This window comes from Suncus etruscus, chromosome 9, assembly GCF_024139225.1.
Source record: "Suncus etruscus isolate mSunEtr1 chromosome 9, mSunEtr1.pri.cur, whole genome shotgun sequence".
In the NCBI taxonomy this organism is placed as follows: Eukaryota; Metazoa; Chordata; class Mammalia; order Eulipotyphla; family Soricidae; genus Suncus; species Suncus etruscus.
In genome coordinates, this window is record NC_064856.1 from 49,585,923 (window position 1) to 49,658,011 (window position 72,089).

Sequence of the window (72,089 nt, forward strand, 5' to 3'; positions counted from 1 at the left end):
ATATAGTATATATATAAAACAATATAATGTTAACTATAATTGCCATGCTGTGTTTATCCCTCATGACTTATTTGCTCTAAAGCTGAGGACAGGTTATTAAAAATATATTAATGTTACCAAGATAGAATTGAAGAGTATGATTGGGTAATTTATCAAAATAATCAACTCAATCTTTTGTAAATCAAATTCACTAAATATTTACAGTACATTGCCCAATAATTTTACTCTCAAGAATTTTTTTTTGGGGGGTCCATAACCAGCTGTGCTCAGGCTACCCTTGACTTTATGCTCAAGGGTTGCTCTTGTGATGCTCAGTAGATCATGTGGAACCAGGGATCAACTCTGGGCCTCCTCCATGCAAGGCAATGAACTCAGCCCTTTGAGTTATTTCTCTAGCCCTCTCAACTCTTTTATTTAAAAACACACACTCACACAAACAGGGTTCCCAAGGAAGGTTGATTCAAAAGAACTAGCAAAAAGTTATAGATTTGAGAAACAGATTGCAACAATTTCAAATATTGTGTTACAGCAATCTGATCAAGCAACAGGTGCAATAAGAGTAGAGAGAGTCAGTTTTATTTCTTCAGGCGGATTCAATCTAATGGGGCTGCTGGGACAAACCATGAACACAATTTACACAAAATTTATATTAAGGTTAGATATTGGATACATTGATTCTGTGGGGACAATTTTCTCATCTAATATATACAATGGTTGCTAAAATACATAATGATTGACACATCAGTGCTTGATGTTTTGTTTTTGGGTCACACAGGCAGTAGAGCCCAGAGGTTACTCCTGGCTCTGTGCTCAGAAATCGCTCCTAGCAAGCTTTGGGGACCATATGGGATGTCGGTCATTGAACCCAGGTCAGTCTGGGGTTGGCCACATGCAAGACAGATGTCTTATTTGCTGTGCTAGCTCTCCCCCCGCCCCCATTAATGTGTTCTGTTTTAAGTTCTATGTGGAAATTAATTATTTTTGTGATCACATTTTAGTTATAAACTAACGATTTGCGACCATATTTGCCCAATTCCTGGAATAGGTCACTCAGAGGTCCTGCCTGCCTTGAGTTCCCTGATTCTATTCCTAAATTTCCCACTATAATTGAACACTGCTAATACAAAGAAGCAAAAGTTTAAAGATCTTTATAGAGACTAGAAAACCATAAAACAACGTTTTACAGAAAATTATAAAAGAATCTAAAAGAGGGGCCGGAGTAGTGGCACAGTGGTAGGGCGTTTGCCTTGCCCATGGCTGACTGCGGTTCGATCTGCCGGCATCCCATATGGTTCCCCAAGCCAGGAGCGATTCCTGAGCACATAGCCAAGAGTAACCCCTGAGTGTCACTGGGTGTGGTCCAAAAATAAAAAAAAAAAAAAAAGAATTTTAGAAATAAAAATTACAATAAATTCGTTACAATCCTAAAGGTAGAGTTTCTTTTTTTCTTTTTTTTGTTTGTTTGTTTGTTTTTTGGTTTTTGGGCCACACCCATTTGACACTCAGGGGTTACTCTTGGCTATGCGCTCAGAAATCGCCCCTGGCTTGGGGGGGCCATATGGGACGCCGGAGGATCGAACCACGGTCCATCCTACGCTAGCGCTTGCAAGGCAGACACCTTAACTCTAGCGCCACCTTCCTGGCCCCAAAGGTAGAGTTTCTAAGATGGTACACACAGATATTAGGAGGCTGTGGTGCTCTTGAAAGTGCATGGAATCTTTATAACCCCCTCCATCTTTATCTTAATGCATTACCCTTTGTATCTCTTCTATATGGTTGTTCCTAGGTGGGAAACAGGGCATGAAGACAGCTAAATGACATTAAGGCAGAGATTAAATTATATAGCAGTGGTAAAGGAATACTTATAGTCATCAAAAGCTGAAAGTGTCCAGGAAGGACTCTCATCTTGAGTCTTTGAGTATGACCCAATTGTCACTTCACTTAAACTTCCAACTTCTACAGTGGACCAAAAATATCCCTTATATATCAGATCACAGCTCTGAAGAAATAGTTCCCACCTGTAGCTACACATTGGAAACACCTGGGAGAGCTTTTACAAAAACAATGCTGATTACTATTTCCAACCCAGAATCTTAGGAGGTGAAGTTTAGAAGTTAGTTCCTTAAAATAGTGTGCATGTTGGGGGCTGGAGAGATAGTACAGTGGATAAGGCATTTGGTCTCCAGCATCCTACATGGTTCCCCAGAGCCTGCTGAAAGTAATTCCTGTGCGTAGAGCATGGAGTATCTCCTGAGCACTGGTGAGTGGATGTGGTCCAAAGCAAAACAAAACAAAATGCTGTGCATGTAGGATTGGAAAACATTAACTTGCCTCAAAAATTGTGGCCCATAGGCCAAAGGTATACTGCCACCTACTTTTACAAAGAAAGTTTTTTCTTTTCTTTTTTTTTTTTTACAAAGAAAGTTTTACTGGAACACACACACACACACACACACACACACATATCCAATGCACAATTTAGTAAATTTGATTAGTAAATTAAACAATATCAGTGGCATGGACATTACTAAGAAACAAAATTCCTACTAAGAAGCAAAACACTGAAACAAAAAGAATAAAGAGATGAGATAAAAAAAATTGTAACAAATAGATTAAGTTTGAAATTCAGAAACTACTTATAAAATTCAAACCCAATGTTCTTACCAAACAGTTAAGGACAAATTAGTGCCAGTTCTTCACAAATTGTTTCAAAAATGGGGCCAGAGTGATGGCACAGTAAGTAGGGTGTTTGCAGAAAATTTACAGAAATTGTAAAAGAATCTAAAAGAGGGGCGGAGTAGTGGCTGATCCGGTTCAATCCTTGGCAACCCATATGGTCCTCTGAGTCTGCCAGGAGTGATTTCTGAGCACAAAGTCAGGAGTAATTCTTTTTTTTTTTTTTTTTTTTTTTTGGTTTTTGGGCCACATCCAGTAACGCTCAGGGGTTACTCCTGGCTATGTGCTCAGAAGTTGCTCCTGGCTTGGGGGACCATATGGGACACCGGGGGATCGAACCGCGGTCCGTCCAAGGCTAGCGCAGGCAAGGCAGGCACCTTACCTTTAGCGCCACTGCCCGGCCCCAAGGTAATTCTTGACAACTGCTGAGTGTGGTCCCCCCAAAAATTCTTCCAAAAACTAAGAGGATGAAATATTTTTCAATTCATTTTTTTAAGCCAGGATTACTGATACCCAAACCAGAAACATCACATACATACACACAGTCCCCAAAAAACAAAAAACAAACAAAAATAACAAACAAAAAAAACTTTGAAAAATTCCAATTTCCATATTATTTTACAAATTTAGTCAAATTAGTCTAAAAAAATCTAGCAACATATAAAACAATAATAGACTATGACAATTAGAAAACAAGTTTGACCTAATTTCTGAAAATAAATGTGATATGTAAGCAATATAGTACAAAATAAAACTCACTACATAAAAAAACTCACTATATAAAAATAAAAATGAACATCTCAGTAGATGGGAAAAACATTTGAAAAATCTATCCTTTATGACAAAAATACTCAACAAACTGAAAGGGAATTTCATTAATAAAAATTTTCTGGGGTGAAATCTGACAGTAATGGTGAAAGACAAGATAATATCTCATGCTGAGAAGGAAATCAGACAAAGATACCTGCTCTTTTCTCCTTTCTATTAAACATTGCACTGAGGTTCTAACCAGGGGAAATAGGCAAGGCAAGAAAAATAAAAGACATTTGAACTAGAAAGAAACTTTTTATAAATGACATAATATTGTACATAAAAAGCCCCAAGAAAGTTACTAAAAACAAAACTAAAAAATGAGACCTGTAAGTTAGCAGGATAAAATTATTTATACAAAAACAGTTGCTTTTTAAATTTTTTTATAACTTTATTCATTGATTGATGGTTTTTGGGCCACACCTGATGGTACTCAGTGGTTACTCCTGGCTCTGCACTTAGAAATCACCCCTGGCAGGCTGGGGGCCCACATGGGATGCTGGGAATCAAACTGGGTCTTTCCCAGGTTGGCCACATGCAAGGCAAAAAAATACCCCACCGCTGTGCTATCTCTCCGGTCCCATACAAAAACAGCTGTATTTCTATGTATACACAATGTACCAGGCAAAAATAAAACCAGGAAAACAATTTCATTTACAGTAGCATTAAAGGGAAGAGAATACTCAGGAATAAATTTAACAAAAGAAGGATAAAACCCATACTTTGAAAACTACAAAATATTGTTGAACAATCTCAAAGATCTGTAATTGGAAAACATCCTTTGTTCATGGATCAGAAGTAACACTTCAGGACCAGAGGAATAGCTCAGTGACTTAAAATGTTTTTCTTGCAAGAACATGTTTCACAAACTCAATCCTGATACCAACATAAGCACCGAGTGCAGTCCTGGAAGTTCAGGATGAATGGGAGAATTTTTATTTTTAATTTTTTTGTTTGTCTTTTGGTTTGGGGGCCATACGTGGGCGGCGGTACTCAATGGTTATTCCTCACTCTGAGCTGAGGAATCACTCCTGACGGGATAAGGGGCATCCTATTGGATGTCAAGGACCAAAGCCAGGTAGGCTGAGTGCAAGGCAAATGCCCTACCATTATGCTATGTGGCTCCAGCCCCTGTATAGGAGAATTCTTTTTAATATTTGTATTGCATTTTTGTAAAATATTCTGATTTGTGATGAGGCATTCATTCCCTGTCAGGCATCAACCCTAAATATCCACAAAGCTGGCAGGGAGTGCCTCTCAGAACACAGCTTAGTTCTTTTTTTTTCTTTTTTCTTTTTTTTTTTTTTTTTTTTTGCTTCTCCTTAACTCCAAGAGCTTTACTTCCTTTGAGCAATGCTATGGATTTATTCCTGACTTCAAGTTCAGGGATCACTCTTGGTGGGCTCAGGGGACCACATGTGTGTACCCAGGATCGAATTTAGGTCAACTTTGTTCAAGATAAGCACCCTACCTGCTGTACTTGTGCCCACAACCTATTTTTATTTGCTGTTGTATTCCCTTACCTCCTCTACGACTTTATGAAATAGGGATAAAAGTTGCTTGCAGACTCATTCTTTTCCTCACTTATTTTGTTTGCGGAGAGTTAACCAGGATTTTTTTTTTCCAAACATCTTTGTTGAGAAACAAGAAAATATTTTTCTTTTCAGAGGACTCACAGAGCAAAATGAGAGTTGTCAAGAATTAAAGTGTTAAAATAGGAGGGTGATGAAAAAAGAGTTCCAAGTTTGCTTGGTGGCAGGACTTGTGGACGGCAATGAGGGAAACCTAGAGAGAGAGACTTCAGAGAGTGTTATGTCAATCAAATTTTCTGGTAATAGTTTATAACTAGTTTGTAAGGAAAAACTTATCAGACCTCCAGAGACCATAGGGCCATGGGCAACAGATGAAGATGAAACTTCAATGAACTAGAGCTTGTAATGGTTTCTGTTCCCCATATCATATGAAACTTTTATGGATAGGAAAATCCAAAATAGCAGTATGGGTATTGGAGCGATAGCACAGTTCCAACGGTAGGGCCTTGTATGTGGTCGACCTGGGTTAGAACCCTGTCATCCCACATGATCTCCTGAGCCTGCCAGGAGTTATTTCTGAGCACAGAGCCAGGAGTAACCCCTGAGTGCCACTGGTTGTGGCCCCCAAACCAAAACCAAACTAAACTAAAAATAGCAATGAAAATATAATTTCTTGCTATACTGATTAAATGAGTTTTGAATTTCTTAGATTTTTTAAACATTAAATGGATATTTTCTATACACTGGAATTTTTCTTTAAATCTTTTTATTTGAAAATAATTATAAACAAAGTAGCAACATAACACATAACATAACACAAACTATTCATATTAAAATTTTAAACCAGACTAGCTTAATATTAAAATTTCTTCCATATGCTTTATTAATTGCTTATATGAGTTTATAAACATTTATATATAATACATTATTTGTATAAGTAAGCATAGTATTTGGGGGGACTATTTGAAAAAGTAAGTTATACATATCATTATATCAAAATTCTAAAATATTAGATTTTATATACATATATGTATATATAACTCAAGAGAATAAGTTAGGGCTACCACCAAATTTAGCAAATAAAAATAAAATTACAACTGAGCTTAGGCAAATTCCCATAGAATGAAAGTGTCTGAGCTTTCCCTTGACTAGGAAACTATTTAATGCTCCCTCTTCTGGACATATTTAGATACTGTCCTCTGATTAGATGAGTTCTGTGCCTCCTAGCAATTAGCTGAAGATACCTGGTAATTTCTGGTAACTAGTTTATGTCTGTCATGATCTTACTGATATGAGGATTGGTTAACTCTGGTATTGAACTTAAACTTGTATTTTTATCCTAGTTTTTATTCTTACTGTTTAATTCCATCTCCTGAAATTTTTGTTGATTTATAATTGCTTCTCAGCATTGAATAAGAATTGTTTTACATATAAAAGCCATTGTCGAGGCTGGAGAGATAGCATGGAGGTAGGGTGTTTGCCTTGCATGCAGAGGGTCAGTGGTTCAAGTCCCAGCATCCCATGTCCCCTGAGCTTGCCAGGAGCGATTTCTGAGCATAGGGCATGGAGTGGCCCCTGGACGCTGCGGGATGTGATCCTCCCCCCAAAAAAAAGCCATTGTTATCTGCATATGTAAAGAAAATATACATAAAACAAAAATATTCTACAAATGCTTAAAAGTAAACATCATACATCTGTTAAGAGGCTAATATCCCAGGTAAATAAAGAATTCATAAAGTTCAACAGTAAAAAGTCATACAAAAAATTCCATCAAAAATGGACAGAAGAGATGCATAAAGAGAACATAATGATGGAAGGATGCCTGGAAAGATAATACAGCAGGTAGGAAACTTGCTTTGTGGCCATTCTGGGTTCAATTCTCAGCATCCCAACTGATCTCCTGAAAAGTGAAAAGTGATCACTGAGCACAGTGTTAGGAGTAAGTCCTGAGCACCTTCATATTTGGGGGGGGGGGAGAGAGAGAGAGAGAGTCCAAGGAATAGTAGAAGAGACTGAGCGAATGCTTTGCATGTGTAGGCCTGGGGTTTTCCCTTCGCCCATGGTATCCTGAGCACAGTTGGAGCAGCCCTGAGTAGACCTGGAGTTGCTCTATTGGGTATATTCCCCACCCCCCAAACTGCTGGCCAACTTGAAAAAGTGCTAATGATTACTTATTATCAGGAAGATGCAAATAAAAACTACAATGAGCTACCTCCTCACATCTGTGAGAATGACATATCACAAAGACCAGAAACAAGTGTTGCCCAGGATGTGGAGATAGATAAAAGTGGCCCTCTTCCATTGTTGCTGGGAATGTAAACTGATCCATTGTTGCTGGGAATGTAAATTGATCTATCTCTTTGGAAATCAGTTTGAAGGCTTCTCATGATGGTAAAAGTACACTTATCATATGATCTGTAATATTCTCCCTAAGCATGTATTTAAAGAATATACAAAATTAATTTGAAATTATATATGTATTCTTATGTTTGTCACAGCACTACTTAAAATTGTCAAGAGAGTGGACAACCCAAATGAACATGATGAATCAGTGTATAACCACAGTGGTTAAGATTTATCTACTCAGCTACCAGGTGAAGTCCTATTTTTCAACACAGATGGAGAAAATGATATTAAGTGAAATAAGTCAGAAAGATAAAAACAAATAGGAGGTTATTTTACTCATACAAGGATAAAAAGAAACAAAGTGAGGGAAGAGACAAAAACAACTCCAAACCAACTTGCATTTGAATTGATAGGATGAGGTTTCCAGTAGAAATGGGATACAAAGGATGAAGAGGGTCCAATAAATTGTCATGGAGGGACTTGCCATTGGATGCTATCTACCATTCTATGTACTTTTAAGGAGGTGTGAAAAGTACCCCTAAAATATAAGCTATGAATATATACCATACCAGTGTTATTTCGCTAGAAAATATAATTTTTAAACACTGCTTATCAATTTTCACAGACCTGTACATTATCATTGGGTCTTCTTAAAATATAAATTCTAACTTAGTAGAATTGAAGTAAAACTTGGTATTTTGTTGGTGCTTTTGGGGGTGGGGTGGTGGATGGCCATATCCAGTAGAAGTTACTTGTGGCTCTGTGCTCAGGAATTACACTGGTAGACTTTGGGGACCACATTGGATGTCAGGCATCAAACTTGGTTCCACCACATGAAAGGCAGAAGTCCTGTTGGTGTGAGACCAATGTTGGTTTACCTATCTGAAACCCTGGATTTGTTGTAGATACCTAAAACCCACCCATTTCTGGGAGGGGTCTTGGGAACTGGATATTAGGTGTAACCTTACCTGCAAGACCCGGCCCATTCCTGGGAGGGGTCTTGGAAGTTAGATAAGCCTTGAACCGAGGGAATTCGGGCCGCTTTTGGCCCTGCTGAGCTCTCTGGCTTTAGGGTCTCTGCCCCTTTTGGTTTTGAACCAGGATGGAGGCCAAGGGGAAGATGGCTGAAAGGGTTAAGACGAAGGCTAGCCTAGAATGGCTGAATGCTTGAAAGGTTATGAGATAGGCCACACACATGTGGTGAATAGGGAATGAATAAAGCTGATGCTTCCTGAAGCCTGCCTGTGAGTCTTCATTACGCCGTTCACCTGGGCCTGGGACCCTACGGCTGAATGGGGAATGAAGCCACGTGGCTGGGGCCTAAGCACAAAGGCCTCCATCCATCACCATCCAGCCCCATCGTTAATTATTTGATTCAACAACGTCCTATCTGCTGTACTATCCTTCTGGGACCATTTTGTATTTTTTAATAATTCGCTAGAGGAGGCAATTCCCTAATTCTCTTAGCACAGAGTGAGTAGCAACATTATGGCTGGCCACTTACGTTACACTCAACAGTTATTTGTTAAATATGTAGGAATATAGGTCCTGTCACCAAGAACTGATTCAGAATTTCTGGAGAAGAGCACATAAATATACATTAGGGGGAGTGGGGTTTGGCTACAATTGTGGTGCTAAGGGCTTACTCCTGATGGGGCTCTGAGGATGATAAGGAGGGCAGAGGATCAAAATGGAGTCAGCTACACGCAAGGCAAGTACTCTACCCACTTTACTATAATCTCTCGGACTTTAGGAATATACATCTTATATTAGCTCCTTTGAAGATTTGAGAACCAATGATCAATGAACTTGAGATGCCTTTTTCTCTACTTGGTAATTTTCCTCGGGTTCCTTTTCATTTGATACTTTATGGAATTCCTGATTTTAAAATTCGTATTGGGTGTTTCCAGCCAGCCTTTGCTTTTTATCACTGGGAATCTTTTCTTACATAAATCCAGTCGCTCCAGACAGATTTTACTTTTTGAATGGAACAGATACTTTACCTTTATATATTTTCTAATAGTATTGACTCCTAGCATAGTTCCTGTATAGAACAGACTGATATATCATTAATATTGCTCTTGGAAATAAAGGTAATGAGAGTGAAGGATAAATTTCTTTTCAGGACATATTCCAGGCTTTGAGTAAATAAAAGAACTTAGAGACTTCATAAAAAAAAAAGACCAACTGTTTATTCCAAACCACGATTCCCAACTATTGCTTTCTTTTCTTTTCAGAAACTCGCCAATTATTTTGTTCTTTGGTGTAGAAGGCACTTTAAATAAAATAAAGTACTACTTTGAGTTCACTAGGTCTTTTATCTATTGAACCTCAAAGAGCTCGGAAGTCATTTATTAAATTCACTGTTCTATGGGATATAAATATTAACCCTTTTTACAAACAAGCTGAGTAGAGTAAGAGTTGTAATGTACCTGGTCAAAATCATAATAGCCCCGTCAGACCCAACCCAAGAAATTCAGGAAAAACTATGATGGGGAGAGTTCTCAGCATCTTCTAGATCCTCTTGTGTGAGTTTAATAATGAAAAAAATGCGCATTTATAGACCAAAGGACACCAAAACTAGAAGAAATTTAAGATTAATTCAGTGATCTTTGTGCCTCTCTTCCGTTGTTCTTTGGGTCTTTCCTAGTAATCTTCATACCCTGTTTTATTAAGGGTAAAAAATTGGGTTCTCTCTCCCCCACAACTTGTCTGATTTTTAGTCATTTTGTTTTCTTTCCTTGCCTTCTAATCCAGAGACGCAACCTAGCAAGAATTACTAGCAGATATCTGAAGGAAGTTAGAATATTGGTTTCATCACTTACAAATTCTTTCCCTTTCAAAAGAGCGGTCTCCTCTTTGTGTGTAAAATGGGAATGGATCACGATGCTTAATACTGAAACGACAGAAAGCTATCCGTAAACTAAATGGACCCCTAAATTCATCAGTCCATGTTCTTTCCTCAGACCGCACAACGTAGAATAACAAGGGTAGGGCGTGCCCCTAGTAGGGTATAGCCTCGAGGTAGATTTTTCCCCCTTAAGGAAGGGCGGAGGAGAGGGGAATTGTGGGCGTTGTAGTCTTCGTAGAGCTCATTCCAGGTCTACGAGAATAAAAAAGAACTACAACTACCGTGAGGCCTTGCGAGGCCACCAGGCGCGCGCTTTCACCGGGCGCGTCCTCCAAGTCCACGACTCTGAAAACTGGGGCCCTATGCGCGGGAGCGCGCCGGGGTGGAGGGGGGGGAACACCGCAGAACGAGCACCTAAAGCGGGACTGGTCTTGGCCTTGGCCGTTGAAGGAGAAAAGGAAACGCGACGCAAAAGGCAATTTAGAAATAATTTACGCCATTCTTCTATCCCCTCTGCGCTCCGTAGGTCCTAACTGGAGACTTAGCGCAGGCGTCGGGAACGCGATCCTCGCCGCGCACGCGCGTTGCTTGCACCTCAGGGGCTGAAATTGACAGGGGCGGGAAGGGGCGTGCCCTGCAGCCCGGGGGCGTGGCCTAAGCCGGCTTGTGCGGCGGCGGCGGCCGCCGGGACCCAGACATCTGGGACTGTTGTTCTCGCCGGTGGCACGGCCGCGCCGTCCGTCTGCCCCGCGGCTGAACCCAGACTAGTGGGCAGCGATCTGCCGCTCCCCACCTCTCCGTCGCTTCCCCAAGGCTGCGGCCGAAACGGGCTCCAACACTCCGCTGCACTTGGCTTCCGATGCCCTGGCGTGAGGAGGGGGCGTCGGGACCCCGCTGAGCGCACCTGCAGGTACCTCTCCGTCCCACTCACCTCCCAACGCGGTGTCTTCGCGGGGTCCCCAGCCGGCGCGCCCCAGTCTGCCTGCCATGGCTGAAAAAACAGAGGGGGACTTGAACTCCAACGTGCTCCACGCCCCCTACCACACCGGGGACCCTCAGCTGGACACGGCCATCGGGCAGTGGCTCCAGTGGGATCAGGTAGGTGGGGGGAGCTCCCTGCCTGGTCCAGGCTTACCCCCGCTTCTTTGCAGATCTTTTCCTACAACGCGACCCCACCCCGCGCCCTGGAAGCTGCGGAGAAGATGGCTCAGGCCACGGCGGGCGTTGCCACCCACCTATGCCAGGGCTGCCTCCCCTGGACCGCCCGAGTTGGGCCAGGACGTCTGCAGTCCCTTCCTTTTGCAGTGCGCCAAATTGCAACCTCCCTTCTTCCTCTTCCAACCCCTCCCTACTTTTGTGCATGTCATGTCTCTTGCTTTAATTTTTTATTTTTTTTTAATTCGCATCATCGTAAATTCATAAGCAGTTTCCTTGCCCCGTTTTTTCTTAATCCTTGACTTCCTGCTCTGCAGACCTGTGAGTGGTTTGGGGGCGCCCTTCTTGGATGTCTCTAGCAGCTTTCTTGCATTTTGGGGTTTTTCATCTTCTCCCTAGCTTCTTAGGTAGTCTCTGTTCTTTTAATCCCTCCTCTAGTATTTTGCTCTGCTCTTGAGAATGGCAAGAGTGTTCCTTGGGTAGGAGTTGTTTTCTGGAAGTACCCTTCTCAAAGAATCCCTTTTTCCCAGGTGTTGGGTGATGCTCCTGATTTATAGAATTGGTTTTGCTTTATCCATTCCTCCCGACACCTTTCAAGTTGTGGTGATTTCATCTTGTGTAAGCTTATGGAAAGGATCTCTGAGAGCCAGAATTAACAGGCAGCTACCTCACTTGCAAAAGAGGCCCCTGGTGGCTCCAACAGAGAAAGATGGTCCAAATATTAACCTTGTCAGACACATTTGTGGAAGTGCAGAGGGCAACATATTTTTAATATAACTCACAATACTAATTTTAATGTCATATGGTTGTATGTGAAATTGATGTACAAAGGAATTTTCTAAGAGATTAGCTTTCTAGAAAAGTTTTATTTATTTCTGTTTGCTCTTGTTATTTATGCAGTCAGCAAAAATGTACTGAGCTCTCGGTACTATTCCAGGGTCTCATAGGCCTAGGGAATACTAGTGGTGAGGAAGAAAGGGTTTCTACTGTCTGTAAGTCTTCATTTAGCAGATAAGACCAACAAATTAGTAGTCGTGTGTGTTGTAGGCAATCTGATCTTCATCTAACCCTGGAACTACGGCTTCTTAAATCATAAAGTGCTCACAGATTACCCTAGGAAGCTTCAAATGCAAATTCTACTTTAGGATACCTGGGGTGGGGCCTGAGATTTCTGCCCCAGAGTGAGTTTCTTGCTGATTTAGAGACCCCACTTATGTAGCTAGACTCTTTATTGTTTGGATGCCACACCCAAATAAGAATCATTCCTGGGGAGACTCAGGACATCAGGTAATGTGTAGGGGTCTAACCTGAGTTGGCTGCGTGCTAGGCAAGTGATTCATCTTCTGTATTCTCTCTTTAACACCAGTAGCCAGATTCTTATGGAATGTTCTGAGGGAGATACTGACTTGAGAACGAAATCCCTTGTGTTTGAATTGATACTTTATATTTGTATGGTATATGGAATGGACATAAACGATTTAAATGTGTATATTGGAAACAGGTGTGCAGGTACCAGGGTAATCTCATTGACTGCAGTACAGATGTATAATTTGCAATTGACTTTAGAGTTATTCTGCTACTGTTTATGTCACCTGCAGTGACTATGTTCCTAGTTGTGGAAGGACATCAAGGAAGTCAAGATCTAAAGATTGCTCTCCTGCTGTTAGTCTATTAGGGAGAAGAAAACCTAGTAGACATAAAAGAGAGAAGGCTTGACTCACAATAGGAATGATCAATACCACACCCTATGGAAATGTAGCAGGAAAACTAGGTTTAAAAAATAATCTTATCCTTGAAAAGTGTAAATTTGGGATGGGGGTGTTTGTTTCAAGCCATCTATTTTTATTATTATTGTCAGTATATGAATATGGTTGCACTTAGGTCTTCTTGAAGCAGAAGGAAGACATGGGAAGTTCAAAGTTATTTCTAGAATTCTAGCACCATTTGATTTACTAGATATCACTGTGCATGTCAAAATGTCAAAGTCTTTGGCACTTCAGGTAGGTATCGTCTTTTGTCTTGGATGGTAGGTATTGTTTTTTGTCTCGGATGCGATTGTTTTTCTCTTTTAGGTTCTATTGACTAAGCTGTGCCAAGATAGCATTGTGATATGCTGAAAGATAAGAGATTTTAAAATGTATATGCACATAAAGATAACATTTGAAAATATTGGCGGCAATTAAATGGCAGTTAAATTGACAGTTTTTATAGTTCAAAGCTACTGTGACCTGTGAACTGGGATGGTCAGTGGAAACTTTTTATGAAGAAAGGGTTCATCTGAAAAACAAAGGAAGTCTTTATTGAAATAAAATACATTTATTTTTATGCTTTTGGGGACCATAATTGTGCTCTATGGTTACTTCTGACTGTTGTTGGAGGTCAATTCTTAGGGTACTTAGGCTAACTCAGGACCTTACATATGCAAAGCAAGTGCTTTGAATCTCACAACCCAAAAGAAGAAAAATTCTGAGTTTATATTTAAAATTGTTTCTGCACAAAAAAGCACTGACTGAAAGTCTGTGGGAGATACAAAGATGAAATAGCTGTATGATTCTGCCTTTAATAAGAAAGTTCTTTTAATTGGCAAACAAAGGTGTGTCTACTATAGTTTCACAGTTAATTAACCAAGTGAGGTTCAAGACACTGAAAAGCTTTTAACCATTTTTATTGAAGTACTAGAACTTACCGTATTGCTCATTGCTCTCTCAATCCAATAGCACATCCATCACCAGAGAGCCCAGGTCCCTCCACCAGTGTCCTAAAGACTCCTACTAATCCACCCCAACAAGTTTAGCTTTATATATATATATTATATAATCTTTAATATATATGTAAAATCTTTAATCCTAAAGACTTTTTTACCTTCATATAGGTATTTCTTGTACTTTTACTATATTTCTATTTTTTCCCACATATTGGAGAGATCTTTTTTTCTTTTTTTAAATTGTGGTGTTAGAGCTAATCTCAAACTCTACAAAATTATAAGTTAATGATAAATTAAAGCAAAATATTTTAAAAACTATCTTTTTTGGGGGGATGGTCACACCCAGCAACACTCAGGGTTATTCCTGGCTCTTTGCTCAGAAATCGCTCCTGGCAGGCTCCAGGGACCATATGGTATGTTGGGATTCGAACCACCGTCTTTCTGCATGCAAAGCAAACCCCCTACCTCCATGCCATCTCTCTGGCCCCCAAAACTATCTTTTATAGATTAATAAAAGTTAGCATTATGAATAATTTTGTGCTATTAAATGTAAATCCTTATATTTTACACATACAAAATTTAGTTTGAGTGAAGAGAATTAAGAACTTTTTGGGGCTGGAGAGAGAGCACAGCGGTAGGGCATTTGCCTTACATGTGAATGACTCAGGACGGACGTGAATTCCATCCCCGGCATTCCATATGGTCTCCCGAGCCTGCCAGGAGCGATTTTTGACCACAGAGCTAGGAGTAAACCCTGAGTGCTGCCAGGTGTGGCCCAAAAACAAAAGGAAAAGAGAAATAAGGAAAAAATGTATGGAGAAAATATGAATAGACCTATACAAATATAGAAGTTTGTTTTATCATAAGAAAGGGAATATTGGCTTTATATTAAAAATAGTATATTATAGATACTTTTTAAGTGTCTACATTAATAAGTAAAAGATCATAATAAAAATCTATCAGAATGGAGAAAAATATTGAACAGAATGTTCAGTATTAATTTGTTGAAATGTATAAAATCTCAGCAAAATAGGAGTAAAAATACCATTCTTCATCTATAGAGGGCAAACACAAGTACAGGATACTGAAATTCAGGGTGCAGAAATATTAAATACTAGAATTTGTAACACTGAATGTTGACAAATATGCAATCTTTCATAAAAGAACAGAATTTAATATGTGACTAATATATAGTGGAAAAAAGCAATGATTCAAATGCTGCTGATATTTAATGACTCTGACCAGGCTCACTTTAATAAATTACTAATTTATCAGAAAGCAATTTGCTACTTTTCCAGGTTACCCAAATTGCCTGTTTTCAACTGGGTGTATCTTGCTAAGTCTCACAGTTTTTAAGGAGTTATTTGTCTTGAACTTTTAGAATTCATTAAAGTTTACACTGCTAACATGGACTGCAGGACTACTATCTGAAAGATTAAAAAAAATAAAACTTTAATGTGTGTTTTTAGAGCATTTATCTCTTGTAACTTTGAGTAGCTAGAGAAACTATTGGAAAGGCATATAGAGACCAGGTGGTAGTAGCCTTCAATAAATAGAAGTGTGTTAAGAAAATAATGGGGTTGAGAGATAGCTCAAGCAGCACATGCTTGGCTTGATTAAGGCCCTGAGTTCATTCCTAGGCTCTGCATGCTCCTCTGTACCACCCCTGCTTTAGCAACCCCACCTCCAAAAACAACCCCCTCCCCCCAAATCCCAAGCATTCAGCTATAAAGCTCCACTGCCCTCCCATCCTGCTGGGGCTGGCCTCTATTTCAAAACAGTTCTACAAGACAGGGTGTTGATTGAGATAACAATGGGGTATCCATCACATGGCCTTCTCTGTAGCCTGAGCCTTAGGAATGATTTGTTTGCCTCACTGTGTCAGTGTGGACTCACTCTACTCAAGGCCAAGAAACTCAGGTGTGACTTCAGGATGCTATCTTAAAATTTTGTGGCACACTCAGTAGATTTGTTTCTAGTCAAGGCATTTTCTGGATAAGGGGAGATAAGACTCATTATGGGGGGGCCTTATATAAAAATACATAGACTTTTATTGATCATACAAACAGTCCACATAGTCTCACATGGCATAAACTGCTGACAAGAATAGGCTAGTATTAGGAAATCAGCCTTGTTCCTGATGGGAATTATTACTGCTGAAACCAACCCAACAGGCCAAGGAGTTCAGCAATACATAGATCATTCTTGTAGAGTGCTCACTCTTTTATCAATTTAATCCTTCCTAAAGTTCTTGACTTCTTCCCACTTCTTTCTTTAGGTATTTTTCTACATTCTCAAATAGCAGGTGAATTTGCTTGATTTTTTTTTTTTTCTCATCAATTTGCCTGATTTTTGAAGCCAGGTTCTCTAGCACTAAACTAAAATTCTCTTCTGCTTCTGATTGGCTATCAGTATTTTTTTTTTTTTTAAATTTTGGGTCACTCCCAGTGATGCCTGGTACTTACTCTGCATTCAGGGATCACCACGCCTGGTATCCCTGAGTCATCAAGAGACCATTTGGGGTGTCAAGATCAAAACCATATTGGCTTTAGGCAAGGCAAGTGCCTTACCTGCTATCGTCTTGCCACAGTCCCCAATTTTAAATATTCTTTTGCTTTTTGTTTTTGGCCACACTCAACAATTCTCTGCACTCAGAAAATACTTTTGGTGGAATTGAAGGACCCCGTGGAATGTCAGGGATCAAACCCAGGTTGGTTTGCCTCCAAGGCAAGTGCCTTATACACTATACTATTGCTCTGGCCCCTGAAGTGTTAACTTTTTCTGGGTAATTTTGTATTCAGGATGTAGCAGCAGCCAAGTTCAGTGTGAGAATGGGTGGAGGGAGGTAAAATGCAGGACTGAAGCTGGAACAACAGTGGTATAGTGGCAATATTGTGGAGGTGGGAATTTGCTGTGACATTTTGAGAAATGGTGAGTGGACTACTTAGGGTTTCTGAATGTAGGTTCATGTTGAGAAAGAGTAGAACATAAAAGATAGAGTAGGTTATGTTAGGGTTGTGAAAACACTGTTAAATAGGAGGTGAGAACTTCAGAATAAAAGCCAGCCATGTTCAGACATTCAGAGGTAAATCAATTTTTCAAGGAAAAATAAGAGCACAAATCAACAACAGTAATGAAGTGATGGAAAAATTTCCTTTAAAAAGCCAGCCTTATGGGGCCAGAGCAATAGCACAGTGGTAGGGCATTTGCCTTGCACACGGCTGACCCAGGACGGACCTGGGTTTGATTCCTGGCATCCCATATGGTTCCCCAAGCCAGGAGCGATTTCTGAGCGCATAGCCAGGAGTAACCCCAGAGCCTCATCAAATCAAACCAAACCAAATCAAAACAAAAACAACTCCCCCTCCAAAAAAAACAACAACAAGAGACCCCAAGCATTGTGGCTGGAGTGATAGCACAGTGGGTAGGCCATTTGCCTTGCATGCAGCTGACCTGAGTTCAATCTCTGGCATCCCATATTCTCCTGAGCCCACCAGAAATGATTTTTGAGCACAGAGCCAGAGTAATTCTTGCTTGCTTCTAGGTGTGGCACAACTTCCCCAAAAAACAAACAAACAACCAGCTTTGACTTCAATAAAGGAGCAAAAATATGAAGTGGAGCAAGAAAAGTCTCTTTGACAAGTGGTGTTGGGGAAACTGGTATACTACATAAAAAAAAAAAAAAAAAACCCAGACCTCTTTCTAACACCATGCACAAAAATCTCAAATCAAAATTTATCAGACCTGAATCTGTTAGAAAAATAGAAGAAAACATAGGCAGAACTCTCCAAGACATTGAAACTAAAGGCATATTTTTTTAAGGATGAAACATCCTGACCAAGCAAGTGGAAGTAAAGATAAAAAAAAAAGGGGGGGGGGGCTGGAGAGATAGCATGGAGGTAAAGCGTTTGCCTTTCATGCAAGAGGTCATCGGTTCGAATCCCAGCATCCCATATGGTCCCCTGTGCCTGCCAGGAGCAATTTCTGAGCATGGAGCCAGGAGTAACCCCTGAGCACTGCCGGGTGTGACTCAAAAACCACAAAAAAAAAAAAAAAAAAAAAAGGAACTACATTAAAATAAAAAAGGAGTTTCTTTACCTCAAAGGAAATAACGACCAGTATACAAAAACTGTCCATGGAATGGGAAAGGTTATTTACTCAATATCCTTCTGACCTGGGTTAATATCCAACATATAAAAGGCACTGGTAGAACTGAACAAAAAAAATACATCAGCTCCTTCAAAAGATGGGGATAAGAGGTGAACAGCAATTTCCTTAAATAAGAAATATAAATGCTCAAAAGGCACATAAAATAAAATGGCATATCAAAAAGGACAAGAACAACCAATACTGGCATGGATGCAGGGAGAAAGGAATTCTCATTTGCTGCTGGTGGGAATGTCCACTGGTCCAGCTTTTTTGGAAAACAATAAAGACATTCCTCAAAAACCTAGAGGTTGAGCTACCATATGACCCAGCAATACCACTCCTGGGAATATACCCTGCCCCCCCCCCAATGCAGAAATGGCCTTTGCACTCAGAAATGGCATTTGCACTCCTATGTTCATTGCAGCACTATACAAAATAGTTGGTATTTGGAAACAACTCAAGTACCCAAAAACAGATGAGTGGATAATGAAGTTAGGGTATTATTGACAAGGGATACTATCAGTTGTTTAAAAAAAATGCTACAAAATTCACTTATACCTGGATAGACATGGAGAGTATCATGCTAAGTGAAATGAGCCAGAGGGAGAGGGACAGATATAGAATGATTGCATTCGTTTGTGGGATATAAAAACAAAACAAAATCATAGTATGAGAATAATACCCAAAGGCAGTGTAAAGGAGGAACAAGAGGAATGGCCCATGGTTGGAAGCTTGTCACAATGGGGTTGGGGGAAGTGTAGTTAGGACAGAGAAGGAACCACTTTAAGGATCTTAGTTGGAAAGATAGGAAATAAAGTGATAGCCTTATGCCCTTTCAGCAACAGTACTGCCAACCATAGTACCTAAAAGGAAAAAAAAGGTGAGAAAGAGAGAGATAAAAGAAAAGTGTCTGTCATAGAGGCAGGCTACGGGGGCAGGGGAAATCTGGAGACATTGGTAGTAAGAAGTGTACAAAGAATCGGTCTTGGAACATTGTATGACTGAAACTCAACCATCAACAACTTTTTTTACTCTGTATCTCATGGTGATTCAATAAAAAAAGTTAAGAAACAAAAAAACAGAAACAAAAAATTGCAACCTTCTATTTTGTGATTCAAAATATACCCTTGGACCATCTTGACTAAGTTGGTTAGTTCAATTAAATTGATTGTGTAGAGACCCAAAGGAATTGTGGGGATTACCCTTTTGTGGTAGAGTGCATGGACTATATCAGAACTTTTATAATACTAGTCTATAGTACTTTAAAGAAATATTTTACTTTATCTGGTGTTGTCTTAATATAAATTAATGAGTCCTATTGTTAGTATGGGGATGGTGAGGCCTTACTGGACTCGACCCGGCTCCCACAGCCCCTATGGTCTGGCAGGTCTGAAGGTGGCAGGGTGAGGGCAGAGAGATTCACAAAGCAGTCAGATCCAGGAGTTAGCTGGCTTTATTTCACTGTTCCTATTGCCATATACACCTCCTCACATGGCCTCCATACTAAGCCCTTTCCTAGCAGCTACTTCTCCACTCCTGCTGGGCTCTCCTGACCTCTGTCTCCCTTTCAACTGCTTTTACCAGGCTTCCTAACTGGCTTCCAGGCTGACCAACTCCCTCTGGTGATATTCCTGCTGCTGCTGCTGCTTTGTTGATACCGAGTTGCTGATGCTGAATCCAGTGCTGTATCTCTGAGGATGATGGCTCTCTCATCTCATGATGCCTCTCTTACGCTTCTCTAACTCTCCTTCTTATCCCCTCCCTCTCCCCCATGCAGACTCCTCTACCTGCCCATTCCAGGTGTGGGTAGTTCTGATTATTCAGGTGGGATAAATAAGAAGTTGGGGAGGGGATATCCACAATCTGGCATTTATTCATTAAAAGGTACAGAATATGTATGGCTTTATTTTGGGAAATTCTAGCAGCATTTTTTACATAATGTTTATTTTTATAAATTCTAAATTTTAAAACATTTTCAGTCTCACTACTAAGTAAGTATCCATGAGAGTGGAGCAGCATGGAGTGGTAGGAAGGCTAGAGAATGATGTTTACAGGGATAAAAAAAAAGACGACTTGCTACAGAACAAATGCCTTTTAAGTGGTAGAATTGGGGCTAGAACATAGGGTATCATTTATTGTAATTTTCTCATTTCTGCTTGTTTGGTTTTGGAACCATACCAGATTATGCCCAGGAAATCATAAGGCTCTACCCACTGCATTATCTCTCCATCATGTTTTCTCCTTTCTGTGTAGATTTCTAACTGGAATATTTAGTAAATGCTAGACATCATAAAAAAGTTTGAAGGATCTCAAAACAAAAACGAACAACAACAAAAAAGGGGGCTGGAGCAGTGGTGCTAGAAGTAAGGCTTGCAAGTGCTAGCCTAGGACTGACCGCAGTTCAATCCCCAGGCATCCCATATGGTCCCTCCCAAGCCAGGAGTAACTCCTGAGTGTCAATGGGTGAGGCCCAAAAACAAAACAAAACAAAACAAACAAAAAGTTTTAAGGGTCTCATTAAAAAACCTACTGGCTAAATAGCTAATGCAGCAGGTAGGATGCTTGCCTTGCGTGTAGCCAACCCAGTTTAAGTTCCAGCACCCTTTATAGTTCTTGAACCCCACCTTGAGTGATCCCTGAACATAGAGCCAGGAGTAAGTCTTGAGTACCATCAGTTTTGGCCCCTCAAACAAAAAATCAAACATGCAAACCAAAACATATGTTACTAACTTTTGTCGAAAGCTAGCATTTGATGTAATAATTCTGCAGAATAAACTGTAATGTTTTTCTTTTTACTTGTCTGAATTTGCTGTTCAATTGTTGCTTTGGTTGTCATAGCAATAGTATTTCTTTCTGTCCAGGAAGTTTAGAACATATAAATTAGGGTTTAAATTATTTCCACGAGAAGAAACTTCACATTCTGTTTCTAGATTTTTTAAGGGTTTTATTCCATTTTTCAGTTTTTTACATAAATTATAACATTTATTTTAAAGAGGTACACACTTGTGATAGAAATATAGTGTGATTTTAATGGAAAGTACTGTTCCTAATTGCCTCTTCTTATCCTCACTTTGTTGAAATCGTTTTTAACTATTTGCTTTAGTAATACTTAGGGTTCAGGTATCCATGAGAGTGGATGGAGGATGGAGCATTTGCCTGACCTATGAAATAGCCCAGATTTGGCCCGACACTGCAGGCCCCCAGCTGCACCCAGCTGTGCTGGGTGTGACCTTGATGTCCCTCAGCTCTCGTCCCTTCATCCCTTGGCTCAAGTCCATCAGACTTTCATTACTGGGTTGACTATTGACAGGTGTAGTCTCTAGTTCCCCAAGTACCACTGGGTGGTCCTTTAAAGAAAAGACTAAATAGTTTGCGAGTACCTCTGTTTCTTGATAGGTCTTAAACTTAGGCAGTACTGGTCAAGGATCCTTGAGAAATAGCCCAGTGGCTTAGAATGCCTTGCAATGGAGAACTCTCAGGTTCAAATCCTGGTGCTGCCAAATGTACTGAGCACAGTCTTGATTTCTCTGCTCTCTGTAAAACCAGGAGTACAAGCAATTTCCAGCCACTCTTTAGCTCAGTTATTTGTGAGCACAACTAAGGATTATGACCTCCATCAAACAGAGCCAGAAATACAACTGAAGGAGCAAAACCTTCTGTGAGCACCTTAGCTGAGTACAATCAAAAAATCTTGTGGTGTGAGCTAAATGCTCACACCACTGCCAGCCATTTGTGTGACACCCCACCCTGCACCTCTCAATCAGAATTATAACAACAAGGAAACAGATATATAGATTTTTATCTGTCAGGTACATGCTATGAACAATGGTGGCTCAGTTACTCAATTTTCTACCCTTCCTAAATTTTAGCAATACTAATAATTTTATATACTTTTAGAAGCTTAAAAATGCAGTTAGTACTAAGTAAATTTTCAGGACATTAAAACCAATTCGCACAGAACAGACTGACAGAAAATATAACTTTATATACATATAGAAACCAATACCAAAATTTCCTAGAAGTACCTATGGATCTCAGTGATTAACCAAGAATCAATTTGTATTGAAAAAAACAAAAAAAAAAAAAACACAAAAACACTTTGTATGAAAAAGAAAGGAGAAAAGAAAAAAGAAAAGTCATAATACCTCATCCTCCAAAATAAAAATAAAAATGGATGTAAGTCAGGAACAGAAGAATTTAATATGTATTAATGAAGTGAAAAAAATTGTTTTGCTCATTAAATAAGGAATGGTGCCATGAAAAGGGAATAAGAAACAAGTATGAGTTCTTGGAAATGAAAAAAGAAGAGAACCACATCCCTTTCCCTTTTTCCAACTGCAGCAGAGAGAACAAGTCAATATTGAGGCAACCAGGGGCGAGCAGTGGCGCAAGCAGTAAGGTGTCTGCCTTAGGATGGACCACAGTTAATCCCCTGATGTCTCATGGTTAACCAAGCCAGGAGTGATTTCTGAGCACATAGCTAGGAGTAACCTCTGAGTGTCACCGGGTGTGGCCCAAAAACAAAAAACCAAAACAAAAAAAGATCGAGGCAACCAGAAGCAGAAATTAGAGCCCAAGGGAAGTTGAACTAGAGGAAGTCCCATACGGAATGCTCTGGAAGAGTACCCAGGACTATATAACACACCAAACACGAATGACTTAAAGGAGAGACACCTGGAAAAGGAGCAGCTCTGTGCCATAAATCATCAAAATGGGGGAGACAGTATGCTATGGAGAAGATGGCCTGTTATTGCTGGCAGTTTCAACATCCAAAAAATGAGTTCTGAGAAGGAAATGAGAAAGGAAGGAAGGAAAGGAGACCTGAGTAAGCAAGCCTGCTCCCCAATTGAGTCAAACTTACATGGAGCCTGATCATGAACATTTGGCAGAGTTTAAAAAAAAAAAAAAGAAAAGTAAAAACCAAATAATTTAAAATTATTCTCTCTTGGCACCTTCTGGAGTAGGTCTGAAGAGAAAAGTTCTTTTATCTGAGCCCATGTAGGGGTCTTAGATTAGATGCTCTTAATATGATGCTTACCAGATTTTCAGTTTTGAGGACAAGTCACAAGTTTTAATTTTCTTTTCTTTTTTTTTTTTTTTTTGGTGTTTGGTTTTTAGGTCACACCCGGCAGCACTCAGGGATTACTTCTGGCTATATGCTCAAAAATTGCTCCTGGCAGGCTCGGGGGACCAGCTGGGTGCTGGGATTTGAACCACTGTCCTGCATGCAAGGCAAATGCCCTGCCTCCATGCTAACTCCCTGGCCCCAAGTTTTAATTTTCTTATTGTAGATTCTAACATATACAGTTGAGTAGTATAAAGGATATTTGCATTTTGTGAAAATAACATTTTCATCTTGCACATCTGAAACTGTACTTTTCAATGGTCATGTGTTCCTTCTCTGTCTCCTTCCCCCATCGCACAGCTACCATTCTTTCTGTTCTAGAAGAATTTTTGTTTTAAAACCTCAATGAAGTGCAGTCATAGAAATTATCTTTTTGTGACTGTCTTTTTTTTTTTTTTCACTTAGTATCATGACTCCCAGTTTCACCAACTAGCATATGACAGGATTTCCTTTTCTTTTTTGTTTTTTGTTTTGTTTTATTTTGGGGAACCTCCCAAGTGGTGTTCAGAAGACTCAGGGGCCCCTCCCAGTGACTCTTTGTCAACTGGCTATTCACTGTGATACTGTTCAAATTTTCTGGGGCTGAAGATTAAATGGGTCACCCTGGTGGTGCTTAGGGTCTACACTTGATGATAGATAGAAAAGGCCATGCACCTTAACCCCTGTACTGTCTTTCAACTCCAGATTTCTGTTTTTAGTATTGAATTATACATGCCAGACTTTGTTTATTCATATATCAATGATTTGTATTCAACTCCTACCTAGTTGTGTATAGTGCTACTATGGAAATGAATATGCTAATATCTCCTAAAATCTCTGTTTTGGGGCCAAAGATAATATAGCAGGTAGAACATTTGCCTGGAACCCTGTTTCTATCTCTGATACCACATATGGTACCCTGATTCCCACAAGGAGTCTGAACACAGTTCAGAACACCCTGAACACTGCTAGAGCTAAGACCTGAGCACTGTTGGGTGTGGCCCCAACACTCCCTCCCACAAAAGAATTGCACTTTCACTTCTTTTAGCTATCTACCCTAAATAGGATTGCTGGTAAAAAAAAAAAAATGTAGATGCATGTTTTTGTGGGGGGGAATCATGAATCAAAGCATAATTTAAGCTTTAATTTCTTGTGCATTGTTTCTTACTGATTTGTCTTTCAGAAATTTAGTGAAATCTCATCCACTCCTCAGCCATCACTTTTATATTGTGGATTTAGTCCTTTTCTTTACAGTCAGCTTAATAAATTCTTAGAAGAGTACCCAAGTGCCTGAGCCTTTCAACTTTAACTAAATTTCTGTTCTTTGAATTGTTTAAATTAAAATTGAAACTGGAAGCAACTGAAATATCTTGCAATAGGTGAATGAAAAAAATAAACTGATGTATTCATACAATAGGATATTAGTGATTTTGGGTGTTAGTGGACCACACTCCACTCTGTTCCAGGCCACATTCCACTATGCTTACATAGTGACCATACTCCACTATGCCAGGGATCACTTCTGGCTTCTCGGGAGACTATATGAGGTGCTGGGGATTGAACCCAGGCCACTCACATGCAAGAAAAGTGCCTTACCCCACTGTACCATCTTTTTGGTCCCTGCCTTATTTTTCTTTCATCAAGTATACATTTGTGTTTTTTACAAGACTATTAGAAAATCTATTTGCATATATCTTTCATCTAAAATTATTCTCCCCATATCTTCCTTCCTGTTTGAAAAATCTTGAAGTGTGAAGAATATAGTAAAAAATATTTATCTTCCTTTTATCCTCCCCCCAGGCTTTATTTATATGACACACTAAAATAATTTAAAAATAGTATATTCTACTAGTTCAGATTTGAAAATACCAGTGGTATATTTCATTAGTGCAGATTTTCATGTTCCATCCCTATATAATTTCGATTTCTTTCATCTTTCCTTGTGGAAGACACAGCAAAGGCAGTTGTTGATTTTGCAGTGTGATGATGAGAATAAAGATTTACAGTGTGGGGTTTTGGGGGAGGTTGGACCAACTCTGTGGAGCTCAGGGTTACTCCAAACTGTGTGCTCGGGGCCACTACTGGTAGTGTTTAAGGGACCATCTTTTTTTTTCTTAATTTATTTAAAGAAAATACATCACATACTTGACACAATTTATCATAATACATTTATTTCAGAAAGAACAAAAGCAAAGTTATTAAAAAAAATAGAAAGACTAACAAGATGAAAGAGAAAGAAAGGGTTCAGTAGCAAGAACAGAATGTTTTGCAGAAAGAGTCCTACCAAGAAAAGCAGGGTATCCCTATAACCCAAGGATTTGCATCAACTGTGCAGGCTGATTATCTAACATAGATCCTCTGTATCCATAGCTGTGCAGTTATCTTATCCTTTTTCTATATTAATATGTACTAATTCATAATACAAAGTATACACATGGGATCTAGGGAGGAAAGGATCAGTTTACTCAATAGATACACTAGACAGCTTTTTGATAGCTGCTATTTGAGTCATAGTTTGGGCAAGACACTTCATTTCTTTTTTTTTTAATTTTTATTGTGACCAAAGTGCATTACAAATCTTTCACTGCATCATTTATGGTACATAGTGACAATGAATGAGGGGCATTCCCACCACTAGTGCTGTTCTCCCTCCGCCCCTGTTCCCAGTATGCATCTCATATCTCCATCCTCTATCCCCCCAGATTGCTAGTGCAACTGGTCTCCACTTTACAGCTTGTTGTAGATTGAGCATCTATTCCACCGTCATTGGAGATAAAAAGGATAAGGGACCTTCAATAGTGTTAGGATGGAATTCAGGGCTCCCACATGCAAAGAATCCACTCAATCCATAGAGCTCTCTCTTCAGCCCTGGCTTGTTGATTTTTTAAAATAACCTACTTCATATATCTGTTTTGTTTTTCTTTTTAGAAATATTCTTTCAAAAATAAAAGCTTATCAAGCAATGCAGCTTTTACTATAGATTTTTTTTTTCATTAGTCAAGTACTCTGCATTTGTGGTAATTACTACTGCTGCCCTGTGGTGTTGGAAGATAGTGGAGAAAAGAATTGATGTTGATGGAAAGAAATAAATAGGTCATGTATCCAGTTCTGCATGGGATCTTTTACACTAAATAATTTAATGAGCACTGTGTCTTACCCAGCAAAATTAGGAAAAACCATATTTAGTGTCCAAGAAAATGAAAATTATGTTCAGTGTATTCTGGTGCTCAGATGCAAAGGCATTTTGGTTCTTAGCTAACCAGAATCTACCTTGTTAGAAGATCTCTTCAATGTAAGTTGTGGTATGAATTTGTGGGTTTTATTTCATGTGGTTTTCCCACTAAAATATTTTTCTTGTTTTATTTTTCCCTCTGGAATATTTCATTGTTTATGCAAGCAAAAATTGGAAAAAATATAAAAAGCACCTATTATATGTGTGGAAAGAACTTCCAAGCTATAGTAAGAAAAAATAATGTATATATTTTATATATTATTATATATAATTAAAAGGAGATAAAACTATTGACTTGTTTGTGTGTGCATATATATGTATGTGTGTATGTACATTTATATATATGTGTGTATATATGTATATATATATATATATATATATAGAGAGAGAGAGAGAGAGAGAGAGAGAGAGAGAGAGAGAAAGGAGAGAGAGGCAAAAGCCTAGAAAGATACATCACTACTGATGCTAACTCCCTGAAAAGGAGTTAATCAGTTTTTGAGAGTAGTAGAAGTTCTCTTAGGAAGACTATTTAAGGAGTAGAATTTGAGCTGGTTCTTATAGGTAGAATTGGAAAATATTTTGGATATAAGAGCAGAGAATTCATGGCGGTCATAAATAAAATGGAAAATGAAACTGATCAAGGAAATGAAACCAATAAGAGGGCACACCAGAACAATGAAAAGATTGTTTTTAAAATGGAGTCTAGCTTATATGTATTTGAGAGTTGTGGCTGTTAGGTGAATTAAACCAGTATTTATTGAGTGATCATGTGCCAGACTTGTACTAGATGCTTTCATGTAAAAAGTCTCTTAATCCATTCACTCTTTTTTTTTGGGGGGGTGGTCACACCCACTGCGCTCAGGGTTACTCCTGGCTCTTCGCTCAGAAATTGCTCCTGGCAGGCTCGGGGGACCATATGGAATGCCGGGATTCAAACTACCATCCTTCTGCATGCAAGGCAAATGCCTTACCTCCATGCTATCTCTCTGGCTCCAATCCATCCACTCTTTAGTCTCTACACTGTCAGGCTAAGACTAAGGAAAGACCATTTGAGTCCCAAACCAAAAAAGTTCTGAGCTCCTCTTCCCTTTACTTTTAGATCCCCATTTTAACCCGATCCTTTGTAAACCTTTGCATTCACTTAAATTGGGATTGGACTATTAGTTCTCAATTGATAAACATTCTTACATTATGTAATTAGGATGAAATGGGTTAGATTGGTAAAATACTAGAAATATAAATGTAGACATTTTACATACGCAAGATTATAAGTCTAAGGAAGCAATAATAAGGTGGAAATACTTTAATTTATCTTTTATTTTGCTGGGGGATAGTTTAGACTACACTTAGGATTTATTCCTGGCTCTGTGCTCAGAGTTTGGGAGACTGTATACTGTGCCAGCGAACACACCTAGGTCAGTTGTATGTAAGGCAACACAGAAGCCTTACCTGCTGTACTCTGCTCTGCCCTCTCCTTTTGGATCTTGAATAGAAAATTCTTTTTTTGGGGGGGGGGGCACACTTGGCAGTTCTCAGAGTTTTCTCTTGCTCTGTACTCCTGGACCATCTATAGTGGACCTTGGGGAGGTTTTTAGAGGGTACTGGAGATTGAACCCAGGCTGGCTATGTTCAAGGCATTATATTATCTCTCCTGCCCCTAAATTTGAAATTCTTGATGAGCTTGTTGTATTTTCAAACAGATTTTTTTTCAGAAAGTCAATATTTTATCTATTTTTTTAATCACTGTAGAAAAGATGTCCAGATGACATCTCATATGTACAGGTACATTGACCCCTGTACTATATTTCTAGACTTATCTGCTAAAATCTACAATTCTAATATTAAGCATATACTTAAGACATTTTAAATTTCAGTTTATTTATTGTAGCTGAGTTAATGTAGTCATCATAGTGTTGGTGTTTCTACTTTTGATGTACAAAGTTGCTGTCCCTCCACCACCACAAAAACTTTTAATAACCCTCCACTGCTGTCCTTATTTCACCTCCAGTCTACCTCTTCCTTGCCCATCCCCTAAGTCTCCAGTTGATAACCTCAGTTCAAAGTTCCACAGTTAGTCAAAGTCCCACAGTTTATTATTAGATTGTCCTTTGTTTTGTTCCTTTATATACCACATATGAGTGAAAGCATTTGATGTTTGTCCTTCTCTCTCTGACTTAACTTACTATGATGCCCTCTAGCTCTGTCTGCATTGCACCAAAAGGCAAGATTTCCTCTTTTCTGGGGCTGGAGAGATAGCATGGAGGTAAGGCGTTTGCCTTTCATGCAGAAGGTCATTGGTTCAAATCCTGGTGTCCCATATGGTCCCCCAAGCATGCCAGGAGTGATTTCCGAGCGTGGAGCCAGGAGTAACCCCTGAGCACTGCCGGGTGTGACCCAAAAACCAAAAAAAAAAAAAAAAGATTTCCTCTTTTCTTACAGCTGATTCAAATTCCTATGTGGATATAAATCACAAATTTTTTACCAATCCTTTTGCCACTTGGCATTAGGGTTGTTTTCAGATCTTTGTACTGCAGTGAACAATAGGTGTGCATCTATATTTTTGAATTAATGTTTTTGTGCTTAGGGGATGGATGTCCAGGAATGGAATTTCTGAGCCTCACCTACCCACATACTGTTCTTCCACAGAAATTTTGGCATTCTGCAGTTGAAAGATAGTGTCTGTGTTCCTTCCTCTAAGCCTAGGTAGGCTCTTGTAACTGCTTTGTGTAGCACAGTGCAGTGAAAGTGAAGCTTCTTATGTTCTGAGACTGGGTTTCACCTGACTCGCCCATTCTGGAGACTTCCCTATGGAATACCTTGAGGAAGCTTAGGCCAGATAGACTGACCATTTATGGTGTTCCAGGTGACATCCTCTGCCCAGTTGCAGCTGACAGTCAGCATGCCCTCCAGAGAGATGCATTAGCAAGCCTTCAGATGATTGCAAGCCCTAATTTCAGATCTCCTGACTAGGCTCTAGCCTTTGTGTGAGACAGAGACAAGCCCTCTGGGCTGTGTCTTTTGTGAAATCATGACACAAAGAAACAAACCACAAGATAGTACATGCTTATTGATATAAACCACTAAACTTGGAATGGTTTCTTATTCTTGTGGTAATATATTGGCCCTTCTCAGCCTTAGGGCTTCATATGCTGTTGGCAGAGCTCAGGTGGCTACTCTGGGCAAGACTTGGATTAGCTTTATTGGTTAGACAGGTTAGTGCCTCCACCTCGCAGGCTGAGGGCCACCAGGCTATTCAGGGGGCTGTGGAGCTAGGGGTTGAATTTGAGACCTTGTGCATATGGCACAAGTGATGTGCTCAACCCTTTGTGCTTTCCAGGACCCTGGTATTAAGTTTTTTTCTTAACCTTTATTATTATTATTATTATTATTATTATTATTATTATTATTTTGGTTTTTGGGCCACACCTGGTGACACTCACTGATTACTCCTGGCTATGTGCTCAGAAATTGCTCCTGGCTCAGGGGACCATATGGGATGCCAGGGGATCAAATTGAGGTCTGTCCTGGGTCAGCCGCATGCAAGGCAAGTGCCCTATCACTGTAGTATTGCTCCGGTCCTGATTTTTTTTTTAACTTTTAATAGCATTTTAGGATCAAATTTTTTTCTTGTTTTAATTTTCATTTTCTTGCTATTAGGAATATGCTATTAGGGAATTCATAGCATACTTTCAAACTTAATAAAATTAATACTGAATCATGATTTTTTCTTCTCTTTCTTTCTTTTGGATGTATCCAATGATGTTCAGGTGTTACTGCTGGCTCTGCACTCAGGAATTACTCCCGGTGGTGCTCGGGAGACCATATAGGGTGCCAGGATCAAATCTGGATCAACCACGTGCAAGGCAAATGCCCTACCCACTGTTCTATCACTCTGGCCCCATTCTCTTAACTTTATATTTGTTCTTGGGTTTTATATCTTGTTTAAATTAATTCAGCAAACACTTATTGAATGAATGTTAGGCTCTATTCTTAGTGCTAAAGATACAGTAATGATTTTATTGTTTGTTTTGGGGACACATCCATCAGTGCTCAGAAATTACTCCTGGTTGTGCTCAAGGATCACTCCTAGCAGGCTCAGGGACCATACAAGGTGCATTATAGCTCCAGCCTAATACAGTAATAATGTAAACAGATTATTATTTTAGAGTGATTACACAAAGTATGTACTTTTTAATTAACATAGTCTCAAATAAAACTTGTATTTAAGCATAGACATCTTGTTTGAAAGATAATCACTGGACGAGGGATGATGCAGTTTTGTGGTACTTGTCTTTACATTTACAAGACCCTGGGTTCAGTCCCTGCCTACAAAAGAAATTTGGAGCTCTTATGCTGAACACTTGCTAAGTTTATACATCCATCTCTTCATTCATTTGCAATAGGATGGAACTCGGGCCTTATGAATGTCAGATGTGCTCTACCATTGTCACATCTCTAGCCCAACTTTCTGACAACTGAAACATATACATATCTGTATATGTATATATTTAGCCATTTAGCCATTTATTTATATATGTTTTGTGGCCACACTCAGTGTCACTCAGGGGTTACTCCTGGCTCTGTGCTCAGAAATTATTTCTGGCAGTCTCGGGACCATATATGATGCCAAGGCATTAAACTCTGGTTTACTGAGTGCAAAGCAAGTGCCCTATCTGATGTGCTATAATTTCAGCCACAATTAAGCATATTTAATGTAATTAATTATTTTTAAGCATATTTTAATATTTGCTTTTATTGATATTTACTTGTACAAAAGGAATATGGCAATTTTATTATTGTTCCCGATTCATAATCACTGTCATAATCAGTGAAAACAATAAAAACTTATTCTGTGTTTATGGTACTGGTTGTATATTGCAGAGGAAGCAAAAGTGTTTAAGAAATGAACTCTAGGGGCCGGGCAGTGGCGCTAAAGGTAAGGTGCCTGCCTTGCCTGCGCTAGCCTCGGACGGACCTCGGTTCGATCCCCCGGCGTCCCATATGGTCCTCCAAGCCAGGAGCGACTTCTGAGCGCATAGCCAGGAGTAACCCCTGAGCGTCACAGGGTGTGGCCCAAAAACCAAAAAAAAAAAAAAAAAGAAATGAACTCTAGGGGGCCAGAGAGATAGCATGGAGGTAAGGCATTTGCTTTTCATGCAGAAGGTCATTGGTTCGTATCCCGGTGTCCCATATGGTCCCCTGTGCCTGCCAGGAGCAATTTCTGAGCATGGAGCCAGGAGTAACCCCTGAGCACTGCTGGGTGTGACCCAAAAACCACACACAAAAAAAAAATTAAGAAATGAACTCTGCTTCAACCTAAAGGCTCTCTTCCTTTGCAATAATCAAATATTGCTTTTAAGGAAATTCCCATTGTCTGATATAATAGCTTTTCCTTTTTTTTTAGTATTTAATTTTGAACAACACCACTTGTGATTATAGAAAATGATAAATCACTAATAATCTATTTTCCTTTAAAAAGTTTATTAATGGGGCTGGAAAGATAGCACAGCAAATGCACAGGTAGGGCACAGGTACATACCTTGCATGTAGCTGACCCAGGAAGGATCCTGTTTGAATCCCGGCACCCATATGGTCCCCCCAGCCTGCTAGGGTGATTTCTGAGGGCAGAGCCAGGAGTAACCCCTGAGCACTGCTGGGTGTAGCCCAACAACCAATCAACCAATTAATCAATAAATAAAGTTTAAAAATAATTTAAAAAAGAAAGTTTGTTAAGGGGGCGCCTTAACCTGAGTGCTGCTGGGTGTGGCCCCAAAACAAACAAAAGTTTGTAAATTACAAACTTTGGGGGCCAGAGAAATAGTACACGGTAAAGATATTTGCTATGCATGTGTCTGACCCTATTTGATCCCTGGTACCACATATGCCGGTACATATATATGGGTACATACATATGTGAATATATGTATGTATATATGATTACATATATCATAGAAAACATTTTCTCTCTCTCTCTTTTTTTTTTTTTTTTTTGTAATTCAGGTGAGATTTAAATGTATGATCTTTGGCTTAGGATGCTAATACCTTACATTCGTTGGGTTGCTGCAAACTTACTTTCCAGAATACCTTGAAGTTATATTTGGTGAATTTCACTCTGATTCTTAGCAAAGTCCATATTTAACACCCAAAAGCTATTTTGGGAAAAGGGTACACCTGATCATGCTGAGGGATTACTTCTGGCTCTGTGCTCAGACATTACTCCTGGCAGTGCAGGGATTCTGTGGATGCTAGACTGTGCTATCTTTCTGACCCTGAATGTCTTAAGAATTTTTTAGTTCAACTTTTCCTATAGATTATTTGTGGTTTTCTCTAACTCCAAATAAGACTTACCTGGTTATTTGAATTATGTATGTTTAAACAGGAAGTTTTTTTTTTGGGGGGGACCACATCTGGTGACACTCAGGGGTTACTCTTGGTGGGCTATGCTTTCAGAAATCACTTCTGGCTAGGGGGACCATATGGGACGCCAGGAATCTAACTAGGTCTGTCCTGGATCTGCCGCATGCAAGGCAAATGCCCTACTACTGTGCTATCACTACAGCCCCAGATAGGAAGTTTTGATGGCAATTTATATAGTAACATCCATATGTATATATATATACATATATATATACATATATATACATATATATACATATATGTATATATATATATATATGTATATATATATATTGGTTTTTGGGTCACACCCAGCAGTGCTCAGGGGTTATTCCTGGCTCCAGGCTCAGAAATTGCTTCTAGCAGGCACAAGGGACCATATGGGGCGCCGGGATTCGAACCAATGACCTCCGTATAAAAGGCAAACGCCTTACCTCCATGCTATCTCTCCGGCCCCTCATCCATATTTTTAAATAAAATTAATTACTTTTGTTTCTATTAAGAACTTTGTTTCTTTCTGTAACTCTGAGGTTTATTATTATTTTTGTTTTGTTTTTGGGCCACACTCTGCTGTACTCTGGGATTGATCCTAGTGGTACTCAACCGACTATAATTGCTAATAGGGATCTAACCCAAATCTGTGTGCAAAGCAAGCAAGAACCCTACCTACTGAACTGTCTCTTTGGCCCCTTAGGTTAGTTTGTAATTTTATGCATTTATTGGGTTTTGGGCCACACCTGGCTGTGCTCAGGGCTTACTCTTGGCTCTACATTCAGGAATTACTTCTGGCAAAGCTCACAGACCATATAGAATGCCAGGCATTGAATCCAGGTTGGCTACATGCAAGGCAAGTGCCCTACATGCTGTACTATCATTCAAACTCCTTAGTTTAGTTTTTAAACTTTTGAATGTATTATGAAAATACAACAGTGAGAGCTACTTAAGTCTTCCTCAATAGGGCCTGTCTCCTTTTGAAACTTAGTAAGTGGCAGATATTGTTTTATTACCCTGGACTAATGTTAATAAGGAGAATAGTAGATATAGAACATATACTTATTGGGCCCACAGAAGTTTCATATTAGGATTATGCTTGTGATCTTAGTTGCATTTAATGCTTTTTTTTTAAATAGAATCCCAAAACAAAAGAGCAGATTGAAAATCTGTTGCGGAATGGGATGAATAAGGAGCTGAGAGATCGTCTGTGTTGCCGGATGACTTTTGGGACCGCAGGACTTCGATCGGCTATGGGGGCAGGATTTTGCTATATTAATGACTTAACAGTAATACAGTCAACTCAGGTAAGTAGCATAAACCATTATGCATGTGTCTACTTTATAATAACTTTTTCTTTTTAGTTAGGTAATACCTTTCTTTAAAACCATCTTTATACCAGGAAAAGTGATCTCTATAATGAAAAAACATCAAAATAAATTCTCACTCAAAGCTTTTTTGTTTGTTTTTTATTTTAGGGGCCACACCTGGCAGTACTTGGGCTACTCCTGGCTCTGCACTCAGAAGTCTTTCCTGGCAGACTCAGGGGCCATGTAGGATGCTGAGGATTGAACCAGGGTTTATCCCAGGTTGGCCACGTGCAAGGCGAACACCTTACCATAGTACTATATTACTGCAGCCCCTCATGAAAGCTTTTATCCAGGTCTGCTGGAGCTATTGATAGGACTGTGAGTAGGCTTTGGGTATGCTTTGCACATGGCTGACTTCAGGTTCAATCACTGGCATTTTATATGGTCTCAAGCACCACCAGGAGTAATACCTGAGCACAGAACCATGTATAATCTGTGAGCACAGCTGGATTGGCCTAAACAAACAAACAAACAAAAAGACAGTCAACTTTTATCCCGGATTTAGCTTGGATATTATATATATTTAATGCGACAGACTAACTTTCTGATTGAGTTATTTTGGTTGTCTTTGTCAGCTTTGTGACCTGTTTGCATTTGAAACAAGAAATTGGGTTGTGACATTACTAATTAACATAAAGAAATAAGCAAGAGGTTGATTATTTTGGCATTATGTCTATTAATAAAAATAAAAATTAATCAGTGTTTGAAAATATTTCCTAAATTTTCTATATGGTCATTTGAATGCTTTAAAGAATAGTGTGTGATATGATACAACCTGTATTATTTGTACCCATTTTTCTGCAACTTGTTTTAGAAACTGTTTACTTCTCTTTCTAGTAAACATTCTTACTTAAATTTGCTTATACTTTTGAGGCCAATAATGCATTAACATATACTAAAAATAGTTTTAGACTAAAGAGTCACTCAGACAATAATTAATATAGTAAACTATCTAGCTTTGTCCTGAGTGAATTCTCTAAAGCCAAGTGCTAATGCAGGAAGTAGGGAAGGAGAGTTAACAAAATGACAGAACAGGTAAGATACATGGACCTTCCTTGCCTCATTTCTTCTCTATTCTCCATCTAAAACATTTCTAATCAATATCTTCATTATCCTGAGTTTCTTAGATTCTTTTGTTTTTCTCTACTTCTCCCTTTTGTTGTGATATTCTGCCTGGTGTTGCACATACTTGATTGTGCTGTTCATGTATTTGGTTGCCATGCCTTAGAGACCACACTGTTCTAGCAGCAGGGATCCCCTGGTAGTGCCAGGAAGATCATATGCACTAATGTGGGGCACTGCTAGGAATCAAGCTTCCAAACTCAGACTTGCAAGGCATGCATTCTACTGCAGAGTCAGTCCTAAGGTTTTGATGTCTTTTCTGTTAAAATTAAAAACATTTTTATTAAAGATCCATGATATGCAGTTATTAATAGTTGAGTATTGGACTTACAATGTTGTAGGACCAGTTCTACTACCAATGTTAATTTTTCTCCACCAGTATTTCCAAGTTTCCTCCTACCCCCAGCCTGCTACCTTCATAGGCTTTGTAAAGTTTGGTTATTATAGTCCGGATCTCATGTTTTTGAAGTTGTTGATTCTGTACTTTGGATATAAAGCTATACCACTCCTCTTCATTACGTATGTATCCAAGACCCTTCACCCTTGCTCCCCTATTACTTCACTTTTTTCTTTTCTATAAAATTATGGGTCACACCTATTAGTGCTAGGGGAAGTCTATAATTCTTGAGAATTGAAATCAGACCTTGTGCTTGTTTATATGAGCCATATCCCTAACCCCTCAAGTTTTTATTTTTAAAGAAGATTCCTTAATTTTACAAAAGGGGTGAAGCAGATGTTTGAGTATCAATTCCAATAAAACTACAAAATTTTCTAAGAGTTGGGATTTCTAAGGTTTGGGTGAAATAGATAAACTAGTTGGAATCTAATTCTTAAGTTCCTGTCCTATTCAGAATCTAGGTATAGATGGTCTAAGATAGAGCTTTGTTTTAGTTTTTGGGCCACACCTGGTACTGCTCAGGGCTTACTCCTTACTCTGTATTCATAGATCACTCCTAGCAATGCTTAGGGGACCATCTGTGGTGTTGGCATTCAGTTTGGTTTTGGCTATATTCAAGGCAAGGGCCTTAATCCCAGTACCATTTCTCCAGCCCCAAAATAAAGATTTTTAGATCAGATTATAATATATGAGGTTTTAGGAGCATATCAAGATTATAAACAAAACTTGGTGAATTAACCCACTTGGGCTATATTAAGAATGCATAAGTATGGGGGCTGGAGAGAGAGCATGGAGCCAGAATGTTTGCCTTGCATGCAGAAGGTGGTTCAAATCCCGGAATCCCATATGGTCCCCCGAGCCTGCCAGGAGTGATTTCTGAGCGTAGAGCCAGGAGTAACCCTGAGCACTGCCAGTGTGGACCCCCCCCCCCAAAAAAAAAAGAATGCATAAGTATAAATGTCTCACAAATATATTAGCTCTTGAGTGAATCAGTATCACATAGTTTTACTTGAATGAATTGCTTTTAGCTAGTCATTAAATGGAGTTTCAGTCTTAGCCTCTTTTTTTTTTGGTTTTTGGGTCACACCCGGCAGTGCTCAGGGGTTACTCCTGGCTCCGCACTCAGAAATCACTCCTGGCATGGGATGCCAGGATTCAAACCACCGTAAGTTCTGGATCGGCTGCGTACAGGCAAACACCCTCTTGCTGTGCTCTCTCTGCAGCCCCTTCATCTTAGCCTTTTTTAAAGAGATATGGAAAATAAAAATAGAGAAATGGGATCTGCATGTTTTATTGGAGTCGTAAGAATTAATTGTGGCAGTATTTTTATAAGTAGTTTTAAAGGATATAACAATATGAAGTGTTTATTTTTCTGTTGGGTAACACTTGAGAGTGTTCAGAACTTGAAGCCACTTCTTGTTCTCATGATGCTCAGGGCTCACCTGGTCTACACTGATTGGTGCATTGGCCAGAGGCTGAAGATAAGGCCTTTCACATAGTGGACAAGTTCTCTATTGCTTGAGCCATGTCCCTGGTCTGGAAAGGTTATTTTTTGAATACGAAAGTGGCTAATAAAGTTAGCAAATCATTTATAAGATGGTTTTACTGTATCATTTTGGTGTTTTGGATATTTTGTTACCTTGGCTGAAATTTTTCTAGTTTATAGTATTTTCTTGCTGTGAATTAGGTCAGAGACTTGGCTTACCTACATAGCAGAGCACTTGCCAGTATGTACAGACCCTGAGTTAGATCTTCAGCACCACACATGCCCCTTTGCACTACTGGGCATAGACCTGATGGTCCTCAAATACCATGTCATAGGGCTTGAGCATTGCTGGGCATGGTTCCAATCTGCCCCCAACCTTCCCACCACTAAAACCAAGGAATTATGAATAGGATTAGCCATCTCAAGAACTTTTTCTAGAGGCTGGAGTGATAGTACAGTGGGTAGGGTGTTTGCCTTGCACATAGCCAACCCCGGTTTTATCTCTGTCATCCCATAGTCCCCCGAGTACTACCAGGAGTAATTCTTGAGTCAGAGCTAGGAATAAGCCCTGAGCATTTCTGGGTGGGGCCCCAAATCTCATCCCCTCTCCCCACAAAAAGAAAAAAAAATCTAATGGTAGGACTAGGGACTTAGCTAAGTGGCAGAGCCTGTAGATATGAGACTGTGAGTTCGATCCCTAGCATGACCTCACATGTTGATTGTGGCCTTGCCCTTTGTTATAACAAAATCATGCAATCTCTGGACCACTGCAGCCAGCAGTATACCAGCACAATAGCTAAAATATGGAACCCCCCAGCACGTACTACAGCCAAGCGTGTGGAACATCACTCCCAACTCCACACCCTCTACAACTAAGGTAAATGGGGGTGGGGTAGACAGAAATGCTTTAATGAAGTTTTTCATTTCTTATTTAAAAAAACCCAAACAAGGGGTCAGAGAGATAGCATGGAGATAGGGCATTTGCCTTGCATGCAGAAGGACAGTGGTTCGAATCATGGCATCCCATATGGTCCCCTAAGCCTGTCAGGAGCGATTTCTGAGGGTAGAGCCAGGAGTAACCCCTGAGTGCTGCTGGGTGTGACCCAAAAAAACAAAACAAACAAACAAAAAAAAGCCATTTGGACTCTTCTGACAGCTTTTTTTTTGGTTCTGTTTTGTTTTAAATCATACTGTCTTGTCTCATCTTTTATCCCCCTAACATTATATGTATCATATTGGACTTAATCATTACTTAAGAGATATTTCTGTGGTATTTTAATATATATGAAATTGCAGATATATATATATATATATATATATTTGTCATCTCACATTTGTGTGTTCAACAGTATTGATCTCATATTTGCAAAAAGTAAAATTAAGTGATTCTAGGTCACAAAAAGAGCATGCTGGAAACTCAACTTCCATGTGCTCTGCTTCAGGGGATGTACAAGTACCTGGAGAGATGCTTCTCAGACTTCAAGCAGAGAGGCTTTGTCGTTGGATATGATACCCGAGGTCAAGTGACAAGCAGCTGCAGCAGCCAAAGGTACAGTGCAAAACATCGCCCAGATTCCAATGGATTGGAATGAACCTTTAGAAAAATCTCTTTGTCCAATAAGTATTTCTGAAACAGGAAAAGGTCAGATAGAATTGTGCTCACATGCTGATATTTATTTTGGAGCAGAGCTAGGTTTCATTTCAAAGATAAGGCTTAACTTTTCTAAAAAGGAATAAAATCTTTAAGTACTTAGAGTCAGTATTTGGAATCACATTAGCTTGTGTTATAATTTTAATGTTTAGAGGAGACACTGGGAAGGAATAATTATAAAAAGTGTGTTTTCTCACTGGAGTCCTGTTTGATTAGGTGGGGGTTGTTTTCACCTAGATAATAATTATATTGTGATAACTCTTTCTCAGGGAATAGCATATTGTTCTTATCAAATTTTTATTGTACATTTTTCCTTTTATTAACATTTTTGTCTTGCATGTTTTATTTCTTTTTTTTTTTTTTTTTTTTTTTGGTTTTTTGGGCCACACCCGGTAACGCTCAGGGGTTACTCCTGGCTATGTGCTCAGAAGTTGCTCCTGGCTTGGGGGACCATATGGGACACCGGGGGATCGAACCGCAGTCCATCCAAGGCTAGCGCAGGCTAGGCAGGCACCTTACCTTTAGCGCCACCGCCCGGCCCCGCATGTTTTATTTCTTAGGGAAAAGAATAACCCATAGATAAATAAGAAAAAAAGGGAATAAAAGGGGCCTGGAGAGATAGTACAGCGGCGTTTTCCTTGCAAGCAGCCGATCTAGGACCAAAAGTGGTTGGTTCGAATCCCGGTGTCCTACATGGTCCCCCGTGCCTGCCAGGAGCTATTTCTGAGCAGACAGCCAGGAGTAACCTCTGAGTACCTCCGGGTGTGGCCCAAAAACCAAAAAAAAAAAAAAAAAAAAAAGGAAATAAAAATCACATTCTAATTCTGTTTATTTTTAAGTTCCTTTAAACATGCTGGGGGAGTGGTGCAGGTTGAGCCGAAGGCCACATATGTACCATATACAATCTATTAAGTCACATCTCCAGACCTAGGTAGTGATTTCAAGTTGGAGCATGATTCTAAAATAACCAGTTGGCTGTTGTATATTCAGAACAATTATTGTATAAAACCTTTATTATTTAATTTTTTTGTTTGTTGTGATGCCAGGGATTGAATCCAGGGCTTTGTAGTTGAGCTATTTTCTCAGTCTCAAACCTTTATAATTTTGTGGAAGGTTTTTTTGGCTAGCTATATGGCTATCAGAGATCTAAGTGAAAACTCTCTCATTTTTAGACTTGCTAAGCTCACTGCTGCTGTCTTACTGGCCAAAGATGTTCCTGTATACCTTTTTTCAAGATACGTTCCTACACCTTTTGTAGTAAGTATGTTGTGTTATTGATTGTATAGTTTACTACTCTTGGAAACATTTCTTCATTTTAGCATAGTTCTTTTCTTCAAAAGAACTGAGTGATAGTACAGATAGCCAGAGTGTTAGTACAGCAAGTAGGGGATTAGCATTGTATTGCACTCAGCTCACCCATATTTGATCCCACACAGTTCCTCAAGTATGCCAGGAGTAAATTCTGAGTATAGAGACAAGAATATATGGATATCACTATATATGGCCACACAAAAAACAAAACAAACAAACAAACAAAAAATACCCTACTGCTGTGCTATTGCTCTGGCCCCATGAACCAACTATACTTTTTCTGTAATGATTTAAAAAATCCACAGTCATGATGGATACTTTAATACTCTTTATATAGAAACTGATTTTTCTATAAATAATCAGTTTATATATAAACTGATTTAAAAATAGTAGGGGCCGGAGAGATAGCATGGAGATAAGGCATTTGCCTTGCATGCAAAAGGACAGTGGTTCAAATCCCGGCATCCCATATGGTCCCCCGAGCCTGCCAGGAACGATTTCTGAGCATAGAGCCAGGAATAACCCCTGAGCACTGCCGGGGTGTGACCCAAAAACCAAAAAAAAAAAAAAAAAAATAGTAGGTTTGTTGCCAGAGAGCTACCTCAGCAGACTAAGTGCATGCCAGGCCTGCAGGAGGCCTTGGTTTGGTTTCTAATACTACCTGGTTCACCAGAAGCAACCCTTAAGTACAGAGCCGAGAGTACGTCCTGCGCAATGAGTCACATGAGAAATTTTATATCCTAGTATTAGTTATCTCTAAACTAGATTAGTCTATTAAGTATGCAGTAGCACTTTTAAACAGATGAAACTGCTATTTTAATATCAAAGTTAAAATGCTATATCACAAGGTTTTATGACAAATTTTACCAAATGTTTGATGAATAATGTCTCTATAAACTGTTCTAGTAATTTATTGAAAATATATGAATAACTTCATATAAAATAATTGAGGCTTTATATGGAATTAAGAGGTCCCAAAATCTAAACCATCTCTATAAGACCATCTATTAACTTTCCTAATCTAACAACTGTCAACCCCTGAGAATTGGCCTTTCTCACTTACTGCAGGCACATTTGCTCTTTTTAGTCAGATAGATCTTTTCAGTAGTCTCAGTATCACATACTTATTACAATAACTTGGGATCAAAATAATTCTTGAACAACTGCAACAACTGCAGCAGAAGTACATCAAGGAAGTAGTACTTTGGTCAGATGGAAGTTAGGTGTCCATCCCTCCAATGATTAGTGATCAGGAAGGCAGAAGTTGGACGTTTGATGATAGAAGGATGAGGGGGAACATTCTAGGCAGCTGCTACAGAAGCTGGGGATAGGGACAAGGTAGGTAAAAGAAATCTAACCTGGAAATTCCTATGAGAAGATGATGGTAAATTGGTCTTTATGATATATAGAACACAGCACATAGAAAACTTTTCAGAATGGAAGATAAGGGATGTATGTCTATCCTTGAAACTTCTCCCTTAGTAAAACTGATACGTAATAGAGTGTTGGATAAATCTCAATTAAAATGTGTAGTGGAGGGGCTAGAGTGATAGGATTAAGCAGGTTGCTTGCCTTACATGCAGGTGACCTGGGTTCAATCCTTGGCATTCTATATGTTTCCTTGAGCCCACCAGGAGTGATCTCTGAATGTAGAGCCAGGATTAACCCCTGAGCATTGCTGGTTGTGCCCCACAAACAAACAAACAAAAACTGTAGTGAATTTAGATCTAGTTTGTTTGAAGTGTGGGTTGCAATTCCACATGATTACCAGAAACTCAGCTACAGTAAAATGTTTCTGAATGGGCTGGAGCAATAGCACAGCAGTAGGGTGTTTGCTTGGCACATGGCTGACCCAGGATGGACTGGGTTCAATCCCCGGTGTCTCACATGTTTCCCCAAGCCATGAGTGATGGGCATCACAGGGTGTGGCCCAAAAACCAAACAACAACAACAATAACAACAAAACCAAAAAAAAGTTTCTGATTGTATCACAACCAAAAAGTAATTCAACATCAGTGAAATCAAAGTAGTTCTGGAATCCTTTGTCCATATTGCTTTTCTTGGACAAAATGGCTTAATGAGTGGAAAAGGTTTAAGAAATTACAATTAAAGCAATTCTAAATTTGCTACAACATTTTATAATTATATCCAACCTTATATCTCCAGATTCTGGTAGACTATCTCCCATATAATAAACATCTACTAAATAGTTGTTAAATAAACAATGCAATAATACAGGATTAGTTAAATGAGACTATGGTAAAAACCCAACAGCTAAGTGAACCTCATCCCAAAACCTGGGCTTTAGGCAATTTAGATCCTAGTGTCTTTTCCTTTTATTTAATTGGAGATATTTTTCTGTTGAATGTATGAATAGCTAGGAAGAAAAGGGGAATTAAATGTTCCTGGTTTTTGTTTTTTTCATTTCAGCCATATGCTGTTCAGGAGCTCAAAGCAGTTGCAGGGGTGATGATCACAGCATCTCACAACCGAAAAGAAGACAATGGATACAAGGTAAACCTTGGACTCTTCTTGATCTTTGCTTCTTTTCTAGGTAGTTTGTTTAAATGTGTGCTGCACACACTTTCTAGGCTGGGGACAGAAAGAGAAAAACATTGAGGCTGACCCTCAAAGATGATATAGCCCCCAAGGGACCTCATGTAATAATCCAAACATGGATTATTACAAGTCTCTGTGCGTGTCTTTTTAGTTCTGATCTCTTACTGCCATTGATTTCCTCATCTTATCTCAAATCTGTCCTCTATACAATTTCATAAATTAGGTCATTTTAAATCAAGCACTTGAAAAAGAAATGGGTGGTTGCAGGAGGAAAAATAAGCCTTCGCTTTCCTCTCTCTAACTGATGTGTTAGCCTCTGTGCAAATAAAATAACGTGGAACATGGTGAAGAGTAGCTTTCAAGGACAGACAGAGGAATACATTTGGGGTTTCTGGTGATGAGCCCATCACCTTATATTTATTTTTCTTTTTATTCATCCTGAGCTTTGTTTTGTAATATAAGATTTTGGTCATAGCTTGCTAATAGGGAATATGACCAGTAATAGAGTAAAGGAAGAAGCATCATTAGTTTTGTTTTGGACACATTACATTTGAGCTATTTGTAGGCTGTTGGTAGCAAATTTTCTATAGGAGACAGTTTTCGGACTGCCTTGTTTCCTTCATTTTTTTCCTGTGCTCTGTTTCAGTTCCACCACTCCACACTACTCTTCCATTTCTCCATTCACCTCTAGTTCCTCAATATCCCTAAGCCCTTGTAATTGCTTTTACTTTCATTTTGATTATTCTTTCCTAACTCTCAAAAGCTTGCTCATTTATATCGTTGCTGTTTTTACTCTCACAATTTATTTCTATCTGTAATTATCTACTTTCTTTAAGGTGAATTGTCTTTTTATTGACTTGTTTGTTTGACCCTTCCCCCACGTATTTCCCAGTATATTCAGAAAACACATCTATTGAGATATAAATGGAAAAAGTATCCTTTTAATTATCTTTCCTAATATATAATTTGTGATGTGACTTATATTCTAACTTATTACTGAAGAATTCATTATATGTCACATAATAAATATTTTATAACACCAGAATTTTGTAGTATTTAATTGAATATTTATTGGACATTATATAGTATAAGATCTAAGATTATGATTGTACCTACTGTATATACCAGTCTCCTGTTTATACTTCACTTGTATTGTCATGAACATATACTCCCCACAGAGAAAAAATACATTGTTCTTTTATTGATGAGTCCTCCTAGAATCGTGGAATCACTACCACCACTTGTTTAGCTTCATGTTTTCCTTTCTACTTGTTTGTGATAGTGTTCTTCTCAATTAAGTGAAATATCTATCTCTTCCCATAGTTAGTAAAACATCTAACCAACTTTTCAATTAATTTCTGCTTTATTTACCGATTCTTTAGGTTTATTGGGAAACTGGGGCCCAGATCATATCTCCTCATGATAAAGAAATTCTGAAATGTATAGAAGAATGTGTGGAACCCTGGAATGGTTCCTGGAATGATAATTTAGTGGATACTAGTCCCCTGAAGAGAGATCCTCTGCAGGACATCTGTAGGAAATACATGGAAGATCTGAAAAAGATCTGTTTCCACAGGTATCTCAGTGGGAATAAGGGAAAACATGATTTTGGAAAAAAATGAACACTTTAGGGAAAGAAATGGTAATAAAAATGTATTGAATACTCAATGCTGTAGCTCAAAAGAAAACAATAAGAAAAATAAGTAAAAACAGAAAAGAAATAAAAGTATGGCTACGTAATTCTATTTATAATAGTCAAAAAGTCAAATTGCCCAAATATCTATCAACTGATGAATAAAGAAAATATGCTATATCCATTTGATGAAATATTATTCAGCAGTAAAAGTAAGTAAAGTTTCAATGCATATTATAACATGAAGAACCTTGCTAACATTATAATACAGCATATATATAATACAGATATATAGTTATATATCTAATTATATAATATGCTAGTGTAACATTTAATTATATTAATTTATAACTAACATATATATTTTAGATATGTATCAGGAAATTTCTTCTAAAAAGATCAGGAAATTTCTTCTAAAATTTTATTTATCCTTATTTTCAGTAATTTTTCATAAATAGCTGAAATTTTATAGAAAGTATTGAAAATGTTTTTCCTGTTCTACAATAGAGTTTAGCTTTCTCTCTACATGTTTTTTCAAAAGTACATATATCAGCCCCTTAATAGTGTCTTTGAAAATGAGAAATAAGTATACAGTATTATTTATAGCTTTGGTAAATATGAAGACTTGGACATTTTGTTATCTTTTCTAAACAAACTGCGCATCTGCAGTTTGTTATTTTTGTTTATTTGTTATTTTTGTTATTTTTGTGACCCATCGGTTTTGGGCCACACCCAGTAGTTCTCATGATACTCCCAGCTTTCTGCTTGGGGGAATCATGTGGTATAGCGATTAAATTTAGGCCTCTTACATGCAAAGTATGTGTTCAGTCTATCAGGCTTCTCATCTGCAATATTATTTTTATTTTTATTTTGTTTTGGGGTAATACCCAGCAATGCTTAGGGACTATTTCTGGATCTTTACTCAGGAATTATTACTGGTGGTACTCAGGGGACCATATGAGATGCCAGAGATTAAGTCCAATCAGCCACATGCAAGGCAAGTGCTCTACCTGCTACACTATTTTTCTCTAGCCCCTAGTTTTCTTTGGTTTAGTTTTTTACCACATTTGGTGATGTTCAGGGTATAGATAATCCTGATTCAGTGTTCAGGGGCAGAGAGTGTCACCATTCGTGATGCTTAGGTGACCTGCAATGCCAGGAATTGAACCTAGGCCTCCTGCATCCAAAGCATTTTTCAACCTATTGAGTTCTTTCTGCAGTTTTGTTTTTGAAACAGTATACCAGGAGGCAAAAGTAAATTAACAAATGAGCCTAATAATATAAAAGTGTGGAGTAGAGACATAGATAAGTACTTCAAATAACATTAAAATGTAGTTATTAACTTACATTTTTAGTGAAGAATAAATAGCTTAAGGATAAAGGGTTTACAGAGAAACTCAAACTCAATTCTTTCGCCCTACTGTTAAAAATAATATCTCAATGTTTTTGAGAAAAATTATAGATATATATTTATATATGTAATAGGTACTTATGTTAATGCTACAAGGAACTAAGTTTAGTATAAAAAACTATAAAATAAAAAAATCCTTAATTATAATTTTAAATTTGGCATATTCTTGTGAAATTAATGGTTCAGCTACTTCTAAATACTAGGACAGGATGATGAATATATCCCTAAAAACAAGATTGACTAGGGCAGGAAATGCAATTAAAATTCTTGGGATATCTTCTCCCAGCCCCCCAAAATAGAAGACTATGAAAATGGGATTGTATGAAAAGGGTCCAGGAATCCACTTACAGGGGTTCTCACCATAAAAATGACATCAAAAAGAATAATTGCTATAATTTATTAAAACATAAATATAAAGAGCTTATGAATAGTAACAATATTGAAAATGCATTGACAAGCAATGAACATCCTTTGGGAGTTGGCAGGCAATATAGTATTCTGGACATTGATAAATGTTTAAGTGTTTTTCTTAATTTTTTTTTACCTTTACTGAATGAACTGAATTTTAGTGTTAATCAAATGGTTGATTAAACTTAAATGGTTTTCAAAGAAGTAAATGAGAAGAAACAATATAAGTAGAAAATCACTGTTTTGCAGCTTCTTCAGAATCTTGAAGTATTGATTGTTATCAAGGTCTAGCAAGATCAATAGATAACAACTAGAAGGAAGTTTTGCTGATGAATGTGTCAGGCAGACAGAGCACTGGCAAATTTTACTCAGAATGTAAACTTTAACAGATTTTATGTTGATTGGTGATTTTTCCTTTACAGGGAGTTAAACTCAAAGACAACCTTGAAATTTGTACATACATCTTTTCATGGGGTCGGACATGACTATGTGCAGTTGGCTTTTCAAGCATTTGGTTTTAAGCCTCCAATTCCTGTACCAGAACAAAAAGATCCTGATCCAGACTTCTCTACTGTTAAATGCCCAAATCCTGAAGAAGGAGAATCTGTGCTGGTATTTTTTCCCTATCTTTAAATTATCCTTCATATATCAGACCTCATCAGAATAGGTAGAGTACATTAACAGTTCTAGCATTCCTTTCAATGGCCTAAACAAGTTTTTATCTTCTAGATTATATTGAAACTGTATGTTCTGTTGTTGTGTTTTGAGTCTCTGTGGTGGATATACTGAGTTGCAGGATTCATATTTTAGAGTTAGTCAAACTAAATTCCTTCTAATTCCTTCTCACAGAGTTCTACATTTTAGAATGTTAACACCGAATTTAATGTCTGTAATACAATCCAGTGTTTTTGGGTCACTCTTTCAGGAACTTTCTCTGAGACTGGCAGAGAAAGAAAATGCCCGGATAGTGCTAGCTACAGATCCTGATGCAGACCGACTGGCAGTGGCAGAACTTCAGGAGAAGTAAATAGAACCTGTTATTGATTAAAAAACTTAACAACTCTGAAAAAATTTTAAGTGTTATTGGCTCCTTGGAAAGAGTTTTATTTTTTTAATTAAGAAAATTTCCTACAAGCACACTGTTTATATTGATATTTTCTTCCTATCTTTATTACTCAGAATATTAAAGATAGTTATTTTCATAAAAGTCATTGTACTATGCATCATTTTATATTATTTTTACTTAATAATTGTGACCATTTATAATAATACTATGAGCATTTCTCCCTGTCGTTAAATATTCTTAGACAGTAATAATGGGAGAATGGTCTCCTCAGTGGAGCCCTGGAGCCACTCCTGGCAGTACATAGCCCAGCAAAGCTCAGGGCCACCAGGCTGTTCCCAGTGGTGCTTAGTGCTGGTGGGATATGCAGTGTCAGGGATTAAACTCAGGGATTCGTGCATGCCAAGCAGATGCTTCAGCCCTGTGAGCTATATCCCTGGCCCTAAAAATACTAATTTTTAAAAATTGGCAGCTATCCTAATGTACTGCTTTATCAATGTAATTATTTCCTAACCTTGATTCTTTGCATTATATTTTTCCAAATGGTGTGACAACTCTCCATATATTGAGAGGATACATGCGATAACTTGCATCTCTTTTCATTTTTTTGTTTTATTTTTTCTGAAGGAATCATACCCAGTAGGGCATCTAGGGCCGCTTGTGACAAGTTCAGGTTGTTGGTACTCAGGAGTCAACAGTGCTTTACCCAGTGGTGTTGGGAGCAAATGCAGGGATCCAGCTGAGGGTCATAGACATGATTAAGCATGTACTCAATCACTTGAGCAATCTCTCTGTCTCCTTATCTTTATTTTTTTTGACATGTACTTCATATATTACATTGTTTTAATTTAAGGTGTATGATATGTTGATACAAAACATTTATTGTAATGATGATTATCATTATAGCATTCATTAGAGCAAGCTATCATTTCACATTTTTTAATTTCTTTTCAGTGATGAGAATAATCTTTTTTTTTTTTTTTTTTTTTTTTTTGGTTTTTGGGCCACACCCAGCGGTGCTCAGGGGTTACTCCTGGCTGTCTGCTCAGAAATAGCTCCTGGCAGGCACGGGGGCCATATGGGACACCGGGATTCAAACCAACCACCTTTGGTCCTGGGTCGGCTGCTTGCAAGGCAAACGCCGCTGTGCTATCTCTCCGGGCCCATGATGAGAATAATCTTTTTTTTTTATTAGGTAGGAGGATTAATAATGCAATAATTTTTCAAAAAGCATTGCTAACATCCTACCCTAAGCTCACCTCTGGTCAGTAGAAAAGTAATAATAATAATAAAGAAAAGTGATAATAAATGTTTTCTAACATTTACTTTATTTAACATATAAGTTTGTTTTTGAACTTTCCTATCAAAAGAGTAGAAATTTGATGTCAAGACATAATCATGTGATAAAGATCTTAACCAAAGTTTTTATTCTCTACAGTGGTCATTGGAAAGTTTTCACAGGGAATGAATTGGCAGCTCTGTTTGGGTGGTGGATGTTTGATTGCTGGAAGAAAAATAAATCAAGTAATGCTGATGTGAAGAACGTTTACATGCTGGCCACTACAGTCTCATCCAAAATTTTGAAAGCAATTGCACTTAAGGAAGGATTTCATTTTGAAGTAAGAATAGATAATGTCTGTTTTCTCCTTTCCTAAATCTATTTCTATAAAACCATCTTGCTACTAAAGCAGACTTGGATTTCTTTGAAATTTTCCCATTTTCTTCTGATTTTTTAACACTAGCTTTTAATCTTTTTGATAGGTTAGACACCTTGAATTGAATATATCCAATACATAAGTTTCTGAAACTAATGGGAAAATAATCTTTTTAAATTGATTATTTTTATCAAATGTTTATTATTCCATACCCCAGTCTCTGGTTTTCTTCTGGGAAAATCTAACTCCCTGTAATCTCATCAGTAACACAAACTGTACTCTAGTGGTTGTCATCAACTTGTTTGGACTTAGTAGTCACCTCAATTTAAGACCCAATAATTTTATACTTAAACAGATTAAGCCCCAGTAATTCTATATTTAAAACAGAGACTCACAGAGTTCACATCTTTAGCCTTGTGAGTCTTTGGCAATGGATCTGACCATTTTTGCAATACTGGTACAAATTTTAGTTTAATTACTTTTCCTCTGTGAAAATGCTCAACCTCTAGGATTTGTTTTTATCTCTGAGTCACAGTCAAGTTTAATGTTTGTTAAACTTAAGTCCTTAAGCCTTGTCGGAGTAAAAGAAAATTATAGCTGTCTTAATGAACCAGAATTTTCAGTCTCAGCTTTTAAAACGTAAATAAGATAGAAGAAATTAAAGGTTTAATCGAGGAGGTGGTGCAATAACATAGTGGGTAGGGCGTTTGCCTGGCACATGGCCTACTCAGGTTCGAACTCTGGCCTCCCATTTGGTCTCCTAAGCCTGCCAGGAATAATTTCTGAGTGTAGAGCGGGGAGTAACCCCCAACTGCTGCCATTTGGCCCAAATATATATAGTCAGTGTTAAGGTTTTACATCCTAAAACTTTTTTTTTCATAATTAATTTAAGCGCCGTGGCTACAGAATTGTTCATGATTGAGTTTCTGTCATAGAAAGTACACTACTGTTCATCAGTGAGCTTTCCTGTCATCAGTACCCCCAGTTTTCTTCCTACCCACTTGCCTTTGGAGCAGGCATTTATCTCTCTTTATCTCTCGCTCTTTCTCTCTCACTCTCTTTACTTTTTGACACTATGGTTTGCATTATTAATGTCATCTGTTCTTGGGCACTTGAGCTGTTTTCAGATTCTGGCTATTGTAAATAGTGCTGTGACAAACATAGAATTGCAGAGGACTTTCTGAATTTTTTTTTCTTTTGGGTTTCTAGGGTATATCCCTAGGAGTGTTATTGCTGGCTCATATGGGAGGTAATATTTTTTTTAAGAAATATTCATATTGGGGCCGGAGCAGTGGCGCTAGCAGTAAGGCATCTGCCTTGCCCACACTAGCCTAGGACAGACCTTGGTTCAATCCCCTAGCATCCCATTTGGTCCCCCAAGCCAGGAGCGATTCTGAGCAAATAGCCAGGAGTATCCCCTGAACATCACTGGGTATGGCCCAAAAACCAAAACAAAGAAAAAGAAATATTCATATTGTTTTTCAAAAAAGCTGGACCAGTCTACTTACCCACAGCAGTGAATGAAAGTCCCTTTCTCTTTACATATGCATCAGCATTGGTTATTTTTGTTCTTTGTCATGTGTGCCTACAATCTCAATAATTTTAGTATTTTACTTGTTCATGTCTGTGGCGAGAGCAATGTATAATGAATACATCAGTGGGGAAAATGATTGTGTAGACTACTATCATAAATTTCCTTCCTTGTTTTTTGTTGGGGAAAGAGAAGCAGTGGGAATTTTGGGCTTTGTCTCTAAAGCAATTCATGCATTTAAAGAGATATGAAGTCCTCAAATCGTATTATAAAAGAAGGATGATATTATCTAAGTCACAGTGTTATAGTAAAATATACTGAGTTTGGGCATATGTTGTGAGAGTGTTGAAAATGTATCATTAAAAGCTTTCTGGGCTCTGGATAGATAGTACAGTGAGTAGAGCACTTCCATTTCACTTGGCCTACCCAGGTTTGATCTTCAGCATCCATATGAACTCCCTGAGCACTGCCAGGAGTAATTCCTGAGTTCAAAGCCAGGAGTAATCCCTGAGAACTGCTGGGCATGGCCAAAAAGAAAAAAATATTAAACAAAGGGCTTTATGATTTTTGATTACTCAAGTATTAAGTCTCAATATTTAAAGGCATCTTTATATTAGTCTTATAAGAAAACTTAACAGCTTCTAAGAAGCATTGTATTTGAATTTGGTCTGTCACTTATAGGCATTATAATTTTGGGCAAGTCTACAAACCCTCTTAGCCTCTGTACAGATTTTTATGAGCATTAGAAAATATAATGATGTAAAGCACATATTACAGAGTTTAGCAATAATCATAGTATATAAGTATTTTTGTGACTGTGCATCACACTTATAAATATTGGACTATATTTGGTGTAAATTAATTATTAATATGCTGAATAAATGTCATCAGTCATTGCTGATGCATCCATTCATTTTGTTTTTGTGAACTTCATATAGTGTCAGCTTTGTGACTAAGTATGTTACTGTATAAATCTTTGCAGATCAGACAATAGCGGATATCTACAGTGTTATTTGAGTTTAATGACAGATTATCTTCTTTAATATGTATTTATGAGAGTCATTTAAGTAATGTAATGTGATGTCATCTCTGTATTTCAGGAAACATTACCAGGTTTTAAATGGATTGGAAGTAGAATAAAAGACCTCCTGCAAAATGGAAAAGAAGTTCTCTTTGCATTTGAAGAATCTATTGGTATATAATTTTAAAAAAACCTTTGAAATTTGATTAGAGCATTTAAAAAATACATAGTAATTTTAAAAAGAGAAACTCTTCCCCTTCTAGTTTTATATTTTGAGTTATAAAAATCAGAGAACTAAGAAACAGGTAATGCATTTCTGATCAGGAAAAAAAGTCATAGATGGCCTCTAAATACCTTGTTCTCAATGAATTTCATTTATTTGGTGAAATTATTGTTAAGTTTTCCTCTTTTTTCAAGAGGCTCTTTAATCCTCAGGTTTTCAGTGTGGAACCTCCGTTTTGGATAAAGATGGAGTAAGTGCGGCTGCTGTTATTGCTGAGATGGCGGCTTACCTGGAAACCACAAACACAACCTTGAAGCAGCAGCTGGTTAGGGTTTATGAAAAGTAAGTGCTGCTGTTAGGATCTTCACATTCTAGGTTTTTTTCTTTTCTTTTCTTTCTTTCTTTCTTTCTTTCTTTCTTTCTTTCTTTCTTTCTTTCTTTCTTTCTTTCTTTCTTTCTTTCTTTCTTTCTTTCTTTCTTTCTTTCTTTCTTTCTTTCTTTCTTTCTTTCTTTCTTCCTTCCTTCCTTCCTTCCTTCCTTCCTTCCTTCCTTCCTTCCTTCCTTCCTTCCTTCCTTCCTTCCTTCCTCCCTCCCTCCCTCCCTCCCTCCCTCCCTCCCTCCCTCCCTCCCTCCCTCCCTCCCTCCCTCCCTCCCTCCCTCCCTCCCTCCCTCCCTCCCTCCCTCCCTCCCTCCCTCCTTCCTTCCTTCCTTCCTTCCTTTCTTTTTCTTTCTTCTTTCTTCTTTCTTTTTTCTTTTTCTTTCTTTCCTCTTTCTTTTTCTTTTTTCTTTCTTTTTTTTTCTCTCTCCTTCCTTCTTTTCTTTTCTTTTCTATTCTTTACTTTTCTTTTCTCTTCTATGTTTTTGGGTCACACCCGGCAACACTCAGGGGTTACTCCTGGCTCTATGCTTAGAAATCCTCCTGGCAGGCTCGGGGACCATATGGGATGCTGGGATTCAAACCACTGACCTTCTGCATGCAAGGCAAATGCCCTACTTCATGCTATCTCTCTGTCCCTTCTAGGTTTTTTTTTTCTTTTTCATCTTTTGGTCCTTCTTATAGCTTTCTACATTTGTTTTTGAGGCAGTTGCCATTTTCTACAAAATGCCAATACTTTTCAGCATCAGGAAGTCTCCTGAAATTTGATTTTAACATTTTGAATGTTTTTGCAGATATGGCTATCACATTTCAAAAACTTCATATTTTTTGTGTTATGATCCAACTACCATCAAAAGAATTTTTGAAAGGCTGCGTAATTTTGAGTGTCCAAAAGAATATCCAAAGCTTTGTGGGCCATTCGCAATATTGCATATACGGGACATTACCACTGGATATGACAGCAGCCAGCCTGATAAGAAATCAGTAAGTATCTACTGCCCCGGTGAACCTTTGTGTCCTAGTATCACTCTTCCATCTTCCTCCAGACACCACCACAGACTGACCTGAACCCCTATTAGGAGAGTACAGTGTTAATCCATAAAATGTCAGTATCTTCTCTTTTATGTCTTTAATGTTTATGTAAAAGATATACAACAACTTGGGCCTGGAGAGATAGCACAGTGGCGTTTGCCTTGCAATCAGCCGATCCATGAACCAAAGGTGGTTGGTTTGAATCCCGGTGTCCCATATGGTCCCCCGTGCCTGCCAGGAGCTATTTCTGAGCAGACAGCCAGGAGTAACCCCTGAGCACTGCTGGGTGTGGCCCCCCCCCCAAAAAAAAAAAAGATATACAACTTGTTTGTCTTTCTCTGGATTATTTTACTTATTCTCTTACAGGGGTCCTCAAACTTTTTAAACAGGGGGCCAGTTCACTGTCCTTCAGACTGTTGGAGGGCCAGATTATAGTAAAAACAAAAATTATGAACAAATTTCTATGCACATTGCATATATCTTATTTAGAAGTGAAGAAACAAAATGGGAATAAATACAATATGTGGCCCGCAGGCCGTAGTTTGAGGACCATTGCTCTAGGATATGGGCACTCTGCCTTTTGTTTGTTTGTTTGTTTGTTCATTTGGGGGCCATGCACGGTGATACTCAGGGCTTACTCCTGACTTTGCATTTAGGAATCACTTCTCTTTGTGTTCAAGGAACCATATGGGATGCCAGGAATTGAACCTGGGTCTGCCACTTGCAAGGCAAGCACCCTATCTGCTATACTGTCTCTTCAGTCCCAGAGCACTCTGGTTTGGAGCCCACTGATAAACTGGTTTTGAAAGTATTTGAAAGTCCTATCTCCACAAGGGAGATAGGACAGGGTTTAAGGCACATGCCTGACCTTGATTAGATTCTAAGCACTTAACTGGTTCCCTGAACACCTACAGCTCTGGCTCTGGAGACCCCTGATCACTGCCAGAATGGTCCAGTTAATCCACAGCACAGCTCAGGGTCTGAGCACTAAATTAAGTGCTTTCACTGAACTCTCAGGCCAGTTTGGCCATGAATTGCCAGGATTAGTTTCCAGGCCTTCTAAGCACAGTTTTGGAGCCCCTTACCCCCTCCAAATATTGGTGGTTTGAACATTGGAACAGATATATCTGACTTCTACTTCAAGTTCTAGTCCCTGAGCTGATTTTTTTGTGTTGGCTGTTTGGTATCCTGAGCCTTGACCATAAATTGGCAGTAATATTTACTTTGCAGGTTTAGAAACCCTGTATGTAAAATGATATAATCAGTGCCTATACCATTGTAATTTTTGCATGAATGGACTGTTTCTGAATCCTGTACATAATCTTTTATACTTAAAATTTGTCAAAATTATTTTTTAAATTGTGACTGAAAATAACAAATAACGAACAGAATGCACCATCTTGGCCATTCAGAAGTGTAGTTTTTAGCTTCATCTACTTTGTTAGGCACTGGACCTGCAGAGCTTTTCTGTCCTATAAAAGTGTCCTATCAAAGTGTCTCTCACCTCTCCACCCAACTCTTGGCTGCAGTACTTCCCTCTAGGTTTCTGTGGAATTGGCTGCTGTGGATGCTTCTTGAAATTACAAATGAAAATGAAAACCCAGAAAGTGTCACTAACCTATTGATACGATTTTGCCAAGGTGCTGCCTATGAGTAAAAACAGCCAAATGATCACTTTTACTTTCCAAAATGGCTGTGTGGCTACTCTCCGCACCAGTGGGACGGAACCCAAGATCAAGTATTATGCAGAGATGTGTGCATCACCAGACCAGAGGTGAGACTCAACTTTAAAACGTGTGTGTGTGTGTGTGTGACTCAACTTTAAAACGTGTGTGTGTGTGTGTGTGTGTGTCGCTTTTATTGAGATAGAATTCATATGCCCTGTCTCTTCCTTTGCATACCCAGAGTTCCATAGTGTTACATTTTGTTGTTTGGTTAGGGGCTTTTTTTTTTTTTTTTTTTTTTTTTGGTAAGGGAGAGAAAGTGAGGGGATTGGAACAAACTCAGTAGTGCTTAGGGCTGACTCTTTGTTCTGTGCTCTGGGATTACTCCTGTGGTGCTCAAGGACCATATGTAGTGCCAGGGGTCAAACTTAGTTCAAACTTAAGCCCTGTACTATCTCTCTGGCTTGTGGGGATTTCATTAGAAGCAGAGTTTTGTGCAAGTGTAACTGCAGTCTAGATAGAAGAAAGTTTTGGGTATCTTTATAGCCCAAAGTCTATTTTGTATTTTACTGAATATTTGCATTTTAGATTTTATATCCTTGGGAGAAGTGGAAGAACTCTTAAAAGTCATTCAGAACATAGTTTTAAGTATGACAATAATGTATATTTGGTTTAAAATATAGACTAGGTGGTAGAGAAATAGCACATTTGCCTTGTATGTGGCCAATCAGGGTTCAATACCTAGCATCCTATATGGTCCTCAGAACACCACCAGGAGTCAACTCTGAGCACTGATGGGTATGGCCCTACTTCCTTTCTCCTTCCATAAGTAGGTAAGCAAATAAAAATGAAGGCTACATATTAAAGTGATGAAATCTGGCTTTTCATTTGTGTGCTGGTAAGGTGACATTGAGGCAGTTGTGAAAAGGTTTTTCTGGCAAATGTCTTTTTTTTTCTGGCAAAAATCTTTTCAGGTGAAGACTTTGAAGAGCAAGTTTGTCTATTTTTTTTAAATCTTTTTCTTTCTATTGTAATTCTACTACCCAAAAGTTAGACTGTGGTCGTACACTACAACCTCCCAAGGATTCTTCAAAATGTTTGTATATTAATGACTGGTTTTGATGTTCTAAGAGATTAAACACCTGATCTTGGCTGAGGATCTAGTGCTATAAATCACCAATTTTTCACATGGGAAGGGTCTTATTATAGTGCATTGCTACTTCATTTTATGGTAGAACCATTTTATTTGTCTGTGAATGTACTTTCATCTTGTTCTATTTTAATTGAGTGAATTCTTTCATTTTATCAGTTGCTCAATATATTCCGTCAGAAATATGCTCTCTTAAAACACAATAACTCAACAGGTTTTAAGGCTGTGAATATTAAGGAATTCAAACTTTCCGTCTATTTTTTTTTTTAGTGATACTGCCTTATTAGAAGAGGAATTGAAGAAACTCATCGATGCTCTGATTGAGAATTTTCTTGAACCCAGTAAAAATGGACTGTCCTGGCGTTCTATTTAATGTTAATGATGACATTACTTGTCCTGGCATGTGGCACAGGCGAGCAGCAACACTGGGACAGGAACTTGTGTTAACATTCTCTTTCTCACCTGGACAAGTGTATATTTCCTTAGATTTTCTTTCTTTTTGAAAAACTTTCTTTTTGAAATGATGTGATGTGAAGTAAAATAATTCTTTTATTTTTGAGCAAAAGCCATTGTATTAGAAATGTTATGGAAGCACATCATTTTCATCTTTCACAAAAACAAGAGTAGCAAAAGTGGGTTTTCTTATTAAAGTACTATTAAGCTAATGTCCACAGTCTTGTAATTGTGCACGGTTTAAGACAAATAGTCAGATCAATGTTATATAATTGTATAGTTAGGGGAATTAATATATAAAATGGACAAATAAGTGATGTGGTTCCAGATGACATAGGAAAGTGTCATTGGTACATAACAAGTGTTATTGACAGATTGCAGTATTTAGGGTAGTTGGCATTTCTAGCTTAGAACACGTGTCATAGTAAATTGTTCCAGCACTTCTCGCAGGTGCTCTTGGTTTTGTGTAAATGCATCGTATGTAGTTAACTTTCAGATGTTTGCATTTAGAATTCTGATGTTTACTGATCATAAAACAGTAGTGGCAATGCTACCACCCTACCCTCACCCCCAAGTGGATTTGTTCTTGTCAAATTTCCCAGTGCTTTCTTAGGGTCTTGTATGGATTGAAATCTTGTTCCTGTAGTGAATCTAACTTAACCAGTTTATTGTTAGACAGCTAAGGAAAATCTTACAAACTTTATGGTGCTTCTCCACTATAACAATGGGTGTGTTGATTTTAAAGTCTTGTAAACATAAAAAAATATCTTCATAAAAGGGATCAGAACAATAGTATAGCAGGTATGGTATTTGCCATGCAATCAGCTGCCTGGATTTGATCCCTGGTATCCCATTAGGTCACCTGAGCATTGCTAGGAGTAATTTCCAAGTGCAAAGCCAGGAGTAACTTCTGAGCATCACCAGATATAGCTCCAAATACCCCATAATCTTAATAAAAGTATTCTTGGTGCAGAAAGATAGTATACAAGATACAAGGTAAGGAGCTAGACTTGCATGTAACCAACTCTGGTTCAATCTCCACCATTAACTGTGGTCTCCTGAACAAAACCAGGGGTTTCAGCTGAGTGTTAGAACACTCAGGAACAGCCCCCAAGTGCTACAGAATGTGACCCCAAAACAAAAAAATGTGGAGACAGGCTCAAGGGAACTGTAGTTAAGGATGTTCATGTTAGAATTAAGTATCACTTAGAGATTTTAATAAAAACATCTGAATAGGGAAACAAGCTCCAAGTTTATGTAAAAGTCTGACTTTTGAGAGGCTAAAAAATTAGTACCAGTTGTAAGGCATTCGATTCCTGGCAGCATATGTGGTCTCTCAAAGCACTGTCAGGAGTGGTCCTTGAGCACAGAACCAGGGTAGTCCTGAGCATTACTAGGTATTGCCCCTATACAAAAAGTAAAACAAAACAAAAATCTAACTTTTGAATGACATTTTCTAAGTGTATTTATTTCTTTATCAGATGAAGTAATTCCAGACTTACTAAAAAATAAACAAATATTTAAGTTGTTACTACCACAGTTCTAAAACTAAAGCCCATTTTATTCTAATCCCTTTCAATTTATGTAAAATTTATGATTATCAGTAAAATACATCCTATTTTATATATAGCTCACAGAAATCTTCATCTGATATAGTTATAGAGAGATAGTACTGTGAGTAGGGCTTTTGCCTTGCTTGCAACCAGCCAACCTGTGTTCTATCCTCAGTATCCCATATGTTTCCCTGAGCATCACCAGGAGTTATTCCTGAGTGGAAAGCCAGGAAAAAAACTCTGAGCAACACTGGGTATGACTCAAAAAGAGAAAAAGGCAAAAGAGGTAATAACAAGACTAGAGCATAAAAATCCTATTGAACATTTTGCCTATGGAAAATAACTGGTATTAGAGAATTTATTTTCAAGGAAACAGTTTAAATGTTTTAAACTGTTTTAAAATGTTAACAGTTTAGAATATTTTAAAATCATAATTTTATTTGTGACAACTATCAACTAACCTATAGTTGAACTCATATAGTCCAGATATAAATTTTAAATGCTAATATTGCCACTATTGTTAATATGTTCTTTCCTTCTTCTAGCTGGATCATGTATGATTATAGGTACTAGAATGTTTGCTAAATGTAGAAAATTATATTTAGGAATAGGTTTGTTTCAAAGGCTTTTCACTAAAGAGGAAACAATTTTTTGCTTTAATTGCTTTTAGGAATGTGGGTTACAGCTTAGTAAATGGTCTACATATCAATACTATATATGAAAATATGTGTATTTGGTTTTAGTGTCTGTACTATAGTGACTGAAGAGTAAAATGGAGCTAAAACCATCTGACAACCCATTCAGAGTGACCGGAACCTAATCCTGACTGCTCTTCTATATTATAAAGATAATACCTTTATTTGAATACTTTGATATAATGTAACATTTAAGTCATTATTCAAGTCATTCATTCAGGGTGAAAAATATTAAAGCTTGAATACCTATCTTGAAAATTCTAAATTCAGAGTTTAAAAGAACAAAATGTTGTTACTACTGTTCTCCAAATGTATACAGTGAGGGAATTATTTGATCCTAGCCAATCTCTCTACTCTGAGTTTAGTCTTTAATTTGTATGAACACCAAGTGTATGGTGGGCATATACCTGCCTGATAGCTTAGATTTCTTAATAACAAAACGTTACTAGGAGAAGAGAACGACTTGCCAGAAGTCCTACTTTTGGCCTCTGCTTTGCTTTTTCGCTTTTTCTCTATAAACAGCAGAAATGAATCCATTCTCATTGAGCAGACAGATCAAAATTGGAATGTTTGTGCCCCTTACAGGAAAGATAATGAGTTAGTAGGACAAGAGAGAAACATACACTGGAAAGAAACAGAAGATATGACTAGCAATAGAAAGGCCAGTAAGGTGACACAGGAAATGCTCCCACGCCAAAAGTAGGGAATAGAATTGGCTATGGCCAAATTCTTTCCACTTAGTATTTTGATAATGGATAGTGAAACTCTTATTTTCCTTTCTTAGCAACCACTCAAAGAGGTCAAGTTTCAGGAGGTGAGAAAAAGTACCCCTTTTACTGATTCACTTCCTGATAATATGTTATATCTTAGGATCACGTGGAACTAGGGAGAGAATATAGCAGAGACAGCTTTTATTTCTACTCCTCCTGAGACAACTTTTATTTTCTATAGATCAGGAAATTAAGATCACTTAACTCTGAAGGAGAAAGCTGTTTAGATTATTTAAGAAAGCTGTTAAGTTATTGAGACTTTTGCCGAAGGACTCATAGTAAGAAGTAACATGGCAAACTTCTCTGTCTCTAGTGAGGACACAACAAGAAAGAATGAGAAAAAAATTAAAATTAAAAATGATAATAGGAGCTGGATAGGGTGCTTGCATGTTGCCTACCCAAGATCAATCCCTGATACTCAATATGATCCTCTGAACCCCTCCAGGAGTGATCATGAGCACAAAAGAGGAGTAATCCCTGAACACTGCTGGGTGTGGCTCCAATAAAAAAACAACTCACATTAATAGGCTTTGAAAATTTGCTTTCAAATCTGAGTAGAGTTTTTTGTTTGTTTCTTTTTAAATTTGGGCTGGAACAAAGGTAATTGTACTTAAAAGCACTTAAAAGAGGATTTGAGTTCCATTTAATATCAGGAAGATCAGAAGATAAATTTTGTACATGTTGTATAGTAGATGCATGAGTGTAGTGAATAAAAGTCTGCTTGGATGTAATATCTAATTTATCCTGGTAAATTAGTGAGAATTGAACTAGTTTGTTCAACTTAAAGAATGTGTATAGCTTTATTGAAGTTTGAGATCTTCGTTTAAAATACATGGGGGTTGTTTTCTTTTTGGATGTAGTGACTTTAAGCAGACAGAGGTTCTAAGACAGTGAATATTTTGGAATATCTATGTATTTATATTTGAATTTGACTTCTAGGTCTAGAGCAATATAGTTCAGTGGGTAGAGTGTTTGCCTTGCACACAGCTGACCCAAGTCCAGTCCCTAGCATTCCATATCCCAAAACAAACAAAAAAAATAACAAAATTAGATTTATTTGAGGGGGAGAGAGATTGGTCTACACCTGGCAGTACTCAGGATTTATTCCTGGCTCTGTACTCAGAAATCACTCCTGGCAGACTTTGGGGATCATATGTTATGCCGAGGATAGACCCTTGGTCAGCCGCATGCAAGGCAAATGTCCTACCCACTGTGCTATCACTCCGGCCTTGACTCCTTACTTCTTATGCTCTAAAATTGAGGTAAAAAAGATGCCAAAGATGCTCACTGGAGTTTAATGGAGATGAATTGCTGCTATTGGTATCTCAGATGTTTTTCATTGACACATGTGATGCTCAAGAAATACAAATTCCATAATTCCATGTGGAGAAATTTAATTTTTTGCTTTTTTATCTCTACCTCCCTCTTTTTCTAGGTGCCCTTCCCCTTTGTTACTGTGAAAACTTTTGTCCCATTACCTCACAGAAAAGAAATCTTTCCTGAGTTCATTTGGAATGCTTTAAACTATGTTTGTATAAAGAGTCTTGGTTCTTTGTTCTATTAAAGACATTGTAGGAAATAATTTCAACTATATTGCATAAACTATTTTGGTCAAGCGTGATACTACTGTATGTTAATTTATAATGGGCTTTCACCATTCACTTGTTTTCTGAAATTTCTGTAGAAATTGATGAGGAAAGGATCCAAAATAAATGGCTAGTTGAGCTAGTTTTTTTTTTTTTCTGGTTTCCTTCCTTATAGTTTGGACACCAGTGCACAAGATTTGAGGAAATCTTTTTTCATATTTGTTCCGTATGTCTTAATTGAAAAAATAAAAATCTTAGAAACAAAGTGTTTATCATCAATTAAAATAGTTACCATGTTGCTCTAGTCACAAAGCCACCTTTTCTCTCTGGTAAATTCAATATTTGGAACTTAAAGAGAACATACATATGTACAGTGTCCAAGATGAGGGTAAAAGGAACATCTCTTGAATCTGCATGTCAGATTTTACACTGGCATTTCCCCTCAAGCACAGGAGCTTGAATGTGGGGCTGGAGCTGGAGAATGCAGAGGGCTGATAGTGATATCAAAGACAGTCTCCTCTTTTTTTTTTTTTTTTTTTTTGACACTCTTCTCATAGGACATTTCATGTTGTCTTAGAAATACAAAAGGCTTTTACATTTTCCATCATAACTGCTTAATATAAAAATAGTGCCTCAGTCTTCTCTGAGACTGGTGCTCCCAAAAAGGAACCCGTGTTTCATCACATGGCCTCTCAATGTTCTCTTCCAGATGCCCCTCAACTGATGTGTACACCCATACACTGATTCTTGGGTGAGAAGGTTAAACAAGGAACACTATTTTTGGTTTGGTTTTGCTAGTGCAGAGCCCCAGTGATAGTAAAGGGTAACTACTGGCTCTGCACTCAGGAATTTTACTGGCAGTGCTCCAGGGAAAATATACTGTGCTGAGAATCAAACCCAGTTTGGCCACCTGCAAGGCAAGTGTCCTACAGTGATATCATTGTGGCCCCCAAAGAACACTGGCTAGAATAGTCCCTACTTTTTAGAAAGGGACCTTTGAAAGTGCAAACATCAAACTTCACTGAACTGAAACAAGCTATAAATAACCCTTATAATGACTGTCAAAGTCATTGTCTGTTCTCTTGTGTGTACTAGTGTTCTTAAAATTATGATACCCACTTTCAGTTCCTTGAGAGGAGGAAACAAAGTTTATTTTTCATAGACCAGTTACTACACCAATACTATTATAAACTATTTAATTGGCAGTAGCAAGGACAAGGGACTTTATTTTAAGCCAATAGTTTAAGAGCCAACCCAAATAAATTTTTCTGTTCTGTTTTATAAAAACAAATCTCATTACTAAAATTTGTAGCAAGCTACATTTATTAAGCATACTTACCCTTAAATATTCACTTTTCATTGGCTATACAAACATATTTTTAGAAATTATACATATTGCCTGATATTTTACACACAAAGCAAGATATTGGCCAAGAAAGCTAGAGAAGGAAGTAGGTGGACTTAATATCACTAGTAAAAGCACCATATTGAATCTACTAGTGTTGCCTTCCTAGTGAGTCACAATTAATTTGATGATATTGGGTGTATTTTTGTCCAGTATTATGACTGATCACATATCTTTTAGAAGCCACTTGATAAAGAGTCTACATCAGTATATGGCCTTCTTATGGGCTAAAATGAACATTTTATACTTGTTGAATATGCCAGTTAAAATGTGTGCTGTTAAAAATGATTTTACTTTGTATATCAGTAGTTCAAATTGTATCTTTGTTTTGACCTGTTTCTGTCAACATCTTCTCATTTCGCCCTATGAAAACACCAGGGTGTATCAGAAGAAGCCTGTGAGAATTTGCACTTTAAATGTCTGTGTGAAGTTCTTGTGGTTTTAGCCAAATGAAGTATTATCAGTAATAAACAGGTCTCTTCATATGAACAAGTGTCTTCATACTTTTTATTTTTTATTTTTTTTCCACCCCCATGCATACTTTTTATTATCTGAGAGTCTGGAATTTATAGTTTACTATCCAAATGAAATATATTGTTGAAATATCTGCTCAAAGAATCAACTTTGAGCCTGGGAATATTTAGCTCAATACTTAATAAATATTTCTCGCTTCATTAGAGTCCCAGGGGAAAGCATTCTTTCCATCTTATTTTTCACTTTCTGTTACCCTAATTTGTTCATCAGCATAAATAATAATAAACTAAAGGTTTGGAAATTCCTTAAAGTTATGGTATACCATCTGTCTTGGTTCCATGGTAACCAGAGTTGATTATTTGCTGTAGTCCTAGGTTTCTTTGCTTCCTTTTCTACTTTAAATTTTCTCAGAACTGTGTTGACCCCATTTTCACCTAGCCTGTCCTGTTTACTATTGCTCATTGCACATAAGCAAGGAAGTATAGAAAATCTATAGTAGACTTACAAGTCTTCACTCGTGTACATAGGTTGGAAACTTTACATGTAAAGGCAAAACAATATGCAAAAAACCAGGTCCTTGTGACCAGAGCAATAGCATAGCAAATAGGGCATTTGCTTTGCATTCAACTGATCTAAGTTTCATCCCCTGAATTCGATATGGTCCCCTGAGCCTCCCAGGAGTAATTTCTAAGTGTATAAAAAGCTCGAAGGAACCCTGAGCACCACAGAGCATGCCCCCTACCAAAAGAAACCAGGTCCTTAAATAACATTATTTACTCTGATGCAAGATGGTGTGGATTTTTTTTTTCAATATGAGGAAACAGCCACATGAACAAAACAGCAAAGTTATTCAATTAATTGCTTGTGGTATTTTGTTATCACAGTGCTGAGAAAGGGTTAAAAAAACAACTTCCTATCCAGGCCACTGTGTATTGAAGTTTGTATGTTTTCCATCTGTGTCCCCCCCCACCCCACCCCACCCCACCCCCCCACCCCCCCGGGGAATCTGGTTTCCTCCTATTACTGGGGTATAAGTATCTAACCAGTTTCTTGGCCCATGTAAGAAAGAATTTTAGAGTAAGCCATAAGCAAGCAAAAAAACAGCATTAAAAATGAAAGTACAGGGCCCGGAGAGATAGCACAGCGGCGTTTGCCTTGCAAGCAGCCGATCCAGGACCAAAGGTGGTTGGTTCAAATCCCGGTGTCCCATATGGTCCTCCGTGCCTGCCAGGAGCTATTTCTGAGCAGACAGCCAGGAGTAACCCCTGAGCACCGCCGGGTGTGGCCCAAAAAACAAAAACAAAAAAAAAAAAACAAAAAAAAAATGAAAGTACAGGATGGGCAGTGAAGAGGAACCGTGGAAAGTCGCACTACAAGGATTTGGGGAACTTGTTTGAAGGGTCTAGCAGTGATGGGATGGAATGTTTATGATTATGAGATGTATGTTCTAGGAATTGTCAGGTCCCTTCTAAAAAACTACCACCCATTTTCTTGCTTCATAAGGCAGTTTTAGAACTGTTGTGATATTTGAGAAGCAGAGTGAGAGAAAAGTTGCAGAGCTCCTATTAGTATAAAGCTATAGCTCTTGCAGTAGTCAAGTTCAATTGTAATGCACTGTGCAGGTGAAGGGAAAGTCCCTACTCTGAAAAGAAGGGAAGCTGGGGTTAACAGGCTGCTTTTCTTGATTTAAAAGTACAGAAATGAGCACATGGGTTTATATAGTGATAAGTTCCTGGGTTACCCCCCCTAAACTAGATGGTACAGAGATTTGTTCTATTTTGTTGGGTTTTTTTTTTTCCCCCTTTAACTGCAGTTCCTAGAACAGACTTCTCATAAGCATCAGGGGATTTTGTTGTTTCCCCTAAACTCCATGCTGAGTTTGCTTTTTCAAATACTGTCCTTTTGGTAGGTTTGAAAGCAGGTGAAAAGTCACAATAGGGCTCAGTTATTGTCACTGCAGCACAGGTAACACTTTGATCTTTGTGACAGCAAGAGGAAGCCCATATTTTTATTGGTATGTCTGGCCTCCCTCCCACAGTCTGGAGTATTCAGTAGGTTCATTAGATGTTTAGGCATTCCAGTGTGAATATGTTAGCGACTGTACATGAGGGAAGAGCCCCTTGCCAGGATGGGTTCCTGGCTGACATTCTGACCTGCTCCCATAGACTGTAGAGTGTAGTCCTTCATAACCCTCAGCTGGAACAAGCCAGCTGAGATGTGAATAAAAAAATTATTACTTAGAAGTGTAGGGTCTTAAGCCACAAAAACTCATGGGTACACCTGTCCCACAACGGATAACTTTGGGTCACCTCGGGAGGGGAAAGGGAAAGTCCCTATCCTTACTGAAGCTGTACACACACCCATAACCATTTCCTCACCAGTGCCCCAACTTCATCACTTTTCTACTGATCTCTGCAGAGATATTGACCGCCCCAAACTTCAGCTATGCTAATTTTGGGACTGACATCTTTGAGATTTTTTTTTTTTTGAGTCAGGGTAGACAGTCTACCCCCATGCTTCTATACTTGTTGAAGTCCCAGTAGACACACCCATGACCCACAACTGATGTCATGTAAGCTCATTGGCTCAGTTCCACAGGTCTTTGAAGTCCTGGACTGTATGGGCCATGTGACACTTCCATAATTTTTAATACTAACATACCAATAGGAAAACACCAAATTAAATGTGAAATTATCATAGAGCCACATATGCTCAACAAACAAAACCAACAACAAAATGTTCAAGTAGTGGCAAACAGCTTAAACCTTCAGAAATGAGTTATTGATCTCATTGTGAGATCTGACATTTTTCACAAATTTTCTTTTCATGAAGGATTTTTATCCAATAATTCCAATTCCATTTGGTAGTAACAAGCAACATTAAGTTAATTATTTGTACTTGCCAAGGGGTAATCTGCATTATGGGCAACCTTGTAAAACATAGTACTGAAACAAATTTATTTAAAAAAAATTTTTTTTTTAAAAAGAAGTGTTTGCGGGCCCGGAGAGATAGCACAGCGGCGTTTGCCTTGCAAGCAGCTGATCCAGGACCAAAGGTGGTTGGTTCGAATCCCGGTGTCCCATATGGTCTCCTGTGCCTGCCAGGAGCTATTTCTGAGCAGACAGCCAGGAGTAACCCCTGAACAATGCCGGGTGTGGCCCAAAAACCAAAGAACATCTTTGGGAGAAGTGTTTGGGGTCTTTAGAGATTGGTGATGGTCATGACCAGAATATTCTGTAACAACTTGATTCTGAGGTCAGGTAGCCAATGGTAAAATTAATTCTGTTGTGTTTTGTTTCACCTACAGTCCTATTTTTTAAGAAACTCTTGGTGACAGTGAGTGCTGATTACATTACTCATAGCTATCTCCATATGTTCTGTGAGTAGCATTTTAAGTATATTGCTACTACCTAAAGTACATTTGTGCCCAGTCATTGTTTTTAAATTTAATTTACTTTATTTAAAAAACTTGTATCACATAGCTGACATGGTTAGACATGGTTAATCCTAATGCATATGTTTTCAGATAAGTGGGAGAGAAACCACTAAAAAGGACAAAAAAGAGAAGATAAAAGACAAAGGTGGAGGGAAAAAAAAGTATTGCAGCAAGCAAATATGTGAAAATTATTGTATCTCAAATGAGGTCATTAAGTCATTGTCAGAAAATTTAGTAAGCTTAGACTCTTCACTCCTCAATGGTTCTGCAGACATCAATCTGTCAAAAACTCCAGGTATGCCTATATTTGGGCAGATATTACCAGAACTTTATTTGGAGTGAGAATAGGCTCCCTCCCTACACCTTTCTTGAACTTCTGGAAGACTTGCAGCTGAAAATATTCCCAAAAAAGTCTCATTCTCAGCAATAGTTTATGGAATTCCTGGAATTTTTGTTTAGTACTGTCATCCCCAGTCACGTTTGAATGAAAGAATCCTTCTCCTTTTCTGTCTGTAGAAGGAAAACACCACATTTGCACAGAGCTATATCTGAGGAACAGGCATGAAGACTATCCTCAGCTTCAGAGGTTTGTTTATACAGCCATTATGCAACTTGTCATTCAGGGCAAACCAACCCAGAGAAGAATTCAAAATTAAAGCCAGCAAAATTTGCAGGACTGAAAATGTCAAGTCTGTCCTTATCTTCCTTATCTATTACTGCATCCTTCCCTGAAAAATCTAGTCAAGAAAGGCAGCATGCAGGCAAAATTCTTGCTCAGAAACCTTTCTGGTTTCTTCTTCACAGAAGACTAAGCCACTATCAGGAAATCACTTTGACACACACTCACTGCCCTCTAAGTCTTCATCATGTCCTCCCTAAAAATAAACTTTTGGGGGCTGGAGTGATAATACAGGAGCATTTGTCTTGCACATGACTGATCTGGGCTCAATCCCCCAGCATCCCATATAGTTCCTCAAACATCACCAGGAGTGTTTCCTGAGTGCAAAGCTAGGAGTAACCCCTGAGCATAGTTGGATGTGGCTTCAAAAATAAAATTAAAAAACTCTTCAGTTCTATTCCTGGATTAGCTGTTTCTTAGGCAGAGCAGTTCTCTAGGATCTAGCATCTTTAATCTAGGGGAAGAGCATAGAATTGAAGGTGGGGGCTATCCACAGTCTTTTAAATAAATATGTGATTTATTATCAATAAATGATTTGTATAGTATGCTATATAACCAGAGACATGTAAAAATATATCAGGCATCAAGGGGTCATGAGTGAAAACAATTTAAGATGTGACCCCCCCACCCCCCTAATCGCCCCCTCCCTCATTTTCAACCATCGGACTTGACAAAGAACTTTCTTACTCACCATCTTGTTCACCATAGATTGACCCTGTTAGGTAGCCATGGAACTGAGCTATCCTGTACCAAAGGCAATAACTAAGTCTTTTTTCTTTGGGTCGTCTCTGCCCATAGTCCTCTGAAATGAGCTCAGTATTTCTTCCTTCCTTTCCACAGCCCCACCTGGTTGAAAACCTTAGAAAATTGGTTTCTCTTGCTGCTGGATATATTTAAGGAACTCCGTCTATTCAGCTGTCTCTAAGAATAAAGACAAGACCTTTGGCCTGAGACCCAGCAGCTCAAGAGCAAGTGGAATAAAATTAGATGTGGCAGAGGTAATTTGTAGCAGTTTCTCAGTCAGTGAGGAAAACCCTTCTGGTTGTGAAAATTCCTTCTAGGCCCTGCCTGACACTAGATTGTATGAAAGACCAGGTTTATGATTTGCATTTCCTCACAACTAGAATGGTTTCTGCCTCAGAGATGGTGGCTTTGTGTTCAAAATATACATTATATTCAGTCAGCATGTTAGGATTTACCATATACCTTTCAAAGACAAATGTTTGATTACATTATTATTATTATTATTATTATTATTATTATTATTACTTCTTTTGTTGTTGTACTCAGCAGTACTCAGATGCTATTCCTGGCTTGCTGCTCAGGAGAGACTCCTCAAAGGCCTGGGAGAACATGTGTAGAGCCAGGATCAAACCATGATCAGTGATATCTAATGCAAGTTCCCTAGTCTCTGTATTATCTCTCTGACCCCAAATTGGTTATTTTAATGTAAATGTTTCCTCTATAGAGAACAGATTATCTGTTCCAATTGCTTCTAAGTTGGAATCTTCCCTTTCTGCTGGTTTCTCCTCTATTTAGCCCTCAAGCTTTGACATAGGAAGGTGTCTGTTAAAGTTGTATATTAGTAGCTTTTTCTCCTGCCCTTCCTAAGCCAGTACTTCCTCATATTTGTTAGGTTACATGCCATGGCATACATAAACTTTTAGGGGAGCTCAGCCCACCAGATGTACCTTCAGATTTTCCTGGTGGGGAGAACTGAAATAATACCCCATGGGGTTCCTCAAAAGGCCCACTGTGGACGACTTTTTCTTCTGTGTGGATGGTTGAGGAATTTCTTGGCAATTACATTTTCGGTCATTATATGACTATCTCTTGTTTGTAAATCTCAGGCAAAATTGTGGCCTCTATCAAATAATTTGGCTCAGAAATTCCAGCACCAAAGATTACTAAGAGAACCCCTTTTTTTGGATATATTTAACCCTAAAAGCAAAGACTATGTTTTTTCTCTTTTTCACATATGTCCTTGCAGCTGAAGTTTCTGGTAATCAAGGGCAAAGCCAGAAAGCAGACCCTGGACTATTGACTTTGTTCAGAAATTTTCAGAAAATAGGAAAATACGTTTTAGGGGATTTGGCTCCTTCCTTTACTTGACCTCTAAAACTAAAGAGCCCAGCCCAATGAAGATCAAATTCCTAGATATTTCCTACTTCCTCCTAACCCTTGTTTTGCATTTGAGGTTGGTTGTTAAAAGCTGCCCTGAGTGTTACCTTTTCTTTTGCAACTCAATTAAATTTGCTTTGTTATTGTAAACATCCTTCTCTGCACCTGTGACTGGCTTACCCCTATAAAACCCCGTTTGAAAAATAAACTTGTTGCACTACTGCCAGAAGACGTGTTGACCTCGCATACTCTGTGTGTGGTTTCATTATTTCATATTTCGCCTCCAGTGCAACCCACTCTCCCTAAAGTGGATTCACCGAAATCTCACTGATGGCTGTAGGACAGAAGCTGCATACAGCAGTTACAGCTCTTCTGCTATTCATCTTTATTTCCCTCCTTCACTCTCTTTTCTTTTGTTTGGTTTTTTTTTTTTTTTTGGGGGGGGCACACCCGGTGACGCTCAAGGGTTACTCCTGGCTATGCACTCAGAAAACCAGAAAACACAGGACCATATGGGATGCCGGGTGATTGAACCGCAGTTCCTCCTAGGCTAGCACCGGCAGGGCAGACACCTTACCGCTCCACACCACTGCTCCAGCCCCTATTTCCCTCCTTTTATCTCTGATCCTAATCTTGCTATTGACTACCCTTGCATCTAATTTGTTTTCAGTTTAACCAATTAAATCTTGTTTTTTTATTCCTACTTCAGTTCCTTGACCTGGAATTGTGTAGGCATCAAAAACACTTTCCAAAAACACCAAATCTACTATGATTTAGTAGGAAAGAGCTGGCACCACCTCGATCTCTTTCTCATAAGAGTCTCATCAGCATGTCTGCTTCCCTGCTTCCCTCTTACAAGTCACCTCCTTCAAGACCTTTCTTTGACTCCAGGCATCTAAATATATGACCTGTTGGCTTTTCTTATATCACATGCCCACCTTAAGCTGAGACTACCTAAGAAAGGGATTTGACACCTCAGTCTCCTTGTGAATGGTGGGAAGAGGTAAATTATGGCTGTTCTCTTCCATTAAGATATGGGAGAGGGTGTCGGAGCAGTAGCACAATGGTAGGGCGTTTGCCTTGCATGTGGCCTACCCTGGACGGACCCCGGTTTGATTTCCAGCATTCCATATGGTCCTCTGTGCCTGCCAGGGGCGACTTCTGAGCGCAGAGCCAGGAGCAACATCTGAGCACTGACAGGTGTACCCCCCAAATAAAGATCTGGGAGAGAATTCAGTGGCGACTTGGATATTATAGTGCTGATGTGCAAGAATCATCCTGGAGAGGGCAAAACAGAGCAATGGAGAACAGAAACAATGCAAAGAGAAAAGGCAGCGCATCTGCAGTAATGCACAGCTTGAGAGTGTAGGAAGTCAGCACTGGGTGGAAATGCTGTGTGGTGGTGGTGGTGGTAGGGTGGGGGAGTGCTGGTGGAGCAGAGGAAGAGGACCCCGGGTGCAGAACTGTACCAGACTCTCTTGTCAGTGAGTGTGAAGTCCAGGAGGGTTTTAGCAGAGGGTCTATAAGAAATGCTGGTAGGAGATAGTACACTTGCTTGGTATATGACTCAATCTAGTTCAATATCTGGTGTCATATATGGTTTCCCAAGGACTGCCAAGACTCAGCCCTTAGTATATCTGGGATTGGTCCAAACCTCCTACCCCCAAGAGAGAGATGTCAGTGAACTGGGGAGGTGGGGTGAGAGCATAACCCTGCGAAGAACCATAGAGGGCATCTCATCCATCCCTCTTAATTCTTCATAGGCTCTAGGTTTGAACCTCCAGTGACACCAAGCTTCAGTGACAACACAAGCTCCCTTTCAGAGAAAAGTCTGTGTGCTTTTTCTTGTGCTCTGCTGAACTCTGTCTCCTGCCAGTTATTCCCTTGGTTGCAGCTGGAAACTATTCTAACAAGATCCATTTCTTTTCCCTCACATTCCTTCCCCCCTATAAGATACCATTCAGTTCTCTTTCATTATAAAACTGTTTTTAAGTAACTTGCATAAGGCTTGACCCTGTTTTGATCCTTGACTTCACGTGGTTCCCCAAACATCACTAGGTGCAACCCTGAAAGCCTCTGAGCACTACTGGTTGTAGTGTTCGAGGTGTCCAGCCTCAATGGGGTGGCCTGGGTAATCCCCCTCATCTCAGGGCCTGCTAGCACAGTGTCCTTGTATTCTGACATTGACGTGCTAGTGCAATTGGCCAAGGATCACCAGAAGGGGAGCTCAGACTTCCTGAGTACCACCTGGAGGATTCCCAACCAGGAAAAAAAATGTCTAGGGCTCAAAGTGAGGAAAATTTGTTATCTGATTTTCCCTTGGGGTTCTTTGGCATTAGCAGGAATCAAACACAGAGCTGAGTACAGGCAAGTATTCTAGCCAAATCCTGCAAAGTTCTGTCTTATAACTACTGAATCTTACCCTTTTGTTTTATTTGTTGTTTGTTTCTGGGCCACATCCAGCAATGCTCATGCCTTACTTCTGGTTCTATGCTCAGAATTACTCCTGGAGTTGCTCTGGAAACTAGATGGGATTCCAGAGATCAAACCTGGGTCTGCAGCCTGCAAGGCAAGAGTCCTATCCACTGTGGGATTCAGAGTGGTAAAATCAGCCACTATCACATAAACAATGTGCATGGACACATGATCTTCCACCACCTCTAATCCTGGGTTGTCCATAAGCAGCATGTGAGGTTCATTTGCCACCTACAAATATGCCAGAATACATCTTTAATGCACATTTCTGGCCATCCTCTCCAACCTTCATCTACCTGTCTGCTCCCAAAGTTAAACAGCTTCCCCAGATTCCCAGTTAGGGGAAATAGAAGTCTAACTCTTTTGGGGGGAGGTCACACCCAGCAGTGCTCAGGGGTCACTCCTGGCTCTATGCTCAGAAATCGCTCCTGGC

At 38.6% G+C, this 72,089-nt stretch overlaps 1 protein-coding gene across 1 annotated transcript; it reads left to right on the forward strand.

The window, feature by feature from the left end:
* Positions 1-10,850: 10,850 nt before the first annotated feature.
* PGM2L1 (phosphoglucomutase 2 like 1) lies at positions 10,851-56,938 on the forward strand. The gene is made up of 14 exons (XM_049780283.1): positions 10,851-11,313; positions 34,086-34,253; positions 38,764-38,870; positions 40,145-40,229; positions 42,714-42,797; positions 44,225-44,418; positions 46,717-46,906; positions 47,220-47,317; positions 48,796-48,976; positions 51,644-51,737; positions 52,000-52,129; positions 52,958-53,147; positions 54,836-54,969; positions 56,280-56,938. Exons 1-14 carry the CDS (start codon positions 11,203-11,205, stop codon positions 56,380-56,382), a joined length of 1,869 nt encoding a protein of 622 aa, XP_049636240.1. The 5' UTR covers positions 10,851-11,202; the 3' UTR covers positions 56,383-56,938.
* The last annotated feature ends 15,151 nt before the right edge of the window (positions 56,939-72,089 follow it).

Coding starts and splice junctions, on each gene's coding strand:
- PGM2L1 (XM_049780283.1), top strand. CDS start 11,203: ATGGCTGAAAAAACAGAGGGGGACTTGAACTCCAACGTGCTCCACGCC. Junction 11,314..34,085: donor AGTGGCTCCAGTGGGATCAG/GTAGGTGGGGGG, acceptor TTTTTTAAATAG/AATCCCAAAACAAAAGAGCA. Junction 51,738..51,999: donor TGCATTTGAAGAATCTATTG/GTATATAATTTT, acceptor TTTAATCCTCAG/GTTTTCAGTGTGGAACCTCC.